This window comes from Fundulus heteroclitus, chromosome 4 (genome assembly GCF_011125445.2).
Source record: "Fundulus heteroclitus isolate FHET01 chromosome 4, MU-UCD_Fhet_4.1, whole genome shotgun sequence".
NCBI classification, from domain to species: domain Eukaryota; kingdom Metazoa; phylum Chordata; class Actinopteri; order Cyprinodontiformes; family Fundulidae; genus Fundulus; species Fundulus heteroclitus.
In genome coordinates this window covers 28,607,398-28,679,486 of record NC_046364.1, presented here as the reverse complement: position 1 = coordinate 28,679,486, position 72,089 = coordinate 28,607,398, and the positions used below count along the sequence as shown (strand labels likewise).

Below are 72,089 nucleotides of genomic sequence, written 5' to 3'. Positions count from 1 at the left end.
GAGGAGTCCTGGTGTTTTTCTTATTGAGAGGCAAAAAATCTTAAGCTGTAGCAGATGTAAAACAAATATCAACAACAGGAAAAGTTCATAAATGGTGGTGAAACAGAAAAGACAGGGAAAGGACAGTTCAATCACTGAACAAAGCAGGACTGCTCCAGGCAGAGCTGTTCTATCACTTATCACCCACATACACACACTGGAGCATCTCAATATACTTCAATATGAGCAGCACTGTTAAGAGCCTGTGTAGCTAAAGTGGAAATATGAAAAATGGAGCTGGGCTGTATCAGGCAGCCCCAAGCAACGCAGCCTGTATCTGTGGGATAAATAAACGTCCAGTGCCAGCGAGAGTTGAGGTTTGTTTTCAAAGGACTTTCAAGCCAAGACTGTTGTTTTACATCTGAGGGGCTTGCCCAGACCCATGCTGCAATAACAACTCACTCCGGGGATAACTTTCAATGCTTTCACCTTCACTGCTGAACAGCAAATAATGACGGGGAGGTGAACGTAAAGCAACACAGAGCGCGGAAAACAAACAGGACTCAGTTTAATTACAATTATTTGTCATTTGTGATGTATTTCTGAGGTTGATTAAAAAACTTCTCCCTGCACTTAAATTAAAAGGATGTTTAGATTCATAATACCTATTAATTAAACCAACCTTCACCTTTTCGGTCTTGATTTACTCTATCAAAACCTTAAAAATGCCACCCTATGAAAGCATTTGTGCTTTTAAACAAAATGCGGAAATATGGAAGTTGCCACAATGCTACCGTGGGTAAAACAGTCTACAAGTGGAGGACAACATCTCCCAACATACCCAAGTTCTGGCCATCCAGTTGGGGATGTCCTGCAAGACATCCCCACAACCCCTAAAATGTCTTCATGGGACTTACAGAGGCCTCTAGCTACTGTTGATGTGAAAGTGCATGACTGTAAAACCAGAAAAATACAACACAAGTTTCATTTAAATTGAAAGCATGCAAGAATGAATGCTCTCCAAGAAAACCATGAAGGCCAGACGGATGTTCGCCACAAAGAACGTAGACAACGATCAGGGCCTCTGAAATAATATTTGGAGAGATGAGTCCAAAGCTGAAATATCTGGACGCCAAAACAGGAGATATGTTTGCTACAAACCAAATACAGCATCTGTGAAACACTGAGCTTGAAGTATCAAGGTTTGGGGACGCTATCCTGCAACTGAGCCTGGCCAGCTCAGTTGCAGGATAGCAATTTAAGAATCCACCTTAAATTCAACTCTGTAAGCGTGTAAATAGTTGAAACTGAAATAAAATTATACCCAGCAACATTACAGAGTTTGACAACATACATCTACTAGATTTACCAAGGACTGGCTGTGGATTAAGAAATGGAAAGAATTTTGATCTGGGATGCTGCAGGGTGACTTGAAACGTTACATCTTAAGAGACTGGAAAATGCCAAAAAGAAGTGTCTCACTGACATTAGTCCAAGTGGGTAAACTCTAGCCATTAGATGCTAAGGTGTCCTCACATTTTCCCCAGCTAGAAATGACATTTTTGTTCATATATTCTGTTTAACGAGTTAAACAATGGTAATTTCTGTTGTTATGGTGCAACACAATTAAGACAAATTCTTTTCAAAACAAATATGATAAGATAGGTCAGCATTTATGTATACTTATATGAGTTTGTACCCATTGTTGATTCATATAATTTTTATTACTCAGTAATTGCAAATTTCTAATTAAGCTGCACAGTTTTGCGCGCCACTGTATCAGACAAAAAACGTCCAATTACCATCACTGCTTTGGATTAGTCTCAGCCTCTGTGAATTGCAGCCTCCGTTTTGGTGTTACTAGCCTCACTGCAGCGACTAAGTAATTACAATGCATGTGACCCGCTCCCATCCTGTGCTGTCCCGCCTAATTGTGGTTGTCACCACGACTTCCATTCAGCCTCAGATAAGAAACCGCAGGATGCCGCAACGTGTCGACTGGAGAGCCTTTTCAAACTCCAAGCATCAGGAAGATAAATGTGTTTACTAATAACTCTTTCACAGCCTCCATTTAGGCTTTTCGGCGCACGCTGGCTGATGACTCAATCTCATCAACGCAGGACAGGCCCAAGGTTTGACGTTACTGAGGCCTGTTCAGCATATGATAAAAGACGGTGATGCGAGTGTTTTTGAAATTTGATTAATGGAGACAAAGTTGACACACAGTTATAGCATACTAAAAATGCCCAGTATGTAGTCCTCACACATCATACAACATATATGATGCTGATAAGTGGGCCAATCTATATGGATGTATGCATATCTGCCACAAGTGATTGATAATAACTTCCTTGTTCCATATATCTGCTCATCATGAGTGAGGCCTGACAGCAAAATGCACCATTAAACCTTATGATTACATAAAGAGCCTTACATAAATCCAGGAAGGCTAAAAATACAGAACCCTGCAGCCATCTCCCTATATACAGACCTACCAGTGAATTATTTAATACAGCTGAAGTCTGACAAAAAATACACAAATTTGCGCAACAACTCAGGTCCGCTGCCTGCCAGGATGCCAGGATGCCTGGATGCCTGCGGAGATTTGAGGTCACCACTGTAAAGTGGTTTGAGCAAACTTTGCAGCTGCAGTTTTTAGTAGGTAGTAAAAGGCAGGGGGAGGTAAAACAGAGCTTGAGATAAGCACAAAGTATGGCCGTAAAAGAAAAAGTGGCGGTAGGAACTATAAAAGATTCATGTTTTATTTTAATTTTCTTCTATCTAGTTCTGCTTGTCCATGGAACACTCACTGGTCGCTTTATTAGGTACACGTGTTCAAATGAGTGTTAATTAAGATAGTGAATCAGCCAATCAAATGGTATAAACTGAATACATTAATCCGCTTAGACCAAGTGAAGAAGGTCATCCAACCAAGTATCAGTATTTGGAAGAAAGGGGATTTATTACTGTCCTGTGGTCACTTAAATCAACCCTCAGCCTACCTGAGTATTGTTGCAGACCACCTGTCCTTTTATGGCCACAGTGCTTGCATCTTCTGATGGCCGTCTCCAGCAGGATAATGCACCAAGTCAAAAAGTTCTTATAATTTCAAACTGGTGTCCTGATTCTGATTCTGAGTTAACTATACTCTAACAGCAGGGGCCTCATGTGTAATCCCTACCTGCGCACAAAAAAGCTTGGGTTGCAATGTTTCACACCCACACCAGCTTCCTGTCCATCTCTAATGCATCCAACGACTGCAGAACCATCCGAGTATTTCTCCAGATGACAGGAGTCTGCCTTTTATTGGAAGTCTGAGGTGTAAACAGTGAAAAGGAGCAGTGAGAGTACGCTCCCCTGTGGTGCTCCTGTGTTGCTGACTACCTGGCTAGACACACAGTCTTCCAGTCTCACAAACTGTGGTCTGTTTGTCTAGTAGTCTCTGATCTAGGCGATTGTTGAGGCCTCCATCTGAGTCTTCTGGGGTTTCTGACAAAGCAAATCAGGCTGAATTGTGTTAAATCCACTGGAGAAATCAAAGAACATGATCCTCACAGTTCTGTCTGCCTTGCCTAAATGACAGTGGGTGTTGAAGCATGTGTATGATGGCATCTTCAACTCCAACTTCACGTCGATAAGCAAACTGCAGGGGGTCCTGATAGCTGCTTGTCTGTTTACACAGGTGGGCCAACAGGAGTCTCCCTAGGACCTTCATGATGTGGGTCTAAAGTCATTAAGGATGGATGATAGAGGATAGATTACGTCGGTACCAGAACAATGCAGGAGTTCTTCCACAACACTGGAACCTTCTCCTTGGTCAGACTAAGGTTGAAGAGGCGCTAAAGAATCTCAGAGAGCTGCTCTGTTCAGGCCTTCAGGACTCTGGGGTGGACACCATCTGGACCTGTAGCCTTATTTCAGTTCAGTCTCTCCAGTTGCCTCTTCGCTTGACTTCTAGAGATAGAAAAGTGGAAGGGGGAGGCACAGGGAAAAGCACCATCTTCTGCTGAGAACAAACATGTAGAAGCTGCCTGAGGCAGAAGATAAAACCTCTGAAGTGTAGCAGGGAAGCATTGGGTCTAAGGAGGGTGTGACGACTGTTTGGCTGTCGGCAGGAGAGAAGGATGCCGAGCTTGTTCCTGCACTAAACCTGCTGAGGAATGTGTTCAGCTCATTGGGTCTGTCCAGACTTCCATCTGTACGATCCTCCTTCTTCTTGAAGCCTGTGTTCGTCTTCATCCCTGACCACCCATCTCTTTTACTGTTCCGCTTGAGCTTGCTCTCCAGCTTTTTCCTGCAGACCTCCTTGCTTTTTCTTATCTTGATTTTACATTTCTTCTGTATACTCCTCAGTAATTCCTTCTCTCCCTTCCTGGAGACTCTTTTTTTTCTCATTCAGCAGTTCCTTCAGTTCACTGGTGATCCAGGGTTTGTTGTTGGGGAAGCATCTCACTGTTCTGGTGGGGATGGTGATATCCATACAGAAGTTTATACACTCACCGGCCACTTTATTAGGTACACATGTCCAACTGCTCGTTAACACTTAATTTCTAAGCAGCCAATCACATGGCGGCAACTCAGTGCATTTAGGCATGTAGACATGGTCAAGAGAATCTCCTGCAGTTCAAAACAAGCATCAGTATGGGGAAGAAAGGTGATTTGAGTGACTTTGAACGTGGCATGATTGTTGGTGCCAGAAGGGCTGGTCTGAGTATTTCAGAAACTGCTAATCTACTGGGATTTTCACGCACAACCATCTCTAGGGTTTACAGAGAATGGTCCGAAAAAGAAAAAACATCCAGTGAGCGGCAGTTCTGTGGGCGGAAATGCCTTGTTGATGCCAGAGGTCAGAGGAGAATGGCCAGACTGGTTCGAGCTGATAGAAGGGCAACAGTGACTCAAATAACCACCCGTTACAACCAAGGGGGGCAGAAGAGCATCTCTGAACGCACAGTATGTCGAACTTTGAGGCAGATGGGCTACAGCAGCAGAAGACCACATCGGGTGCCACTCCTTTCAGCTAAGAACAGGAAACTGAGGCTACAATTTGCACAAGCTCATCGAAATTGGACAATAGAAGATTGGAAAAACGTTGCCTGGTCTGATGAGTCTCGATTTCTGCTGCGACAGTCGGATGGTAGGGTCAGAATTTGGCGTCTACAACATGAAAGCATGGATCCATCCTGCCTTGTATCAACGGTTCAGGCTGGTGGTGGAGGTGTCATGGTGTGGGGAATATTTTCTTGGCACTCTTTGGGCCCCTTGGTACCAATTGAGCATCGTTGCAATGCCACAGCCTACCTGAGTATTGTTGCTGACCATGTCCATCCCTTTATGACCACAATGTACCCAACTTCTGATGGCTACTTTCAGCAGGATAATGCGTCATGTCATAAAGCTGGAATCATCTCAGACTGGTTTCTTGAACATGACAATGAGTTCGCTGTACTCAAATGGCCTCCACAGTCACCAGATCTCAATCCAATAGAGCATCTTTAGGGTGTGGTGGAATGGGAGATTTGCATCCTGGATGTGCAGCCGACAAATCTGCGGCAACTGTGTGATGTCATCATGTCAATATGGACCAAACTCCCTGAGGAATGCTTCCAGCACCTTGTTGAATCTATGCCACGAAGAATTGAGGCAGTTCTGAAGGCAAAAGGGGGTCCAACCCATTACTAGCATGGGGTACCTAATAAAGTGGCCGGTGAGTGTATAGTCAGTCACACACTCAGTCATGGCATTGATGTCCTCTCCATGTGACTGGCACAGTTCATCCCAGTCTGTTGCTTCAAAACAACTCTTAAGGGCTTCCTCAGCATCCTACCATTTTTCACAGTTCTCTTTACTGCAGGTTGCCGTTAAAAATAGGCGTATTTTATGAGCCTTTGACATTTGCGTAAAACAAGTATAGAGTTTTGTTTTCTCTAGTAGAGCAGGTGAGAAACTGTTGAAATGTTGGAAGCGTAGCAGAGGGTGAGACCTTATTAAAATCACCAGATATTGCCAGAAATGCATTTGGATGTTGTGTCTGTAGCTCATCCACAACTGAGCGGATGACATCACATGCAGTGTCAGCAACAGCTGATGGTGGAACGTACAATGTTGCCAAAATAACACTGATGAACTCTTTGGGTAAATAATATGGATTAAAACTCACTGCTGACACTTCAGTATCTTGGCTGCAGAGACAAAACTTCACATGTTCTGGGTGACACCATCGTTTGTTCACCAGCACCGCCAATCCTCCACCTTTTCTCTTTCCAATTAAATTAAATTCAGTTTTATTTGTATAGCGCCAATTCATGATACATGTCATCTCAAGGCACTTTACAAAATTCCACTTGTGTTTAAATCTCTGTCTGCTCATATGGTCAGAAAGCCTGGCAGAGAGACGCTGGAGTCAGAAATATGATCCTGCAGCCACATTTCAGTAAAATACATAATTCTGCTTTCCCAATATTCTGGCTGGGTCCTTGTTAAGGCTTGGAGTTCCTCCAACTTGTTTCCCAAAGATCTCACATCGCTCATAATAATCGATGGAAGAGGTCATTAGCAGGACTCTGGAGAACTTGTCTGCATACTGAGGAGGTTTTTCAGCTATTTGATTCAGGTGTGTTGGGATACATCCAGAAGTTCCAGGACACCAGACCTCAAAGCCCAGAGTTGAAGACTCCTGCCCTAAACGGTGGCTGAAAAGGCAGAAATTAAATTACAATTTACAGCAAGGAGCTATTTTTGAAAAAGTGATCTGATCTATCAACTTTCTGTAAAGGAATTTGCTTTTATGAATAGGAAGAAGTACCATTCAATAAATGTGCAACTAATATGTGATGCACAAATGTGCCTAACAAATAGTGGCACACTGGTCTGGTGCAACATGACGTTATATTTGTGCCTCTAACCTGAGCGTGCAGATTCTTTTATATTGAGGAACAGCAGGCTACTGTTAGAAGCAGACTCCAAGCAGGCAGTTCACGCTGTCTGTCTTCTAGTTAAGATTTATTATTTTATGTGACATCTTGAATCGGTTCAGGGATTTTAATGTTCCTCACATAGTGTGTGTGGGGCAGTCCTTCTAATAGAAATATGGGAAACATATTCACATGTGCACAGCGACTCTGTTCTACATACACCTTGATGTCGGACTATTTTTATGTCAGACGCAGATCTGCCTTCTGCTCTGGTGATGTTTACAGCATTTGTCACCTTCTGCCACTCTATTTGTTTGATTTTATTGTGAAACCAGGGGAATGAATGCCAAATTAAGCTGTCCGTCTTGTCCTCCCCTTCATTATTTGTCCTGAATTTCCCACAAGTTAGGAAGTATAAAACGAAGGTGTGTAGTAACAAATGTATCTACGGTTTTATACGTCTGAATTCATTTGTCTGCCACAAGTTGCATAATTTATCGCTACCACCAACTTTTAGCATCAAAGCTGCACAAAGCTTTTATATATGCGACCCTAGATCTCAGTCCAACAGAACATCTTTTGAAGGTGGTGGAATGGGAGGTCTATGTAATGGATGTGCAAACAAATCTGCTACATCTGTTTGGCACTACTGCATTTATAAAGCCAAACATCTCAGAGGACTGTTAATGACACTTTGTTGAACCTGTAGGGCTATGTTAAGACAGTTTTAAGGGGAAACGGGTGTTCAACCTGGAACTAGTGTATTGTGTATCTAATAAAATGGCTAGTAAGTATAACTTTACCTGTTTTAGGCTAAGATTCTGTTGGTATAACGATTTTCCTTGACCATGTCATATTATTTCATCACTGAATTAAAATTAGATCTTTCATTTATTTATTTTTTTAATGCACAACAGGAAGGAGACATGTGTTCTCCAAGTAACTGTTCGACCTTGTCACACCAGGAAATAATTTATCAGCTGTTGGCCTTTTTCAGCACGAGTGTCCATTTATGCAAACATAAATCTCTGCCCCAGAGGCCACTGAGCTTCCAAATGTGCTTATAAACAAACAGAGCCATGCCGGAAGGCAATTATTACACATTTATTTCGATGCATGATGACTCAAGCGATCTAACATAGATCATATTTATATACAAGTTTAGTTTTAAATGTGTTTATCAAATAACATTGTGCAAAACCTGTCCTTGAAAAATCATCCACAACTTTCCTTTAACAATTAGTTACAACACAAAAACAGCAATGGCCACAGTTGGTGTAAAAACATTGACACAAAATTGTAGCAGTAAAATTTCTCTCTATTTAACAGAAGGAAAATAAAATTGGTATTTAACCACACAAAACCTTACTTATAAGCCACACCAAGCAAAGTTGAGTTTTGACACAAAATTATCAACAGATAAAATATATTTTAGTCATGCAACCAAAATCAAATTCACTTGGCTAAAATAAGCTTCAGCTTACAGATAAGGTAATGGCCTCAAAGTAGGTGTAAGCTAAGGTGGTTGGGCATCTGAGAAGTATGGTGGCTAGTGCAAATGGCCAAGTGCACTGCAGACACATGGATAAGACTCCAAAACACACACATAAAAAATCTAATGCAAGAAAAAAATACTCCAAAAGAACCGCCAAGTCAGGTGGAACCAGTCTCTCAATAGACAAGCATACTAATATTACTATTAATATTATATTACTTACTATTATTAATATCAAACCCAGGTGTTTTTAAAAAGACATGAACGGAAACGTACATTATCTTTCTTCTCTCCAACCTCTGGGCATCTCGTTAATGTTTTTACAGAGGGTCTAGTCCCATGTGACTTGGTGGTTGACTCGCCCTAGTGGTTTATAACTTCCTGTTTTAAGTACTTGTGACATTTTCCATTTTGATTTTGTCTTCTGTTTTCTGTGATTGCAGCACCTTTGTTTTGCAGCGTCTTTGTGTTGGACTTGGTTGTTGTGTTTTAGTTGTCATTCATGTGTGTGCAGCACGCTTGGCCGTTTGTGGCGCATTCAGCCGTTTGCTGTGCGTTTGCACCTGTCGGCCACTGTAATTAAGAAAGGCTAATTTTACACATCTCAAGATACCTGAAAGTATTAATAAAATATGTCAAAAGCAAAGCAGATGGGTGGATGCTATAAATAATGCGAGAAAGCAGAACAAGGTGATATAACACCCTAATATAAAGCCAAGGTATGATGATTCATTATTAAAAAATAACTATTTTTTTCAGATATTAAATAAGGGTCCCTTAGATTTATTTTTGACAGAAAGTTAGTGCTAAGGGCCAGCATAAAGAAGCAGGGGAGTCCTCTTTTACCTCAACAGAATCATAAGATTTATATTTTAGGGTTTTACAATGTATTCTACACCAGAGCAACTCTCCATTTAAAAATTTTGGGCTACGCTTTATTTTTTTCTTAACTGTATCTCATGCTCCTCCACATAAATGAATGTCCAAACATAAATATAAATACCTTTTATCCTATGCTACAAAATTGCGTTTTTTGTTTTTTTGTTTTTTTTTGCTTTTCCTCTGAGGCTTTTGTTTGAGTATCTAAGCCAGGAAGTCAAATACAACAAATCCTAACCAGGAAGCCCAGACAGAAAAATAGGAAGAAATCTGTCACCACACCATTCAGGCAGCTTCTTGACTCTGTGTTGTGCATGGGTTTCGTGAATAGCAAGTTGACCCTGGATCTGTTTCTCATACCCAGAGGAGAGCTGACGGACGGGATGAGCGGTACACCACTTGGCCAAACTTGAAAGCTCTTTTGCTTGGAGGATGTTTGGTGTGTTTGTCAGAGCAGTCTGCTTGGCTCTGTTTGCATGTACTGAGTGGATGTGTCCATCCCTGTGTGGGTTGAATACTTCAGCGCATATTTGGATTGTGGAAGAAGTTTCCTAAAAACAAAGACTGAATATAAAGCGCTTCTTTTGATCTGGTTTGTGGCGGTTCAAATGAGGCATCTAGGAGAAAGTCTGGACAGAAACTGTTTCTCTCTCCTGATGAATCGAGTGAAAACAGATAAACTGCTCAGGCCTGAGTAGGGAATACAGCCAAATGAAATTACCTAGTAAGTTTAACTTTAAAACATTGTATATTGCAGTATAAAACTAACCTAAAGCACAATGGACTTTAGGACTGGAAATGGAAAAGAGTTGGGAACATTTCAGGAACTATAATGGTTACCAGAATGGGCAATCCTCTGAAAATTTCCATCTGGATCTCATCAAAGGGAGGCAGAAAGTGGCTTGCTTTTGCTGCGGTGACTGGACTTACCACACAAAACACACACACACACACACACACTATGAGTCATCCGAGTCAGGAAAGGGAAGTGGTGTGCAGCTACAACATGTATACCAGAACCTAAAATAATGTAGGATATAAAATCTTTTAAAAGTCCAGCTAAGAATTGCAAGAACATTCCTATGCAGGGCACGGTCCCATTCATAAAAGGGTAAAAAAAAATTGTCGTATTTAAAATTATCTATGGAATATTAGAGAGCAATCTTTAAATGGTTGACCAGAGTGAAAAGGGATGAAATTTACAATAGAGAAGAGGGATGCTTTATTGCTCCACAGTGGGGAAATTCAGATGTACCAGAAGCAAAGAGCATATTTACATTATAAGAAAAATTAGTCAGAATCAGTGCACTTCATTCTCAACTTTGACAAAAACCTGACCCCCACCCCCCATCCCGAAATTATTTTCACCACCTGAATCTATAGCAGCTAAGGCCCTGTTTACATGACAATGGTCCGTTGAAAAAGTGCCCCCCCACACACACACACATTTCTGTTGACACGTTGACATTGTTTTAATTACAATCGCTGTTTACATGGCAACAGTAGAGATCTGAAAACGGCGTTATTCCCTCGTCACGCTAGTTGGTGCTATGTTCTTTGAAATTCAACATCCAAAATGTTCTGCCTAAAAGCCGATACAACTAATAAACGGAGATGGCAGAAAATAAAGTTTTCATTTGGACAGACAAGGAGGTTCAACTGTTGCTTTAGGTGACTTATAGCTGTGGTTGTAGTCAGAAGAGTCAGCAGCACAAACTTTTTGACACCATTGTTGATATTTTCTACATCTGTGGTTTTGAAAATCATAGACAGCTGTAGTGTTGTGCACATCTGCATTAATTTCTGTCATACTGTGCTTCAGCCAGGGATTCTATGTAAAATAAAATCAGTTTTTTCCCATATACACAAGTGAGACTGCGATGTTTTCCAACCATTACACCCTGGAATTTCGTTGTAAGAGAAAACATTTGCCGTTGTCGTGTAAATGACCAATATAATCGCAACCGAACTTTTCATTTGGTTTTCATCAGAAAAGTTGTGTATATAGGGCCTAAATTGGTCTGTAGTACTTAATCATGCACCAGCTGCAAGACACCAACTTGATGCATGTAAACAAACAATTGCACGGTGTATTTATATTGAGCAAGTTACTTTAGATGCCTTTTTAAGTGTCTTTCTGTGAAACTGAAAGACATCATAAACACATAGCATGTAATTGAAATTCTACACGTGAAACTCACATGGGGAGCGGATACAATTATAGATCCATGCATTGCTCTGCGATCTTTAACAGAAACGTTGGTATCCACTCTGAAGCTTCAGAAACGTGGCCGCAGAGAGGACCGGCTGGTGTAAGTGATCATTTATCAGCGTAGAAATTAGAGAACAGAGTGCGAGACAGGTGGAAAACATCATCTCTGTTTGCTCTTTACCCCAGGCACTTGACTTCAAACAGTGCACTCTGCTCTGATTTTTTTATAGAACACCCTTACAGAAAGATAAGAAGGCAGATAGTGAGAAAAAAAAAAAAACACTGAAGTATAAAGCTTGCAACAAGGACGGGGCCCGTTCTGTATGAGAGAAATAGACTTGAGGAAAGGGAGGGGGACAGATGCTGCCCTGCTCAGCACGGTACCTCCCTGACGGAATAATAATGATTGTATGGATCATCAAAGTGTTCCTTCCCCCCTACTTGCTGCTTGCTATAATTAGACCTGGTCTCTCTCTGACAAGCCGCCACCTACTTTGGGAACCCTCTGCCTTGAGCAGCTGCAGACACATGTTCAGATTTAGAACCCCCCCCCTCCCTCTGCACTCAGAGTGTGGGACTGGCTTGTTGATGGGAACCTGGTGAACTTCAAATCAGCTCTGTTTAGCAGTCATTAGGCAAACTAACAACCCAGCTAACAGCCACATGGCCCTGACCACACTGACCCGGTCCAGCAGCACTATCATAACTCACGCATGCGTTCACATGTACATAAAAAACACACACACACACACATAATTCCAGCCCTGAACGAGGGCGTTAAAAGGCCCTACAGTTCAAAAAACAAACTGTGTGAGCTGCAGCAGAGCAAATTCCCATGTATCTAATGTGAGTTTGCATTTGTGTGTGTATGTGACTGTGCATGTGTGTACATATGCATGCATTTGTGTGCGAGAAGGAGAGGAGGAGTTGAGGCTTTTCTATGGAGCAAAAGCAAACAGTCCATAAAGAGGCCCTGCCACTCTCCCATTTCAATGTAAATGAGACTAACTCTCTTAGGAGGTTAAAGAACTCTCTAGGGGCCTGGCGACTACTACCGCTGGGGTCACACACACACACACACACACACACACATGCATACACACACACACATGCACACACAGACAAACACAAAAAAATCTGAGGCAAGAGGCCCAGATAAAGAGCTCAGAGAGCCTGTCAGAGTGTCAGCTCCCATTAGGCCAAAGGCTCTGTGTGTGTGTGTGTGTGTGTGTGTGTGTGTGTGTGTGTGTGTGTGTGTGTGTGTGTGTGTGTGTGTGTGTGTGTGTGTGTGTGTGTGTGTGTGTGTGTGTGTGTGTGTGCAGGCAGGCGTACCCACTTTTTACGTTCATTCAGCACACTCTCTTTTTTTCTCTCTCACACACACATCCTCCCTCAGCTGCCCCGCCTGGCTGACATGCTGTTTCAGACAAGACACACAAAAGACGACGGAACCCGCCTGAAAAGACAAACATCTCCTACATTTCCTACATCGCACACAGCGGGGGAAAAAAGAGGGAAAACAGAATGGGCTCTAAATGAATTTAGTTTAGCAGAGGTTGCGCTGGAAAAACTGGGAGCGCTCAAGGATTCTCTCCACGATTAACTGTTGTAGTCCAAAAGAAAGAAACATGCACCCCAACATTTGATGCCTCCAGTTTGAGACACCATAGTGCTGCATTTGTGTGATGTCACATATTTTAAATGCTCAGTTGGTCTCCAGGTCAGGTCCTCATCAGTTTACACCCCATTTAATAATAAATGTTGCCAATTCATCCTTTGCAACATTTTGTAGCTCTGTGGGTAAATCATTGCATATCAATTTAGTTTTTCATTGAAGTATTTTTATGAATCAAGAAATAGTGCTAAAATTACATAAGTCTCACACACAATTTAATTTATTAGTGCATTCATTTCTTAAAACTTTGTATTATTTCCATTTATTTTGGTTCTGATCCCTGATGAGTCGTATGATGTAAGAGGACAAACTGATCCCTGATGAAGGAACATTTATTGTAAAACTATCATCCTTAAGATCATGAAAACAGATACTGACAGCTCCAAAGAATGTCATAAAAACTACATCAGCACAGTAACTGAGACCTTTTTTACATGACAACAATCCATTGAAAATGGGATTGGTTTTCAATTTGTTAACATCTTAAATTTGTTAAATCTTTACATGACAACATTGTCATTACAATCTCCGTTTACACGTCAACAGTAGACAACTGAAAACGGTGTAATTCCTTCGCCACCCCACTAGCTAGTGCTACGTTTTATGAAACTCAACATGCACATGCGTACAAAGACTTTTTATCTAACAGCCACCACAACTAATAAACGTTCGAGATGACAGAGAATAAAGTTTTCCGAATTATAGCCGTGCCTAGCTGCAGTTATATTCAGAGTCAGCAGCACAATCAGTTCCCCGCTATCCGCCATTGTTGAGACTTTCTTCTTCTGTGGGTTCTTAAATTGTAGGCAGCCATTATGTTGTGCACGTGTGCATTTTTTTTTTCTGATGTATGTCATCCTGTGCATGAGCCAGGGATTTCCTGGCCGTTTCTCAGTACGTTTGTGTATACTTGACAAGTATATTCTTGGGAAGTACAGCAGAAAGTACATTCTGCCTAGTATGGGAGTAGAAGGATGGCAAATGAAAAGGTCTTTACTCCGTCACGTCACACCAACATTTGGCAGGAATTGTTGATGTTTGTTGGCTCCAACATAAATCGATGGCTTAGCTCAGTTTATGTGAATAGTTTCACATTTATAATGGATAATAACATATGAAAAAGTCTGAGTTTTATAAATATCAAATATAGGTTACTTAATTAGGAAGAGATGTCAGTTCTTAAGAGACGTCTTAAAACTTTTTAAGACAGTGAGATTAAGTTTTATTTATCATAAAAAGCTTCACAAAGTAAATAATGATGGTTTATCATCCCTTGTTACATGTCCTGTCTGGCAGTGTAGCATTAAGAATTGCTAAACGGGAAAGTAGAAGAGAAAAAATCTGTGGAAAAGATTAGACAGCATGCTAAAAAGGAGAAAAGGTGACTAAAATAGAGCAGAGGAAAAGGAGAGAACAAGATAATATCTTAGGAGTCTGCTTTCACACCTGCAAAGAGAGATATAAAACAAACAGCAAAACAAACCGATAAAGTATTACAAGTATAAACAAGTAATGTCTTAATGACATCATTGAAGACCTGCCCCCCCCCCCCCCCCCCCCCCAGAAGTAACTTCTGTTACTTCTGCAGACTTCTGTTACCAGTAAAGCATGATTGTCCACAAAACAAAATTATAAAGTTTGCTGATAATTATTTTCTGTCTCAACTGAGTAATAATAGTAGATTATCACCAGCATTGGAGTTTATTCAGTTGATTAATTTTGTCCATTATTCGTTAAGTTTGCTCTGGATCCAGATGTAGAATCTGTTTTAAAAAGTATTATTTTTTTTATTTTTTTCAATCAGCATCCGGCCGGAGTTACTTTACAACTGCAAGACCCACATATATAATAACGATTACCCACGGATTAACAAACTTATTTTTCATTTATTGTTATCAGCAATAAAAATTCATCAGATATCTACAGAAAAAACAGACAGAAACTATTTTTTTTTGTATTTATTAGAATAACAAAAAAACATATGGGCACAACAGTGACAAAAACACATCTACAAGTTATACACTTGATTATTATGAATAACAAGCTAGTTAAGTTCTAAAGCAAAAGAGAATCAACTTATTATAAAGGCAAAAAAGAGTGCATTGCGTTATTATTGACAATACCTCATATTGTTGAAACTGTTACCTTTTCTTTATTCTTTTTCAGCTGGATTGCAAGAAATATGCTAGGTTTATCACTATTATTAAAGTTCTCCAACCACAATCTTTGTACTTCAAATTGTATTCTTGCCTCTAGTATTCGTTTAAGTTCTAATTTTAGTTTTCTTATTTCATTTAACAGATTTCCTTCTTGAAATGTGGAATCAGTTTTTTCTAAGCTCTTGCGCACATTACAGCGAATCATTGAAAATGGTATTTTCCTTTTTCTGTTGACACATCTACATCACATTGTAGATTAATTGTGATCTCCTTGCACATTATGCAAATAGAAAACTGTGTAATTTCCCTGCCACACACTAGGTGGTATGTTCCTCGAAACGCAACACTATGCAAAAGCATACAAACAGTTCCTACTGACAAAGGCACCACCGCCAAGTCCTACTGCCCAAGTGCCAGGTCTACCCCAGGCAGGAAGATTCTGTTTTTCTTGTGTACAAAACAATGGAAGCTGGAATGTTTTCGAATAGTGCTTTAAATCATGCACACCATTGTTTTGTGTATGAATAGTAAAAAAGTAGCAAAACATTTCTATTTTCTCCCAAAAAAAACACTGCATGGGCACAGGGCCGAAGCTTGTCATTTTCTTTTCTACCTCCACCTCAGTTGCTGTTTCTATTGTTTCCTTATATGAGGAATAAGAAATTATGTTGTGCCACAATACAACTGTTGAGTCCTCCTTGAGGACAACAAAATAGATATTGGGCTGATAATTTATTTTCAATAAAATCCGTCCACCCTCTCTCAGAACAAAATCTTTATCTTTAAATAATGATCTGTTAAACATTCAAAGTTCTACAGGTGGTGTTAAAGTTTTTTCACCATCATAGGCTACGTTCACACTGCAGGTCTTGATGCTCAATTCCGATTTTTTTGTGAAATCTGATTTTTTTTTGTGTCCGTTCTCATTTCCAAATATATGCGACTTGTATGTGATCTCCTGTGTGAACTGAATGCGTTCAACCTAAGTGTCCCGTATGTGCACTCGAGGACGCGGTGACGTCACACGTAGCAAGCGTCCTCAGTGTTTGCGGAAGTAAACATGGATTATAATGCTGGCGCGCATTTTGCGGTCATTAATTTATTTTCTAACCGGAGCTTTCTCTCCACTGACTGCTGTCCTCATTGTTGTCCGCTATGGGTGTCGTCTTTCTTCCCGCTTCTGCATAGCAGGACGCAGAATAGTGACGTTTGTCGAGTATCGGTGACGTGTAGGTCGGATAAATGCGACCTGGCCGTACAGACACAGGTCGCATTTGAAAGATCAGATACGTATCGGATTCAGGACCACATATCCAAGTGGCCTGGGTCGAATTTATTTATTTGAATAAATCCGATCTGCGTTGTTCAGACTGTCATAAAAAGATCAGATCCAGGTTGCATATGGGCATAAAAATCGGAATTGGGTCACTTTAGACTGCAATATGAACGTAGCCATAGTTGTATGGTCGCTCGTAGAAAAAGAATGAATTTATGCTTCCTCATAACATAGTTGTTGATTAGAAAGAACTTTATACAAGAGTTAGAGTGGTGGACAGGCAAGAAAAAAAGCCATCATTCGATGGCTGACATGAGCGCATGGCATCTCACAGACAAAAAATCTTTCATATACTGCTTTAATGTATTAACTGACTGTCAGGCACAAAGTGTAGATGATCTGCTGAGCCTGTCTCCCTCTGTGTTCAGAGTGAGGTCAACAACATCTCCCACCAAGCGCTGTGCCAGTCTGAGTTAAAAGACTAGAAAATAGGCTGTGATAAAAGTTAGAAACATCCACATTTGCACCATACACGTTAGCAATACTCTATTCTTTGTTGTTTATAGTTATAGTTATAATTACACATCTCAGCATTTCTACTTATTGGTCCTGGTCATGCTATAGCGATTGCTAACCTGGTAAGCCAAACTGATAAAGTGTAGCACTCTCTATTCTGCACATTATCAGTCTGGGCCTGCTCCCATCCGTTCGGGAAGAGCAGCGACATTCAGGAGAACTTTCCGAGCTGATTGGGTAAAGCGACACCTAGTGCCCGCCTATCAAAGCTTGGTTTTAGCCAGTCGCTGTGTGAAATGAAAGTGTAACCAACAGGTGCAATGAGAAACCCCAACAAGTTACGCTAGTCAAGGCGCTTCTTGATGTACTGCTTTCAAAGAAGAAATGGTGGATTCCGACAAAACAGATATAACAGCAGCCATGCGATGCTCCTCCTGCGCTGCCATGTTTATTTTGGTTCGGCTGTGGGCTCAGCAGCTCTTGTTTTTATCGCAGCTCGTATGTCCTGCCTTTAACCATAATACTGCAACCTGATTGGCCCGAACCGTTTTGGTTCAGCCCCAAACGATTTAGATGGGGTGGGGGGGGGGTGGGGGAGACAAGATAGATTCTCATGTGTTTGTTTGTGAACACATATACCACAAGGATTTAGCTTGCAGGCAAGGTTAATGGGAAAACCACAGAAGCCGGTGGCCAAAGTGAACCCGGTCCAGTAGCCTACCACCAGCTAAACAGATATTTTAGACTCTGCCAACCAGAGGCTTACCAGCCTCAATGCTAGACTGACCGTGGTAGGAGTTCTGCATAAGTAATTTTTTGCCCTAAGTGAATCACTTAAGACTCTCTGAAAAGACTGGTCACTGTAGATCTGCCAACAGTTTCCTAGTAGAGGTTGTCGTTTATGAGGAAAAGAACACAATTGTTAATATTTAATTGCTAGTTTTTAATGGTTTCTTTTCACCCGAGCTGGAGAGTGTTATATTTGTTAGTGCACTACCATGTTGGATACTTATTTCCTTGAACTCAGCATTCCCCTCTTTCGTGGCCGATTACGGAAATGCTGGTTGCGGAAATGCTGATTACGTTTGCTGTCGCTTTTATTTTAAAGCCAGAGCTGTCCATGTTACTCTGTAGTTTAAGGAATATCTTGTGTCTCAGTTGTTAGTCATTCAGGGTGTCTCAGTAACAATTGATTTGAAACACCTAAGCTAACGCTGTTACAAGTCTTCTCAACCACATAACAAGGTAGAAAATAGAACATTATTTTACATGGTTTGTTGTTGCCCCACAGCAGATGGCTCCACGTTGTGCCGAAATAAATAGTAAATGTGTGGAACGGCAAAGGGTCAAAATAAGCAGCAGGCATTCAGTAAACATAGGTGGGGAAACAAAAAGTGACTTCCTGTGGCCAGTAAGATGCGGGGTAGTGAAGAAACAATTTCAGAATTTTTCCACTCACATAGCCTTAAAAACATAAGCTGTTGCAACGTAAGGAGGGGATGCACAACAACAGTCTGTGGAGGGGGAAAGACAAAGAATGAACACGCAAGCAAGGAGGAAAAATAATTCCTTCTTACCCCATTTTCAGCCCTAACTCTCTTAATTGACGATGCACACACCCATATTACTCCAGTCACACATGTCGTGACTCAGCTGACTCAGCCAGGTGTGTCAGGGATGCAGCCCCAAGCATGGGCATGCTGAGGCAGCAATGTTGTCTTTCATAATCAAAAGACTGTATGCTGCACAGAATAGCTTGAATTAATGATTCTTTTTTTTTGTTCTTTTGGTCCTGGTGTTAAGATCTTGTCCTTCTTCCCCTTTCATGTCCGGATCACAAGCTAACAGCTGGACCTAAAAGCAGTGATCTCAAAACACTGAGTGCTTGATGTAGGGGAACTCCAGCTCACCACAGAGCACTCATTCTCTGCTCACATAAGGCCAGTCATACCATTGACGCACAGATCAGTCGTCCTCTGCTCCCTAATCGCAACTTCTGCTCAAAAGATTAAAACCACAGGCCCGACCCCCGTGGGCTACAGGCTGATTCACAAGCACGCAATCAGAACTTTGTTCATACACATTAGCTCACTTTTCACCCACATATGCTTTTCTCAAGAGTAAAGATCTGCCCCTACATGTAAGCACCTGGAGACAGACAAACAGAGGCACAGATACAAACAACATTATGTGCATTAAAGAATCACTATTGGTGACATGTTCACAAAGACGCTGCAGGGATTTTTCAAACCAGAATCAGAATATTTTATTTGTCACTGCGTGTTACAAATCCGCGGGCAAAATTTTCTTTGGCTTCTCCGGTACACATTACAGTACACATTGCACATAACAAAGGCAAAAACACTGAATCCAATGAGCAAGGGTTATTTTTTTTAATCATTCAGGAAAGTTACAGATAAGTCCATGCAGGTTTTGGATGAATACACTCAATCTGATTCTCGTAACAAACAAGGAAGAGCCCGCACACACAAGCTTTAAGCTTCAGAAAGTGTTATTGGTCAGTGCACTCAACATTATGGGAAAATCATGGAAAAAAAAACATCATGTCTGGTTGTTTCTGTGTTATGTGTAATCTGTGTACATTTGCAAAATGGCTATAAAGATTCTTGATTCTGCTTGATTCTTGACATAAAAACTGTCCAATGAGGCCTTTAATTTTGAAGCTGCAAAATATAATTTTGAAAACAAGAATTTGAATTTGCTTGAGAAATTGTGGGTAAAATACGTACACTCAAAGATAACTTTATTAGGTGCATCTCTTTATGTTGTTGTTTACACACACAGTGAATCAGCCAATCATATGGCACAAGTCTATCATAAGTCAGTGCATTTAGCCATCCACTTATGGTGAAGACAACTTGCTGAAGTTCAAAACAAGTAGTATAATGTGAAAGATAGTGACATGCAGATGGTAGAGCCAAATTTTAGACCGGAGCACCTCTTGAATGCAGTAGTCAACCTAAGTGCTTTTGCATGCCATGTCTATCTCTTCATGAGTAAAATCTATTTATTTTCTGATGACTAATTCCAAATATTACGTAGACTGGTGACAGTGTGAAATGATTAAAACCTTTATTTCTTGTCTATTTATCCATTGTCTATAGGCTTCCATGCAGAGTTGTGGAGGGGCTGGTGCTTATCTCCAGTGGTTATTGGGTGAGAGAAGGGGTGTAACCTGGACAGGTCATCAGTCCATCAGAGGGCAACACAGAGACACACAGGACAAACAAGCATGCACACGCACACTCACACCTGAGGGCAATTTGGAGAGACCAATTAACCTAACAGTCATGTTTTTGGACTGAGAGAGGAAGTACCCAGAAAGAACCCACACATGCACTGGGAGATCATGCAACCTCCATGTGGAAAGACCCTAGGCTAGGATTTGAACCCTGGACTGTCTTGCTGCAAGGCAACTGTGCTCCTTACATGTAATGAAAACAAAAACTGTTGTGTCCTTTAGAATAATACAGGATTAGTAACTGATGGAGTCCGAATCTAATCAGTTAATTAACTTCAAACACCTGCAAAGATTTCATGAGCCCCTAAACGGTCTCTCACCCTGGACCTGTAGGCTACACAACCAGACAGGAGACTGTAAGAGTCACTGACAAACTCAACAAGGAGGGTAAGCCACAAAAAGGTCCTTGCTAAAGATTGTTCACCGAGTACTACATCCAAGCACATTCAAAGAAAGTTGATTGAAACAGAAAGGTGTGGTAGGAAAAAGGTGCATCAACAATAGGAATAATTGTACCTTTCAGAGGACTGTCTGGCAAAATCCATTCAGACCAAGGCCGGAGTGAATGCATCAAGAGCCACCACTTACAGAAGAATCTCACACATGGGAGGTTGATAGCCAAGATGAGCCAACTCTTGCACATCTATTGCTAAATCTTTAAGACTTTTCCAAGACAGCTGGATGCAAAGTTAAGCTTGGCATTGTTGCCATCAACTATAGAATTGACAAAAGTAGATATTAGGAAGGTATCAATCAGGATTATTAGTAATTTTTCATCTTTGATTAATCAGTTGCATTAATCATTAATTTTGACATCACTTCCTACTGTGTATAGACAACCATATGCAACTAATTGTTACTAAGTCTGCCCTGAATTCATAAATTTTGTTGTCCAGTTTTGTTTTCTTACATCCGTTGCCCTCACAGGATCCTGCAGTTAAGCTTGGATGCACATTTTACATTCCAGTAATGGTTATTGATAACATGCCTCTGATGTTTTACTTTTAGCACCATTACGACACACTTACAGACAACCTGTCATCATATCTTCTGCTCCGTGCAACTCATAATAATGCACAGCAGTGCACATATATGGTTCATTAATGTATTTGCATTGTACTAAAATGTTTGATTTTCAATAGGCATACGTATGTGGGTGAAACAGGTGCCTTATCCCAATTTTTCTGACATTGACATCTTGATATAACATGATAGTCATATTGGCCTTAATGGTGGTTTGGTGGAGGGGGGGACCTGTTTCACACATAGCTATTCTACTTGAGTAATAGCTGTGAATACTTTTGACACCTCTGATCCTAACGGAGGGGAGAGGAGGGGGCTGGAAATCGAGGTCAACATTCTGAGGAAGATGGATGCCAGGAGGGAGATGGATGCCATGCCTCGGTGCCAGGTTGTGCAGCACACCATACGCCTTGACCATCTTGCACACCTTCCTCAGATCATATAAGAGCCCTCCCCCACCCCCGCTCCATTGCCCCATTTCCAAATCTCTGTTGGTTTGGAAAGGGGGTTAGGGGCCAGTGCATAAGGGGGTTGCCACTGTGCCCCGTAGATTATAGAATAAAATGTTCTCTGGAGTCTAAATTGGCATATTAGACAGTCTACTTTGTGGGTCAGGAAATCTTGGTGATCCCTAAAAACAAGTACCCTCCTATTCCTCCATTTGCAGGGTCTTGCAGCAGTGGTAATGCATCCATCATGCAGCATTATACATTAGTGTCCCCACAGTATTTAAATGTTTACAGCAATCAGTGGGATTGCATCACACCTTGACATGATTTATGTGTAAATCTGCGGTACATGTACATGTGATAATCGGGGAGACGAATGTGATGGTGAGAAATCTTTTAAATATTGTGCGAACTTTGATTTAAGTTGGCTTATAGGTCTTTTTTATTTATTTGAAAGGTCTTTATGTACAGTTATGGCTCACCAGCACAAGCGTGATTAACACAGGCTTTGAATGCCTGTAATAAAGTCGATCTGATTAAAGTTTTATATAGAGTGAAATTGAACGTCTGAGAGGAATCATGATGCAGCGTGGCTTCAATTCCCCAGCTCACCATCTGTGTCGCCAGTGTCCTCTGTCTCCAAAACAAGTGTACGTATGGGACTGAGTCTGAGTGAGGGACCGCACATTCTCCTGTCAAGAAGAATTGGTGTCACTTTGGCGTGTAGGTTTCCCAAGACAATGTAGTTCTCTGTAATTTTCTCTGGTCCCCTGCTTGTTCTGACCAGTGAAAACATGTTTAGCCACAAGTTGTCATTCAACCGCTGGTTGTCTAGGAGGTGTCCTGAAAACAATGTGGGCTACACTGCTGAATGGCAATCTTTTTGGGGGGAAATCTGGTCTGATCCGGAGAGATGACATCCATCCCGGTTTGGGATTAATTTGAGAAGTTGCCACCTTTTACAAGAGAGTGGTATTTTATTTTAAAGTACCTCTTTACCAGCTTGACTTCTGAGTTGGGTCCATCCATATTTCTACGAACATACAGTAAATTCCAAATGGGAAAAAATAAAGGACTGCCTGCTGTAAAAATAAATGATGAATCTGGCAGGAGTTTACATCCATTTATACATTTTCCCTCTCATCTCCAAAACCCCATCCACGCTCGTTCCGTTTCGCCAACTAACTCCATCTCCCCACCCCCAGCCTCACTGTCACACAATACCTGTTGTTGCAGATGCTCCAAACAAAAGGACAAGCTATTACAAGGAAGGCTTCCACTGAGCTCTGTTTATAACAAGGGCAAAGCTGGGGCAGAGAAAACATGCTACATCAGCAGCATTTGCCTTTTAGAGAAATGAGAAAGTACATGGCAGCGGCCAGCAGCATCCCCATCCCTTGCCTGTGACGTGCAGATAATTGTTTTGAGAGCCCCTGTCGAGAGCTGCTGTCTCATTTCCATAGCTCCATAGCATGATATGGTATAGCTGATACGATGATCCGCTGAAAATGGCAGAGAGTATAACACCCCACTGACAGCTACATGCTGCTTAGCTCTCCTCGATCAAGCACCGGATGTGTGAATTAGAGGGATTTCAGAGATGAAAGAAAGAGAAAAGACTTAAAAAATAAAGCAGACAGAGAAAATCCCTGAATATAAAAATGGGATATATGAGGATAAAGCTCATTGGTATGACTTATCATCTGCTGAGATCAGTGACTACAGCCGTAACCTTTGGTAAATGACTGTGCTTGGTCCACCACGCAGTCTGATAGATGATAAAATTAATGTTCCCTAACAGAAGTGCAAAGCCACCCGCAAGTTCAGGTTCTGTGAAAGTATAATCTCACACTCATAAAGTACATTATAAGGATTCAAATAATCTATGTCTATGCCTACATTATGCAAGAAGCAAGAAGAAAATCTCCTTTAGAGAGAAAAATCCCATAGGTACATCTGATGCAACAACTAGTGAAAAAGCCGCCAGGATAAGTTATTAATGCCTTTTAATAACTTTTAACTACTTCACATAAACAGAAAGCATTTTCTTGGCCTTGTTTGTCACAGACCAACAAAAAGTTGTGAATAATTGTGAAGAGGTATGAAAATAATACATAATTTATTTTACAAATATAAAGCCGGAAAAAGGAGAATTTATATTTCTTCCCATTTTATTCCCTTCCCCTCAAATAAGATCAAGTGCAACCAAACGTCTGCAAAAGTAACCTAATTAGAAAACAGAGTCCATCTGAGTGTAATTTAATCTCAGTATAAATCCAGCTCATTCTATGAAAGCCTCAGAGGGTTGTTAGAGAACATTAGTGAAAAGCAACGTCACGAAGACCGAGGAACACAGCAGACAATTCAGGGAGAAAGTTGGGGAGAGATTTAAAGCAAGGTCAGGTCATAAAACAATACTCCGAGCTTTAAACTTACCATTGTGCTCTGTAGGGAGTTGGCTAAAGAATCTATTTCTCAATGCATCAAGCTGTGGACATGGCTGATTCTAAATCGATTAACAACCGTCAAAACTCCATTATCTTATTTTGTTAATTTATGATCTAATTCTGAAGAACGCGAAATGCAAAAATATGAGGCACGTAAGTGCAGCATCCGGGGAGCTGGTGGTGGACACACAACACAGCCAGCAATAAATAAATAAATGGTGCAGCTTCCTCACTTAAAGGGACTCAAGCTTCACTGTGTGCAAGCAGTGTAAAACTGAGCTGAAACATTTTGAAACACAACAAACATGAGCAACCATATAACACGTTTCCACCCTGAGCAGGAAGAAAAACAGCTGATTTTATCATCCACAGGACCATTGAGTGAAAGATACCAAAGATTTCCCCTAATTTGTTAAAGGGGAAGTTAATTACAAAGTTCATTTCAGCTTCAACTGTGAAGGATTTGCAAACACCAACTGTAGTTAAGAACCAGGTCTTTCCTGTTATGGAGCATTTTATTTGGATAAAATCTCCCACCTCTAAGATATTTTACTGACACCGTGATGCCCACACTCTACAACAACAACATCAAAACAATGTGACAGAATCCTTAAAATCACGTACAATCATCTCTAGGAAGGATTAAATTTTAGTTACTGATGAAGTGAGGGGGGTCAGCTGTCCGTGTTCTGAATGTGCAGAAGCTTGTTTTCAGATTATTTTTCCGTGTTCATCTGTTTTCTCTGTTTGATATATTTAGAGTAGAGCTAAAATATATTTGTCTGTTTGTATGTAGTGGTGGGTGGGGGACAAGTGTGTGTGTGTGTGGGAGGGGGCATGTTTCGTCAGGAATCTAAGCGCCTCGTAGCTTCCTTGTGAGCTGAAATTGAATTGAGTGATTTGTAAAGATTCCCATTCCTAGTGCACTCTTCAAGGCATGGCAGATTTATTTGTACAGCACATTTCAGTACATGTACAATGCAAAGTACTTTACATTATTAAAACATATGAAAATAAAAACAAAATAAAAGCAAGTTGGAATAAAATGTAGAAAGAATTTAAACAAAATAAAACTTGGGAAAATGGAAACTAAAAGCAAATATTAATTATTTTAAAAAACAGTTGGACTACAAACTTAAACTAATGATGTTTCAGTAATCAGTTTAGCAGTCAAAGGCAATCCTAAACAAAAAGCAAAAATGATTGAACAACTTCAAATCTACCAAGACATGGACATGGTCCCCAAACTGACAGCCCCACCTGCCGATAAAGGTATTAATGAGAGAAACACATAAGTGTAGCAACTGTGGAGGAGCTGCAGAGATCCCCAGCTCAGAAAGGAGAATCTATTGAACAATATTAGCTGTGCACTCCCCAAATCGCTCCTCAATCCAATTACGGCCTGACAAAAAGCTATTGTTAAAAAGACAGCCAAGAGGACTCCCCGCTGTTTTCCATAAGCCATGTGTGGGACACAGCAGACACATCGAAGAAGGTGAATTTATCAGATAAACCTAAAACAAATAATTTTTTACCTTCATCCAAATCAGTGTGTGCTGGAAAAAATAACAACCTGAACACACCATCCCCAGCATGAAACATGGTGGATGCAGCTACATGCTGTGGGGAAACTTATCTTCAGCAGGGACACAGAGGTTGGTCAGTGTTGATGGGAAGATGAATGGAGCTAAATATAGTGCAATCCTGGAAGGAAAGCTGTTAAAGGCTGCAAAAAAAAAAAACTTAAGACTGGAGCAGAAGTTCCCCTTCCAGGAGGACAACGGGTCTAAACATAGAACCAGAGCTCCCATCAAATGGTTTACAGACGATTGCTGCGATAAAATGGCCTACACCGAAATGTGATTGAGATTCAGTGTAAAAGAACAATGAGTAAAAAAAAAAAAGTCAGATATGCAAAAGGTTTTTATTTAACAAGCAGGACGCCACTTGTGCACAGTCCCTGGTAGGATAGACCCCCCCTTCCTCCCCCCAGCTAAGCTGCTTCAGCACTCCCTCCACCAGGAAAAGTGCAGAGGAAGGGTTTTCCCCCTAATGGAAGCCATTAATTATCATGTACCCTTATACTTTCTAGCCATCACTATCTGAGGATGAATCCTTCCAAGACAGGGTTTGTATTTATTTATTTTTTTCTTGTCTGTCTCTCTGTCAGTCCAGGGTGCGCTTTAATAGCCTGTACACACTTCAGAGCTATCCTATGGAACCGGCTGATGTTATCAACAGATGAATGGCCGTGCAGGCCAAAGGTCAAGTCCAGCTCTGTTGTTGTGACTCCAGAACCGTGTTTGCTCACACAGCTTCCTCTCCCCTAGTCCCAACCATCTGGATGCATATGCACTATACATGCACTTTTTTCTGTGAGGCAAACAGACGGGGGGAAAAAAATAGACCAAGTAAAGGTGGGTCGTGTTAGAGTGTTGTGTTTCAAACAGCTGCTGAAATCAAACAGCGGTAAAACTAGTACGGTTTGCTTCATTTAATGCAGTCAACCAGTGGGAGGCGTAAAACTTTATATTTTATTCAATATCAGCTAGCATTCTGCAGGAGCCCAGAAATCTATAGAAATATTCATTTGGCACAACATGACAAATCAATCCCATAAAAGCAGAGCACTTAATAGAGTTCCATTAAAGCGACTCTAAAAGCTACACAGAAATGTCCACTCCACTACGGTGAGGGCACCTAGAGGCCACGCTGTTTTCACCAGGATACAATATAGAGTGAATCAAGTCATGCTCCATTTTCAGCCAGCCTTAACAGCTGCTTTTTTTAAATGACACCTGATACCATCACGCCCCCAACACCTCCCCCCCCCTACGCCGCCGTCATTGAGCCAGGGTCTGTGTGGGAGAGCAATAGGATGTGGGGAGAGTGGAAGTGGGGAGGGGGCTTGCTGAGTGCTACCAAGGAGTGTTTTTTTTTTTTTTTTTTTTTTTTCCCTTTGGGGGGGATCAGACGCCAGGACTGCGACTTCTCTGTCCCGGCACCACACGCAACTGTCTCCAAGTGTTTGGAGACAGACTCTTCCTGGTGTGTGACGGTCAGACTGCACATCTCAGACCGACTTGGCGCTGCAGTTGTGTTGAGGTTTTACAGGAGAGGGGTCTGTTTAGGGTTACAGAAACTGGTCAACATAAATAAGGGTGTCTGTTTTAAACATTCATCACAGCTGAACGAGTTCAAACAACCAGTTTCCAGCCTGGTTAAGGCTGCTCGCGTTAATTGTTCCACCATCCAGTTATGCATGAGGCCTGGGTAGTGAACTGCTCAAGGTCCCTCTGTGGGTTATAACTGCATGCACCCCATAAATGTCAATGCTCTTAGTAAAAATACTTGCTAAATAATTGCTAAAATCACCATATTTGAAATGTTCAATGATGCAGTGAAAGGTTTGAGGTAGTAAATGCACGCTGACAGCTAGATGATGATTAGGATGGGTAAGAACTGCAGTTGTTCATTCATAACCAAATCTTATTTCCTCTGGTATTTCTATGTGACTATATCCATTCATCTTTACTATTCACCAGTTTTAGGACAGTATTTTGGTTCCGGTACAAGAGCAATGACCACTAAGCTGTAAAGTGTTTTGAGAGTCCACTTTATTTTGACCATAAAATATTTTGGTCCAAATAAATATTGAGATAGATAGAGATTGAGAAATCAGTTGTTGCTTTTTTTTGTTGTGCTGTGTGCTGGAATTTCGACCAGCTGCATTAAACAAAGCAGGTTTTCAGTGGGGTCACAGCTGCAGCTAGCCTATACCTACCAGTAGATATAGGCTAGCTCCATGCATAGGGGCATAAAAATGTATCCAATAAAAAAAGGTAAATAAAACCTGTTTCCAGCACAGATTTCATAATAACTATCTCTGAATTTTATTAGATTTTTATTGGCCAGCAACCAGTTTTTCTTTTAGATAATTAACCTATAAAACATCCAGAACTGACATGTAGCTGATGTAGAATAACACACACACATACACACACACACACACACACACACACTCTCTGACTTGTTCTTTATTCTCCTTGGTTGCCAACTTTGTATTGCATAAGTGCTGCTGATTCAACTTTAACTCATACCTTTCTCACAATACGTCAAAATAGACAAAGGTGTATCAGCTTAAAAACTGATGTGAAGCAGTCAGAGAGGCAATTAAATATTTCACTGCTGTTAAACACAACAGCACTAAACACTCAGCATCTGTCTGAGACTGCAAGGATACCTTAAATGTTGCCTTCGTTTTACTCTTCTTACGGTGTAAACATTTAGATTTTACATAGGTTCAGACAGTGAACTACATAGGAAACAGATTTTCAAAGATTTTTAACAGTAGGCCTTTGAGGTGAATTCTTAGAGACCTTAAGGTATTTTGACAGTAATTCAGTTCAGCTGTTATGACATGCCCTTAACAGACAAGAGGCAGCGTCTCACTGCCTTTGGGCTTTAAGGGGCATGTTAGCATTAAACCTGTGCAATAAAACTTCCTTGAGTTGGCAAAACATTTTTAGGCTTCATTGATGTGACTTCAAAATAATGTGTCCAGACATGAAAACTCATATAACGGACTGCATGAATATGTAGCAGTTTCTGTTTCCACATTATGTCACAAACTGAATAAAAACGACATTCAGCTCAGAGTCATATAAGGCTAAGACAAAGATTTTCTATTCTTTTTCCTTTGTGGATAAATAACCACTCTCTGCTTTTAACAGCTACACCAAAACCCCAAATATAATATTAAAATATGTTTATCGAAGAAAATAAAAAGAAGCTGTATTTACTTCATACCATAATTGTTTTTATGGTTGTTCAAAAGTGACAGGTTATATTACTTTTGTTTCTAACTGTTGGTACTGGGTGGCTTTGTTAATGTTTAAAACTGTAGAAATTTGTACAAATTTAGATGTTAGATGTAATTTTCAGTGCTAGCTATACGCTTGAGTAAAAGAACTTTGAGCCTTAGGACTGATGGCTAAATAATCAATTTGTCTAACATTTGTGTGCGTCATTCCACGTCTCTGTGTTCTTCAACTGTGAGAAAAAGTTACTTTCTCACCGTTCTAGTGTCTCACCACACTGATATCTTCTAACTGATCATCTGTTTAGATATTTTCATCTTCCATCCGTGAAACTTCCCTTCTACTTTCCCTTCTCCTCTCTTCAATAAAAGACAAAAAAAAAACCAAAAGTATATCATTTTGTTCCACAGCTGTCGCTTAAAAAACAATTACCTTCAAATATTTTATGGCTGGCGATTGCTGCTCGAAGTCCATCTACTGTTGTTTTCACCGCTCTCAAAATCAGGAATTTTAAGGTATGATTTTCTCTTTTTGGTCGATGTTTGAGTTTGCCCTTTTTTTTCTGTTCAAGCGTAGGTGTGCTGATTGTAGCTGCATGTAATGTTTGTTCATAAACAGAGATGCTTCAGAAAAGGTCTGGATGGATGGATGGATGGATGGATGGATGGATGGATGGATGGATGGATGGATGGATGGATGGATGGATGGATGGATGGATGGATGGATGGATGGATGGATGGATGGATGGATGGATGGATGCTGTTTGTTGTAATTTGTTTTATTATCACTTGTTTATATGGGGAATATAGGATGGGCCACTACATGAAGCTGTGCTCACAGTCTATATTTCCAACTGAGTTCATTAACAATCTTTGAAACTCTGTTCATGCACACTGTGAGATCTTTCATAACCAGCAGGTGGTGTTGACAAATCCTGCTCGAAAACCATGTATGTAACCCCTCATCATGACTTATAAAAAACTGTCAGATATTAAATGCCAGCCAGCGCTGCGGACAGTATTTTGATCGTTTCATTTTGTTTAGCTTACCATGAACGTTAAACTGTGAGATAATGAGTGTTTGAGACAAATACAGGGGTATAAGCAAACCTTTACTGAAACAGACACTTTTAGTGCAACTCTCCTCAATAAAAGACTCTGCAAATAACGTGGGACTGTGGCAAACCAAACCACTTCTTCACTCCTCTCCTATTGAACAAATTAAAAATTGGCTCCAGCATCAGACCTGATTTCACACTAGAACTGCTGTGGTTGGTAAACAATATTCAACCTTGTTTATTCACTCAAAACAAGGTTCTGAAAACATCTTCATCTTTCATTTCATTTCAAGTGGCATTTTTAAAGTTCACCTCAAATGAACCTGACAGTTTTATAAAACAAAAAAAAAACACAAAAAAACATGAGCTAATGCTAATCACAGTGCTTCACTGGATTTGCTGTCAAACAAACACATGGCTGTATTCCTTTAATAAAAGTGGTTAAAATGCATGACCGACTCAACAGGATACGTGAAAGAATGTAGTCTCACATTTACACACACGCGCACTCACAAGTTGTTGGCACATCCAGCACAAATTTCACTGGAAGAACTCAATCTTGCATGATTTAATATCCTAGCTCGTCAATGTGTTTTGTGATTCCCAGAGGAGGCATGACACAGAAAGAAAGAAGCTGGAGCAAGTTGAAGCTGGTCAAACCCCTGCGCGTTGAGCCAGGGAAGCATTAACCCTGAAACAGCTGGTTGCAGGACTGGATGTGTGGGCCTAAGTAGAGAAGATTTCCCTGTTGGTGCGTGTTAATTAGGTTGAAGTTAGCAGGGCCTGCTACAGCTTGTGTGATGCCTGACCTGGAGAGATTACCTTCTCCAGCTGCCCCTGTTAAAGCTGCCTCTCCTAATGCCACCTTTATTACAGGGACAGGAGCTGCTGGCAGCGTCTCCTCCTTGTCGCGGTGAGGCCGAAAGGTTTGTCACAGCCAGCTAAATGGAACCGGACCAAGATAAATTCCTAGAAGACTTTGGATATTAAAAAAAAAAAAAAAAAAGTCGTGATATACTTTTGTTCCTTTGCTCTGGTCATCCAGTATTTCATAAATTCACCTGGTTCTGTCTGTGCATGCTGGATCAAGACAGGAGGGGATCGTGTAACTGATTACACAGTAAATGGAGCTGATCTAGTGGGTAAAGTCCATAGCGAGGAATGGCGTGGCTTAGTTTGATGCGGGTACGCTTATAAACATTTGCTTTGCCGCTAAACGCACATGCATTTATATAAGCAGTTCGTGTGAGCGTGATAGGAGCTGCGGACGGTCCGATGAATTCCTGCACAGCGGTTCCCCCGTCGTAAAGACCCACCATTTGCTATTGTCATGCAGGCGAGGCCATTCTTGTCGTTTGCGGCAACAGGCAACGACACAAAGGCACTTACAAAGACACTCACACACCCCTGCTGAGTATGTGTGGACACCTGGTCTGGATCTTAAAAGCCCACGGCATTCCTGAGATCTGGGAACTTAATTCCCCAAGATTAGCCTTTAAAATCCACCTAAGGGTTAATCGGCATGTAGCATCACATCCCCGCAGCACAGTCCCTGTGTACACCCACACAAGTAGAGATACCTGCAAGGATATTTTAAAAAACATATTAATCAGTTTTATTATCGCTAAAGTAAATAGTCACTTCTCTGTGCGTCTTCTGGTTTATTTAGCCCATTAAAGTACAATCGCGAATATATATGTGTATGTGCTTGTGAGGGGGAAAGAAAAGTCACAGTGGAAGATTTGGGAGGCAGAAAAGATGTAATTTGCTGTATTTATGGCTTTTTGCTGACATGAGACGTTTGCTAAGTTCGGCTCGTGGAGAAGGTCCAGGATAAAGCGCTTTTCCCTTAAATCCCAGACAAGAGGACTTTGCTGGTGTGTGGCAGCGAGAACAGGAGGCTGGGACAGGGCAGGGGTCTGGTGAGGGAAGCTGCTGTGCTGCAAGCAGGTAGAAGAAAGCTGGGCCAGCAGCTACAGTAGGTGCTCTCTTTTCCAGGTTTTTGGGGGACTGGGTACGGTTGCAGGAAATTCCCTGATGTCACAGATAACCAGCAGAAGGCGATTGGGGCAAATGAGGCAGACAGATCTTTCTGCGGGTGTGGGTGGGTGCAGTTGCCTTTGGGCCCCCCTGACTGGCACCTTGCAGCTGCCCTCTGTGCATGTGTCTGTCTGTATCAAAAGCTGTGGTCAGCGCTCGGACCCCCAGCTGTTCACTGTACAGTCAGCTTGACTCATGACACCTGTCTGCATGTGTAGGTCGGTGTGAATGTCTGTATATGTGTGCTTCCAGGTCAGACTTACTCATGGGAAATTTCATTTATTCCTCAGAATAGGCATGTTTTCCTCCTTCCAAGTTGCTTAACTTTTATTATCAAGAACATAAGAAAAGGTTCCTGGAACGTATGAGTGGTTCACGGCTATGTTTAGAGGATTCATCAATGGGGCTGCAGTGATGGATTTTTTTTTTACCGAGATGTTAAGAGATCAATGCTGTAATAAAGGGCAAAGAGTGTGGGAGGAAGCATTTATTATGGTTATCAGACGTAATAAAAGTTTTGCCCCTGAACATTGAACTTCCTCCCACGCAGAATGAATGTCAGCGTTAGGCATGTTCCCTCTAAATTGGTAGAAATGTAATCTTAATGGTGTCAAGGTGGCAGAAAATTATCAGGACCTCATCAATCTTTTCCTATATGTGAAACAGGGCAGAAATGTCACCATCAACTCAAGTTCACCACTGCCTCCCACATCTCTCCCCCCCCGCGTGCGAGAGCTTCGATGGCCGAGCGGATTAAAACATTTAGGTGGGAAATGACGTGAGATCAATAAATAATGAGTCAAAAAATGTCATGTGTGCCACTCAATCATCAGCATTTCACTGATACGGCCCCCAGCTCATCTGCAGCTGCAAATTGCCCACAGCAGCGGCTATGAATACGATTTACATTCTCATTTCCCCAGGAAAATTTCAGATAAACACAATTACATCATATCAGGATTTATTTCTTCCCTTTCCGGGTATTTCCTGGAGTTAATGTGGCAGTCGACGTGGTTCCAATATCAAGGCAAGCTGGAATATTGTAATTTCCTCAGATTCACAGCGGAAAACAATTTATGACAAAGCAGATTTGCTATTGTCTCTCCTTCAATCTAATCTCAGAGCTGAAGGAGCGACGTGGGAAAGGAGAGCGCAGGTCATTTGGTAAATTACAGATATACATTTCAATCCCACCTTCTGTCGACGCCACAGGAAGCACACAGCATGAACCTGAATACTTACCCCTGACTTCTGGCAACAATATTTTTTTCACAAAGCAGTTTTCCATAACAGCAGCTCATATAGCTTATTTGATAGACTTTTCAACCTATAACACAACCTCAAGAAACGAGACATTTCAATTCTGAAAATGTAATGAACCCACGCCCAAAGGTCTGGTTAAATCTTTCCATTTCTGTTCACTTTTTACATTAACATTAATACATTCAATTTTAAACTACAATAAGAGCTGTTCAACATATTTCATTTGTATAAAAGAAAATTTCTGGACAAAATTGTCCATAAGGAATTAAAGCTTTGAGAAGGCATTAACCTTTACAGATTGCAAGGAGGGCAACGATATATATATATATATATATATATATATATATATATATATATATATATATATATATATATATATATATATATATATAAAATATGATATTCCTCTCATATTTTTATTAAAGGACCAGTGTATTGAATGTAGTGACATCTTGCTGCACAAATTGCAAACTACAACAGAAGAAAAAAACATCGAAAAGTGCAAAACAAAAGTACCATTATGAATGTTTATATTTCAAACCACATTTAAGGTGAAAACGTATTATATCTTGGTGAAACATAAAATAAGGCCTCTGACAGTTATATGACCTTTGCATTATTCAGTTTCATCACATAGAGGCAATGCTATATATAGGTCTAGGCTGCTGAAACCTTTAATATGTAAAAACAGACAAATCTTCACATGTAATGTTCTTGTTCCCATGTATCATTAGAATGTAAAAAAAAACTCATAACCCTTCCTGTCCTAACCAAAGAGACAAGATGATCTGAACCAGAGGTCAGGCTATACAGCCGTTAAAATTTTATTTTAAATGTACATAGTATATATAAAACTATGTGATTGTATTGTTAGACTTTAAACATTTTTAGGAGAAAAAACTAATAATGCATTTGAGCATCCAGCCAATATGTAGACATGGGGACCATACAGATAGGATGGTTGCTGAGCTTCCAATGGGCTTCTCATATGGGGTCCTCCTGGTTTTGTCTAAATAGCACAAATTCAGCTTGCCACTCCATGTAAATCTTAGTTGGGTCCCAAATGGCTCTAATGAAATAGCTTCAAACTGTAAAATACATCCAAAACTCATATAGGTCCGACTTTTTTTTTATTTTTTTTTATTTTTTTTTTTTTTTTTTACCAAGAACAGTTTCTTATCAAATCTATAGATATATGTAATTTTGTTCAGCCTATTTCTTATTTATATTGGAAATGGTGACGGGACTCTATGGTTGACAGCCATGAAACTGAATTTTGTGGATCAAATGGAGATTTTTGATGAAACAAAGCAGGTTTGGAAAAGGTCCAATTGGATAGCTTGTATTCTAAGGCGAACAACAAATTTACAGTGGTCTTTGCTCCAAATGATTTTCCAGCATTTGAAACACATTGTCGATTTGAAAAGGTAACTTTTTTTAAATAAAATAAAAAAAAAAAAACACCAATTAAACTGACTAAATTGATGATTGAAGGGATGTTCTGGTGAACTTTTTATTTAATTTTTTTTTAAAGATTGTATATTTTTTTGTTAAAAAACAGAATTAATAACCAAAACAATAATGCACATCCTGATCTGCTGATGGCAGATAGTGCTCCAAGCGATGTTTTGATACTTATGATACGTGTTTACATTCTTAATAACCCAAATCATCACTCTTCAAAAAAAGGTTCCTACTCACACAGTGATTTTCAATTCAGTTCAATTCAATTTTATTTATACAGCACTTATTCACCACACATGTCATCTCAAGGCACTTTACAAAGTCAAATTCAAATGTTTGGTGAGTGTATGGTAATGCCAAATGACTGATTTGCCAAAGCTCACCCTTACAGGACTCCAATAACCTCAGCAGTCTGTGTATGCTCAAATCTGCTGAAGTACTCAATAATTTGTTGCCACTCTTCAAAAAAAATAAATACAGCTTTTACTCTTTCCTAATTAGCCTTCATTTGATTTTCAGCCTACGGAGACAGCTACCGTGGTGTATCCTTTGCAGAGAAAGTGTTCCAATGTTTGCACATTTCTCTGTGGTATAGCGTAGCATTTGGTGCTTGCTCTAATCCAAAACACCAGAGAGACTGGACAGATTTTGTCACGGGTGGCCCCGATGGATCAGGGTGAGTTGGGGATTTAGTGGAAAAAGTCTGCATGTAGACTGGAGGATGCGAAGCATCTCTACAGGACTGCACAGTCAGGTGACAAATGGTGCCCCAGGCCATGCGAGTGCCAGAAATGGCCTCTTAATCAATCAGAGGTCAGCGTGTAGGCTCAGTCCAGACTGCCTCCACAGTCAGAGGCAGCCATCTGACAGAACACTTAACGCCAAGCCAAGAAGTAGGAGCTTTTACTCTAGCTAGTGCAACACCATTGATGGTGCCGTTTTTGTGCCTTTGTTTTTTTTAAGAGTAAATGATACAGCTTTTCAAATCAGTCCCTTTAATATATATGTTTTAATATTGTATTTTTATGTTGTTTGGTTAGCTGATGAAAGGTGGTCGAGGCTGAACATCGTTGTCCACTGTGCCTCAGCCCCTACCTAAGGCTTGCAGCCCCGAACCTTGACTCACAGCCATCTGGATGAGCATTGAAGGCAGTAAATAACAGACTAGAGGGTAGCACACCTCTCTTGTACACCCATCTTAAGGCCAAGCCCACACATTCTGCTCTGCACCCTTGGGCCAACCCACTCACACCCCCTGGGGTTGACCTACACACTGCGGGGTCCCAGAGGGAGCTTATCAGAACAGAGGGAGTAGCACAGGCCTTCTGTCTTCTGTCCACCCCTCCAACCTCCACGCACATAACTCTACTTTCCCACCATCCATCTCCCCATCTCCTAATATCAACACATTCATCTGTCCACTCTGACTATGTGTGTAAGCCTCCCAGGCTTAAAGACCTTTGTGATTTACCCATCTGTTTCACTTTTATTGCTGCCATGTTTGTTATTGTGTCTCCATTTAATCATCAGGTCTCCTTCTACTTTGGAAATTATTGTTTTGACTTTTTTTTTTAAAGCCGTGATGAGATTCCAAGTCAAAGTAGCATGAGTTTTATTGTTACCTAATACCTAACTATAGTGGCTTAAAAAAGTAGCCACATTTTATTGGACTAAAATCACAGACATTGGTGTATTTAATTGGGATTTTATGAAATAGAACGACACAAAGCTTTGCAGAACTGAAAGGTTAAAGGACACATAGTCAATACTTCGACAAATCTTTTGGAGGATGTCTCGACCAGTTTAGTTTTCACATCTACACGCTGACATTTTGTCGTATCTCAAGTTCAGTCAGATTGGATGGAGAGTTGTGTCTGATCAGTTTTTAAGGATTGCCACAGATTCTCAGATGGATTCAGGGTTGAACTTTGACAGGTCCATTCTAACATGTGAATACCATTTATGTTTGAAGTCATGTTCCAAGAAGTTCAGCATCCATCACAGTCTCAAGTCTTTTGCAGCCACAAAAAAGGTTTTCTTCCTGTATTTATGTTGCGTTCCATTTGTCAGAAGTCAGAATTTCTTATTTCAACTGGAACGCCTCCTAAAGTCAGATTTAGAAGTCTTGAACTCACAGCAACAGGACCATACTCGACGTCTGCATTCAAGATGGCAGCAACTTGGAGTAAAACTTAATACTTTGATTGTTTTTAGCAGTTCTTCATTATTTTTTTTCTAATATTTAGTCAGTTGTACACATGCTACTTCTCAGGGTACATAGGATGGGATGTTTCAGCACTGTTTATATGCACATAATACCACACAGAACAGTGTTCTTCTCATTGTTGTTGTTTTAACAGTAATGTCTCAATGGGCAATGAAGAATCGGCACCTATTGTTATTGAACATTTCATGTTCAGTTGGACAGTTCAATGTGGCTTAAAAAAAGACAAAGATTTTTCTAAAAATGTTTACTTTAAAATGCATTCTGAGACTCAGGTTGGCTGTATTTGTAAATTTAACAATGGCTTTGGTGCAAGCGTCCATGTCAGACAAGCAGGAAACTGGCATGCAATAACTCAGTAGTGACGTAATCTCCGTCTTCCCAGTTTCGAGTTCAGAGGTAAATAGAACACACAGATAGCTTCATCCATCTTTCATCAACTCTCTCCAGCTTTCCTGTTCTCTGTAGAAGCACATCCCCACAGCATCATGTTGCCACCACCATGGTCCACCATAATGTGTGGGTTAGTTTTCTACTAAAAGTTCAGCTTTGTTTGTGTTGTTTTTGTCTTTTGTTTTTTGTTTTACGAGAGGCCTGTCTTCCACATGTTGGTTGTTACCATAGCATGACTCAAACTGCCAATGAGACTTCATGTGAACAGTGGATTTCGTCTTCCCACTCTTCCACAAAGGCCAGACATATGGAAAACACAACCAAAGTGGCACAGTGAACTGTGCATCTCTGCAGCTCCTCCAGAGTTAAGATAAGACAAGACAAGACAAGATAAGATAAGATAAGATAAAATAAGATAAGATAAGATAAGATAAGATAAGATGAGATAAGATAGACTTTAATGATCTCACAGTGGAGAAATTCACTTGTCACATCGGCTCAATAATCAAAAGAAGATGCCAAAAGGAAGAAAAGGTGCACGAGGTATACAGTACGTCCACATATATACAGTGGATCGAGAAAAAAAAATGCCATCACAAATGAATGCTCTCCTGGGGATGAATACAGATGCATACCAACAATATCACTTCTATTCATTTTTCATTTATTTCAAAATATGCACCAAATCCTGTGGGTCACATAAAATTCAGGATTGCCATGTGGTAAAAATGTAACAAGAGGTATGAAACCTTTTACAAGGTACTAACAGCAAAATGTTTGTGCGTGTGTGTGTTTGTGTGAAATATTTTGTTGCTGAAAATGAAACCCAAAGACCTTTAGAGTAAAACAGAAATGGATACTTAGCAACTGAAATTCTGTCACATTTTTTTATTAGGCTACTAATTAAATCATCAATTTCCTGCAATATAAAGAGCAATCGATAAGCAAATCATTGCACGCCCACAGATCCATATATTTATTCATCTACTTTGACAGATAAGGCCTCCCTCTGCTCGACACATTGATTTATCTATGTGATATATCCTCTCTTACGTAGAATCTCATGCTGATTCAGTCCCCATGGGAAACCGGGACGGCACACAGAAATAACCGGGACTGACAGCGACACCAGAATGATTAGATGGTGCAGGGAAAGACAAGAGCACGTTGATTGAAAGTCACATAAACAACAAAGGAAAGCACATCAGCCAAGATAACCTCATTGAGATCAGACAATATTTGAGAACAACAGCATGTGGCACCTTAGAAGAAGAAAGAGTCTGCAAAAGAACGGACAGAATAGTGTGAAGCCTCAAAAAAGAGGAAGAGGGTGGAGAAAGCTAGGAGCAAAAACATGCCAAACCAGGATCAGCACGTATTGAGATGCAGATCCGAGTATTGGAGCGAATAATGGGGGTTGTCAGGAGCGTGTGTGCCGGTGGGCAAGGAAGTTCATGCGGGGTGGATTCTCACACATCTGCTAACCTGCTTCTCTAACACGGTGCAAATGGGCTTCCTTTGTCGGGACTCGTAGACCTGACCGGAACGACCCGCCACTTTTGGCGACCACTTCAGATTCACATGCAAACAACAAGATACTCACACTGATACGCCGATGTTTACGTACACACGGGGGAAAAAAGGCCTCTAAAGCAGGGTACAGAAAAGGTTAATAAAAGAGGTACTTCAGGTTTTTTTTTTTTTATTAGGTTCTTGTTAAAGGGTTATAACCAGTTAATAACTTACTGCAGTAAATAACTCAGTATCTTGATTTAGTATAAATCCAGATTAGTTGTCTTTGGTGGGAGAACCTCAGATTATCCACCTAACAGGAAAGCAAGGCAGTATACAAATCAAAAACACAGCGTCCATTTCAAACAGGCTAAATCAGAGGCAACTGGACTTTCGCTCTATTGAGCGAAAGTGACCAAGCGAAAGTCCGGTTGCCTCTGATTTAAGCATGTGTATATATATATATATATATATATATATATATATATATATATATATATATATATATATATATATATATATATATATATATATATATATATATATATATATATATATATATATATATATATATAATTTCTCTTTTATAGCAGACAGCTACTTTCACTGGAAACGTTGTCTTGCTGTGACAGAGTCATGGTAAAGTCAGCTGAAATGTAACATGACCATTCAGACAGGTCGCTTTGAAAAACATCAGCTATGTATCTGATTTAGGACCATGTACGACAGAGTATTAGATATCACATTCTATATTCATTTCACATATTAAAAGAAAGATTTTATCTGATTTCTAAAATTCAGGAATTTGCATTGAAAAAAGTCAGACATTTACTGAGATTAAAAAGTCGGATATTTGAGACAAAAACTGGCAAAAGTCCTCTAGGATTGAAGCGGTAAATTTAGGAGATGCGCATCTGGATATTTAGGTGTAAGTGGTACCTCTGGGCTTGTTTCCTGTATCAGAATGACTGCTGCTGGCTGCAGACTCGCCATGAATGCCTTGAGCTGGAGAAGGTGCTGATACAGGAAAAGAGCCTGATGTACCACTTACACTTTCTTTGATCTACAATGGCCCATAGTCTGTCGTACATATGAGAGTGGCCCGAGCCCGAATTACAAAAACAATGTAAAGTTCTTGTATAAGTCACATGTATAAGTCACAAAGGGTTCATATATGGGACAGCTACAGCAGGCAGGGGGGAGTTGTTGATCAAACCTAGTCCATTGGAAATGTAACTACTTCTACTTCAAGGTTACTTCCTCTAGCTAAGTAAGGCAAGGAGTGCCAACTAGTGATTGGAAATATCAAATGCAAGCAAGTCAAAATATGGGACAAAGAGTGTCCATTACAGTACACTTAAATTTCGCTCAAAATACCAGACATCCCGGCTAATACGAGACAGCTGGCAACCCTGGTAGAAGTCCCCCTAGGTCTTGGCCTGTTGGCTTCAGTTTCAAGTGCAGCTAATCTCAATTTATTCTCAATGAAGACACCAAAACAGCTATTTAGTCCAGGTAAGATATTAACTACTTGTACCCTTTTAACAAAACCTCATTTGAGAAATCATGAACTGTCCCAATTTTTGCAGTCAGCTTTACACAACCGGATGAGTTATTCATGTGTATGTAAACGTCAGGATCAGTATGAACACCTTCCGATTTGCATCAGAATCCACACTGGTCAGGAGAGGTGAGGTATTGCCTGCTTATAACGTCATAACAGAACTTCCTTTCAAAAATCCAGAACTAAATCTTTAATTCTCAACTAGAAATTTCTTATTTTTAACACCTTTTACCATTTTAGATAACATTTGTGTGTAGCATTATCGTTACACTTAAAAAAGAATACAGAAAAAAGTAAAACGGAAAGCATTTATACGTTGGTGATTTCTGTAAAAACTTCACCATATATGTTCATTTCATTTCAATTAATTCATTAATTAAAATCAATATGTTCATTAAAGAAAACATATAAAGTTATCGAGGAAAAGAAGGACAGCTGGGCCAAATCTCCCCCTTTTAATACAAACATACCTTAAACTGTTTAACTGACTTGACAAAAGTCAGTTGAAATTATTTAAGGGTTAGGGTTCCCGGTTAAAAATAATTTTAACAGAGAACCCTTCTTTCTGGCTCTGAGTTGGGGGATGGGGTTTAACATTGGGGAAAGAGGGGGGGGGCAATATGGGGTCACACACAGCACTGACAAGGGGGGTCTGGGGTCAATTTTTCTTTCTTCCCTGGCTTTAGGAAAGAAAGAGAAGGAAGCCAGAGCAAGGCAGAGACAGAGAGAGGGAGAGAGAGAAGCCCAAGCCAACCGAGGAGAGATGGATGACTGGGGGGAGGGACTGGAGCAAGAGCGCTGCTTATTGGTAGGCTGCGGTCCTCGCATTGGATGGATTGACTTCGCTCGGGTCGAATTACACCATTTGCCGTGCATTAGTTTGTTTTTCTCCCAGCCAGGAGAAGTTGATTCACTACGACGCGCAAGAGAATTCCCTGTTTTCTGGATTACCACAGCAGCGCGTTAAAGGATACAAAATAGCCCTTTCAGATGAGGTGAGTCGCTTGCAGATGATACGTGGATGTACTTTTGTTGCGCCACACTGTACGGTGAAAGTCGAAGAGGGGAGGGGGGAACTAGAGAGAAGTCTTTGCAAGGAAAACAAATATATTCCTCCTGGCCAGGGCGCTGATCTGTAAAAACTGATGGTTGCAGGAGAGAGACAGTGGGAGTCTGGATTGTTTTTTATTAATATTATTATTTTCGAGTCCGAGACTGCTCCTTGTTTCTAGTAGATGTGACAAAATAAATCTTTCCAGCTCCGAAGCGCCTTTCCACTGCGCGTAAAACAGTGAATGGAGCACGTTTTGAACTGCTTACCCAGATTTTTGCTTCTAACTCTTAATATAAATAATACAATTAGGTGAAACTACTTAGCGTAAACCTGGAAGTTAAATGCTTAATATAAACAGACAAGGCGATTGGTCTGTGATAAATGTTGGTAGATGTGAGCTACTCCTGCGTGCTGCTCTCTTTCCATAATCAATTAGAAAGCTGGATAGTAAGGAGAGCATCGTTCCTGTTTATGCCCTTCCTCGCCGGTTTCCAAAGTTAATCGTAGTGGAAAGGGGCTGGTGTGTTGGTGTATGAGAGAGAGAGAGGGAGGGGATGGTGGTGTAGTGGGGGCTGTGTGGTCGTGGCAGAGCTTTGAAGATCACTCATCAGAGCGCAAGGGGGCCCGGGAACGGAGACCGAGCCCGAGTCAGAATGCTCCTGCGTGCGGGAAGCGGAGCTGAAAAATCACAGAGCGCATCTGGATGAAAGAGAAAAGTGGAGCTTAAAACAACAGGAATATAACAGGCTGGGCTTTTCCTCACATATGGATTATCAAAGGACTATATCGTTCAGTCGGAGTGTCTTATTCGTGCGTGAATTTGGATGCTCAAGGTAGGTGTCAGTGATTTTTGATTTATTTATTTTTTTAGTGTCCAACTCACTGTGTTTAAACAAATCAGCTGTTTATTCTAATCAAAGCGCCCCTTAAATTTCTTACACAGGACGTTTTACTGCCTACTTTGTACCCTAATAGCTAATCAATACCCAGCATACATGAAATAAAAAGTATTTCTTGTTGATGACTGGCTGTACAACTAACGCCATTGGGCTACAGCCCTTTAAACGTGTGCGTAAAATTCACATCCCAACGTTTCTTTTTTGCAAACGTTCATATTTGCTATTATTAGAATCAATCAAACTGGCGTTAAATTGTCAAGTACAACGACGAATGGTAAAAATGAAGTTTTTCCCTTTTATCTTAATGTCCTAAATCAACTTCTGGTGGCGGTACACATGATTGGAAGGGCTGGTAAAGAGTGGGCTGTTAAACAATAAGAGGAGATGGGCGGACAGTTACCAGGAAGGTGGTTCCTTCTCTGATGCCTCTGCTATTTTTAAAGCATCCCAGATTTTTTTTTTAAAGCCATCTTCTCGTCGAATAGTAAACAGCTGAAGCGCTCATAGCCTTCTTTGCAGGCGGAGGGGGCACGGAAGCCCAGCTCTGGGCATGAATAAAGCGCAATGGAGGCAGTTAAAAAACGCAGCCCCATCACCGCTGTCACTCCACCGCTGTCCCCCGCGTCTTTGTTGTTCTTTTGTACGAGTCCTACATGTGGACCAAAGGGGTATGAAAGGATTTACCACGGACAAAACTCGAATGCCTTTATGCTCCGGTCTTCACAATGCATGCATTAGAGCAAGGGTTGGAGCATGGAGTTTGTAGCCAAGATAGGGATGAAAGATCCACATTTAAAGTGTGAAAATTAAGAGTGAGAGACGAAAAATGTGGATTGTGATTTCAGAAAGGAGTGTTCCTGAATAGTTCCAAAATCTGATGTCTTATGGAAAGTGGGCACATTTGATTAACAAAAAGCAACAGGGGGTGCTTATGGTCTTTAATTTTAAATTTATTTATTTATTTATTGAACAAGTGAGTGTTTACAGCTACTTCTGAATTAACTAGTTTTAAATATATATATATATTTGAGCATAATGTTTGTTGATCCATGATCTAAATGCTGGCTCTATAATTGCCAACCCGCGTTCTCTTTTAGAAATAAATCTAAATCCCTGAAAGTCTGAAGGATCTGAACCCCTGCCACTGAGATCACAGAGCTTAGCTCATACTGTAATTACAAACTACATGTAGGGGAGGAACACCACACTTTGGCCAGCTCAAACATCAGAACAAGCCTTAAAATTTTCCCCCCTTTTTTTCCTGACAGCACAGCTGGCTGCATGTCCGCCTTCGCCTGGCTGGACACAGGGTCAGAGCTCGGTGACCAGAACGACCACCGTTAACCTCCTCTAAAGCCTGTCGTAACCCCGGAACAGCCGCCATTAAACCATACAGTGATCACTTTTAACCCTGTATGGTTTCCCTAAAATGCTGATCACTGGTTGTTTGGTCTAAGCAGACAAAGGGACGAAACTTTGGCCGTGTGTAAAACACATGGCTGCAGTTTGTTTGTTTAGTAATCAGAAGTCTCCTAAACACCCAATAAACATGAATCCACTGGCCAGGGGGTGGGGCTCTATTGTGTTCTGTTGCCCAGAGCCTCCCATTGTTTGTTGGTCACACCTGCAACTTAAGGCTTTTGTTTAGAACTGCTGCTGAGGACAGCCTTTCTCCTGTTTCCCCCCCTCTGCTCGTCAAGCTACGGAGGAAAAGTTGGGAAGCATGCACGCAGGGAGGCAAAAAACGTTCCTTTATGCCAAATCCCTGAAGCAACAAGTCCGACCAAGCCCGTCAGAAGTGATTCTGGCGTAAATAGCTGGCAGTTAAGGGTGCTCCTTATTACTGATGTGTGAAGGGGGTAGATATAATTTCTATACCTGTTTGGTAGCTGCTCTAATCATCTGGCTGACTCACCCCTCCAACCAGGCTGCATCTGGATTAATTTCGCAGAGCCAAAGGAGTTAGCAGCAAAAGCCGCGTTGGAGGATGTACACAGCTTTAGGCCCAAAGTCACACACGCTTGCATGTGTTTTTTTTTTTTTTAAAACATGCACCGAGTGCGGGGAAAGAAATGCCTGAAACTCAACTCCTGGGTTATCTGATTTCCCGCGTTGTTAAGTTCACAGCTCGTCTCGTGCGAGATAACAAGTCGGGGAGCCCTGAGCAGCAGCGGGAGCGGCCATTGTTCTGCTGAGCTTACATCCACCCAACACATTCACACACTGCTGTTGCTTGCCGTCCCTTTTTATTATTATTCCCAATTCCTCCCAGAAGGACCTCCCTGCAAAAAAAAAACAAAAAAAACAACAACAACATCCATCCAGTGCCACAATGGAGGCGAGGTTACATGTGCCAGTGAAAACACAGCTAAGAGGAGGATAAGTGTTAATCTGTCTCTTTAAGCTGGGAACATTAAAGCTGGAGCGGTAACCACCATAACTGGGCGAGAGACCCAAGACACCCACTGTCAGCAGAAACAGAAATCCAGCAGATCCCCCCCCCCCCCCCCCTCCCCTCGCTGCCCCCCTCCCCGTGTTTAACACCATGGACCGGAGCCAGCGGCATCGGCAGTGAAAGTGCGTGGTTGTAGGACACTGAAAAGCCTGTAATAACAGAGGCAGAGCGAGGCAGCGCTGAATGGCACTGAGTTGCGTGACAAGCCGAGCGTCTCAGGACTTGTTGAGGCCTGGTGTGTGCATGCACACACGTGCACACCTACGCGCACGCGCTGGAGGGCAGCAACCAGAGAGCGCGAAGGCAACTGAACACAAACTGGCCTCATAAGAGAAGGGGAAGTCATTTTTAAATCGTTGTCCTTACTCTAAAGTTTCTATGGAAAAGCTCCTGCAGAGCTCAGTGGCCAGAGCCAGGCAAGGAAGATTATATTTGAATGTCAGCCTGGAGTGTTTTTCTCTCGGATTGTTTAGTGAATAACTGGTGTGAGTGGGAGTGTTTTTGAAGAGGCGACAGAGAGAAGGATTGTAAATTTTTGACAGGTACGGGCTGATCTACCTGCAAACACCACCAAGTTTGGGATAAATGTGCAGCCTGCAGCTTTCATGAAAGCACCATAAAGTAGAACTGCAGAGCTCGGTTTATTTACTTTTCATAGCTCCCGTTTTTTTTTCCACTGTTGAGCATTTGGTATCTATTCCTGTCCCAAGCTTCTCTTCAGAACTCAGCAGTTTATTGCATGGGATTTTAAAATAGCACAACTCTCAGCGCATGAGCATCCAAACCAGGTAGTAAGAAAAATAAAAATAAATGCGATGCTTTTAAGGAACGCCAGCAGATCTTTTTGCAGAGACACCATATCACTTCTGCTTTAGATTAAGATCCAAATCCAGTTTTAGAAAGCACATTTGCTTTTATGACTAGATCTACACAGAGCTCGTAATAGGTGATCTGTATAGATCTGTGGATCGTTCCTGAAAACAACCCTTTGGTCCTCTGAATCTTCTCATTTCTGTCGAGACATCAAACCCTTAATTTAACTATTATGTGGACTGATGAAGCTTAAGCATCATCTCATATAGGCATTGCATTACTCAGAGTTAATGACACTGCTCTTTCAAAGGCCTTAATATCCCACAGAGCGCTGAATAGCCATGATTACACCCCGCTCATGACTAAAACACATGGGCTTTACTCTGATTCCAGCTAACAACCCTTCCCTTTGATCATCGAGCAGTTACTGTTTAGATCAACACAAGGATTAGGGTGAAAAATCAGCATGTTTTATATCAACACATTAGCATAAAGGCTGTCTTCATGTGCTCTGCATGCTCACACAAGGCTCTTACTTTGATAGAACAATATCGTACAGCCTAATTGATTTCTTGATAACCATGTGTCGTAGGTTATTTATCATCTTAAAGAAATATTCCAGCGGTGCAGGCACCAAATACTGTATGCAATTCATATTACAAGATGAACCAATAAGATTTTGGTATACATTGTCCTAAAATTGCTACAGTGATTTGGGTAAGGGCTATAGATTTGTCTTTTCTGGCTGCTGATCAGCCATGTTTCCTGCGTGGATCAATCAAAGCGCTAATGGCTTGGCGGGCCGGGCTCGCAGACGGCAGTGGAGCAGGTGTGCTTTGGGGCTAATTGAAAAATGAGTCGATACATTTTGTGTGTGTGTGTGTGTGTGTGTGTTTCCATGCGTTCGTGCACCAACCCAGCCTTTTGCATTATAGCATTTAAAAGTGTGATTATGTATGTACAGCCTCGTATATGTGTCTGGGCATCTCAGTGTGCTCCCAGCTAATCCATCCCCCTGCCTGTGTGACGTCTCCCAGTAAATTGTTTATATCCGTTCAGGCTTTACCCCCATGAATAATTTGTTCGCCTTATAAATATTTGAATGTACACCAGTCATTAACATGCACAGACGCGGTCTATCCCTAAAATACTTTTTCACACACCAAACACCCCTGCCACGCCCACAATAAATTATTGCCAATGCAGCCATTGGTGTATTATTTCTGCAATCAGGCACTGTGCCAACCAGTATCTAATAAAACTGTGTCAAAAAAAAAATGTAATGCAGTAATGAGCGAAAGAATCACTGTGCTGCAATAAAAAAAAAAGAACAGTCCAGCTCCACAAAAATAGCTGGAGTGATACCTGCCAGCAGAGCGCTGATCAAACTCTGCTAAGGTCAGAGCAGAGGCTGCAGTATCAGTGGTGATGAAGCTGCAATGTGCTGAGCAGTGCTGGGCCTGGCCAAGTAAAACCAATCAGAGCACAGATGTACGGCGACAGCAGGCCCAACACGATCCGCGCAGGGTGGACTTCCGCTGTATCCAACACACACCGAGAAGCCCCACCAGTCAGTTGGCTGACCTTCCTTTAGGCAGCAGATGCAGTGAGAGGTTAGGGGCGGGGGGGGAGAGTGGCCAAGCCTCGTCGCTGACGCTCCAGTCATCAATAAATCACAGGCAATGTTAGGCGTGCATCAATACGTCACTGGCACACTTTTTGTCGCTTTTGCCTGCTTTTACAACGCAGTGTTTGACACGTGTCTCATAGGATTAGAGTTGACAGCCCCCGTGGATCTGTAGCATGAAATCCATCATACGCGGAGGAACAACAAGCTTGCAATTTTTGTGCATGTCTCCAGGTAACATCTCCAGCAGTGTGAAACAGGAAGTGTCGTCTGTGAGCAGCCATGGGCCAGGGAGCTGCGGTTCTGCTCAGCAAGGTTCTGCTATTGCTGGCAGCCTCACGCACTCTACTCGCAGTCAGCTTCCCGGAGGACATCGTGCCCCTCGACGTCGTCGACGCGCACTGTGAGTAGACGCACGCTGTTACTCATATCGCAGGCATTTGCAGCCCATCTCTCGCTTAACGAAATCCCCTTTGTACATATTTAATTTACTACATAAAATTAAAGACCAAACCCACTGACTCTCATCCTTTTTTCGTTTTGTCAGCAGTTCACGCACCATGGTGCCATATTCATAAAATTGCTCAGCTGTAGGGTCAGTTGGAGCGTTAGGAGTATTTCCTTTCCATTTCCGTTACGCACTGGAACAACAGAGCAAAACGCTGACATCAGTAATCTTAACCTAACGTAGAAAGTTAACAAAATACAGATTTGATTGTTGACAACCATGCAGTATAATACCTACTTGTTACCTCTTTGTTGCAACTCCACGTGTTAACTACGTTTTAACCAGAGCACTCACGTAAACTAAGACAACAGATAAGCGAGCTTCGTCTGTTTCTGATTGTTTGTGCATGTGTGTGATTTCCCCGCAGTTACTCGGAGGTACCCAGTGTTCAGAGGCAGGCCCTCTGTCAACGACTCGCAGCATCGCCTCGACTTTCAGCTGATGACCAAGATACAGGACACGTTATTTATCGCTGGCAGGTATATTTAACGCACACGCGTTTGCTACCCCTATCTGCCCGTCTTTCCCTTTCACACATCCCCCACATCAATATACTCAGTCACTGCTTGGCAAGTAAACACAAGCATACGGGTGAAAAAGCTCTTAGTGTTATTGGATCTGTGGCTTCCAGCCCTGCATCTGATGTATATGGCTGGTATTGATTCAGGGACGGCGTCCATCACAGTGGCCTGACGGGCTTTCAGGGATTTCTTGGCATCCTTACATGTCTTTTTTTGTATTTATGGGCAGTGGAATTAATGTGGCTCCTACCAATATGATTGTAGCAGGAAATTACTTCGACATCAACAATAAAAAAAAGTCTCTCCTCTGAAGTCCCTGCAGCCGCCACCATATGGATCTTTGTTGTCAGGTGGATCCTGTTTCTACCAGTTTACATTTGCAGTAGAAATTAAGCAGAAATTTGGTGTCCGAGGGCTGATCAGATGTCAAAATTGTTCCATTTGAAAATAACTTGTTGGAAATAACAAAAGTGCTACATGTTGCCTGTCTTACTTTATCCAGAGCCTTTTCAATATTCTGTATACACCCATTGACTCAATGGAATGCATTTTCTCTGTCTATGCAAAACATTGTGGAATAGATCTGTTTCCTGTGCTGGAATGATTTTTATTAACCTTTTTAAAACGTAATTCATCTTTCATCTACCCCCTGTTGCCTCAGGTTGTACTGGTAGTCAAAAATTTAAACAAATCCATCTTAAATGTGGCACCAGCAGGACTGATATCTTTGTCTGTTCTTATCTGATCTAACTTATCCATTCTGAGAGCACGATCAGGGCATTCGATGAACTCTCCCTGTAAATAGTTCCCTTTTATGTTGATGATGTGTTATTTCAAACCCTATTTTTTCTTTTAAACTTTGTGTTGTTGTCATTGAATCACGGGGATATATCCAGCTCAGCAGGTATAGATTAAAAATATGTTGTAGGCATGCGCTAGCAGCAAATGATTCCAAGAAATTCTGCTATATTGGCAAAGGTATAGGCAATTATAAACAGAACACAAAGGTAATGTGAAACGAAGCTGGACAAAGTAGTTATTAAAAGTAAAAAAGGTTCCTAATAATCAGGATATAAGCAATTAGGGATTATGCAATTGTGCAGAATTAGTTTACCATCTCTCATTTAATGCACAGCTACGTCTGGTTGTATGATTGGAAATAAAATTCAACTTAATTTAGCCATAGGCAGGATGCTCTAAGAACACCATTCGAACCGGCAACCCACCACTTACAGGACAAACACCTAGCTTCTACACCACTGTCATCCCGACAGTATGAGCAAAACATCTGCCAATATATACATGGAGGCATGCCCGTACAGTAAAGGCTGTATAAAATGTAGAGTCTCTCCAGCGCAGCAAACAGTCCGTGTCTTCTTCTAAATCACAAAGTGACATTTTCTGTCTATATTGTTTAAAAGCAACAGCGTGAAGGTTGCATATGTAGTTTGCTAACATTGTAATTCAGTTTTGTCACACTTAAACAAAAAAAACTTGACTGGCCAACCGCCATGCCCTGCCTCCTAAGATTATATCTCCAACAATATTGAGTAAACCCTTATTTTATGTGTATTTGGGGTTTTTTTTTTTGGGGGGGGGGGTTCTGCTTTGGGATAGAGTTTTGTGTCTGTCACGTTGTTGTTTAACAGATTGGAAAACGTCAGGAATGAAAAGTGAAAAAAAAGTTTAACACCTGCCGTTTTAAAATAAAATAAAAAAATATATATATATAATTCTACTCACTGCTTGCTGTCAGAAAATATGGCTGCATGTCTTCATTAATTAATGTCTACCAGTAGGAGATGTGGGGTCATACTTTGTCATGCCATACCTGTATAACATACAAGTGATAAGAGAGGAAATGGTGATATTCTGGTGAATGGGGCGAATTGAACCAGATCCTAACAAAGTTCAAGAACACAATGAGAGCGTGTCATTGAGAATATAACTCCCAGAAGTAGTTAATTGTGCAACTATTGTTGAATAGTAATGACAATGCAAAAAATATCCATACAATGACGGCAATGAGTATACAAATGTAACATCTCCGCTCTGATACATTAAACATCACATCTACTGCTTTCAGAGATTCTAGATTCAAAGAACCATTCGGTCGAAACCTCTCAAAGGGTATTGCTTACTGTTCTCACTGAAGTGTGCATGTCTTGTTGTGGTGTGTTTGCAGAGATCAGGTGTACCTCGTCAGTCTCCGAGAATCCTACAGGAATGAGATCATTTCTTACCGGGTAAGAGCCTCGCCACAAGCTGCGTTTACAATCCACAAACTCTGAAAGGGCTCGGCAGAAAATGCCGAGCCATTCATCACAAACTGCACAGGTTGTAAAATGAGGGAGTGGGGGAAACGGGGAGTGGGGGCTGTATTTGAGTGCTGGTCTGTGTATTTTGTTTGACATGCACGTGTCTAATGCACCGTGTGGGTTTTTACAGAAGTTAACGTGGAGATCGGGCCAAGGTGACAGAGAGATGTGTGCTGTGAAGGGAAAACATAGAGTAAGTAAAGAAAAATAAGAGATCCCCCCCCCGAGCAAAGTAATTGGCAGACGTTTATCATCCATTGTGTGTTTATTTCCAGGATGAGTGCCACAACTTTATTAAAGTGCTCGTTCCCAGAAACGATGACCTGGTGTTCATCTGTGGCACCAACGGCTTCAACCCCATGTGCAGATACTACAGGGTCAGTGCACCAGGACGGTTTCTGTTTTTCATGTCAATAACATTCGGTGGCACTCGTTTGGCTGATTTATGCAGCCGCTTGGATGTGCGTATGTTTCCGCTGCGTCTCATCTGATGTGTGGGTGATTTTTGTGCATCCTTTAGCTGGATAACCTCGAGTTTGACGGGGAAGAGATCAATGGTTTGGCCCGGTGCCCGTTCGACTCCAAGCAAACCAACGTGGCCCTGTTCGCTGGTATGGGTCTAACACACACCCGCCCGCGCACGTATTTAGTCTTGCAGAAGAACGAATAATGTGTTTCTACTTATGTTCTCATTATCACCTCTGTGTCTTTGCCACAGTAAAACTGCCTGCGGTGATAACAGCTCAGCCAATTAAGCTTTATAAAAGGAAAAAAAAAAACTGCGAGGAGCAGTGATATGTGTTATTTCTCTCTTTTTTTGTGAGCATTTTTGTATTTGTTTTGTCTTTTTAGAAGGGAAGCTGTATTCTGCAACCGTGGCTGACTTCCAGGCCAGCGATTCTGTCATCTATCGTAGTATGGGTGATGGATCAGCTCTGAGAACAATCAAATATGATTCCAAATGGCTAAAAGGTGAGTAAATGGCCCCTTCTGTCCTTTTTTTCCATTAAAAGCCAGAGTGCAGCTGCATGTCAATAAACTAGAATAACATCAAAAAGTCATTAGTGTCTGAAAGTGAAACTGACATCATATAGATTCTTTACACACAATGAGCTATTTTACAAGTATTTAACTCTATTAATATTGATGATTATTACTTAGAGCTAATGAAAAGCTAAAGCATCGCTTCTCAGAGAACGTAAATATTACATGAAGCAAAAAAAGAAGGAGCTTTATTACAAAACATCAGCCTACAAAAAGCTTTGTCCGTAAAGTGTATAGAATAAGTAGTCTGGGGCCCCTTTTGCATGAATTACTGCAAGAAAGCAGCATGGCATTGACATTATTAGCCCGTGGCTCTGCTGGGGGATTAGGGAAGCCCATTTTGCTAGTATCTTAATTTTTGATGCTTAATAATTTACTGAGACGCACCTGTAATAAAATACTGGGCATGGAAAAAAAAAAAGTATGTTTCTTGAATGCCAAGGTTTTTACCTTAATCACACACCACTTTATTTTTTTTATAGCATCTTCTATAAACCCAGATTAACAGATTCAACTTTCTCCTTGTTGATTGCATTTTGTCGGGTTCTGTAAAGTTCCAAATGCTATGATTAACCAAAGAGATACAAACACTGAACCTTAAAGTAACAACGAAAATCATCTCTAAAATCCTTGATCAAAAACATATGGCCGAGTTCCAAGAGGAAACACTTGCAACGGAAAGATGTCATTTAATGGGGGAAAAAACACCACCAGTCATCCTGAATCCTTCTCTGGAAATACATGTATCTACCTGCCAGGAAACCAAATGCCCACGGTGCCTTAGCGTGTACGTACGTGACTGTTAGAGCTGCTTTTTGGAGTGATAGAGAGCTCTCCTGGCTTGCCAAGCTTCACGGGAATATGGCCTGTTCTCTCCCAGGTAATCTAGGTCACCCCTGTCATTTATGGCCTTGTACAAATCTCTGAAATATTCAACATGCACAGCGGTGGTGACGGTGCAGAAATAAACTTTAACTCTCTTCCTTCATCCCGCTCTCTCTCTCTCTCTCTCTCCCTCAGAGCCTCATTTCCTGCACGCAGCCGAGTATGGGAATTACGTGTACTTTTTCTACCGGGAGATTGCCGTGGAACACAGCAATTTGGGCAAGGTAAGACGGTGCGACCGCTGGCGAAAAAACACGCCGTACGTGTTCCTGAAAAAAAAACGGTCTGCAGGATTTCTGTCTCTCAGTGGAGAATGATGCTGCTATAAAGAAGCCTTAGTGGTGATGGAGCGACAGCTGTAACTCACCTCCATGCTAGGGGAAAATTCAACACCCAGCGTTTACTGGGAAGGCCTTCCTAATGTAAAACCATTACACAGTGAAGGGATTTACCTCCTCTGGGCTTTGTGTCTCTCTCACACTCCGGCACACACAGTCATGTAGCGGGAATTAGGACGGTACATGTTTGAGGCTGGCTTTAAGATCAACCAAGTCTCATCCTGGGCAGGGCTCGCCAGGCCACAGGAAGCCAGCATCTTCCATCAGCCACCAGCTACTAAATATTTTAACTCTACTAATGCTGGGGTGACACCTGGCCTCTGATGGAGGTTTGCACTTGTGAATTATTAAAAATGTCTACGCCAACTGCTTCATGTACCTCATTTATGCACTCTGCCCCCGTAATATGTGCAATCAAACACACTTTCGCACGATGCTGCTTTAAGTACGTTTTTTTATGTTTGTTTCAGTCGGGGTGAAACAATCTCCTCGCACTGAGTTAAATATGAGTTGTGTGTGCGTTAAGTGATTTGTGCTGAGTCGCTACAGGATGGAGCTATTTATTATTCAGCAACCTGAAGTGTTTTTAGTGACACTCACGGAGATGCCTTCCTCTTCCGCTCGCCTCAACCCTCTCTCCAACCTCCTTCTCCCGCAGGTTGTTTATTCCCGAGTGGCCCGGATCTGTAAAAATGACGTGGGCGGGTCACAGAGGGTGCTGGAGAAGCACTGGACGTCTTTCGTGAAGGCAAGGCTGAACTGTTCCGTGCCGGGGGAGTCCTTCTTCTACTTTGATGTGCTTCAGTCAATCACCGACATCATCAGCATCAACGGCGTCCCCTCCGTGGTGGGCGTGTTCACGACACAGATGAACAGGTGAGCCAAAGAAATCCGACCACAGGACTGATATTTCTTCAAATATCCCGTTCTCACCTGAGCTTTATCCCCTCGGCAGTATTCCAGGGTCAGCAGTGTGTGCCTTCTCCATGACTGATATAGAGAAAGTGTTCATGGGCCGGTTCAAGGAGCAGAAGACCCCTGACTCGGTGTGGACGCCGTTTCCAGAGGAGAAGCTGCCAAAACCACGGTTAGAATTTTAACTCAAGACAATATAGTTTCATCTTTCATCACAAAATATTTCCACAGGAATGAGCAATGAAATGGTTAAGTCATACTGTGCCTTGCAAACGTATTCACCCCTCTGGGCTTCTTGTCTTTTTAAAAAATAGTCTAACTTAGTTACATGAAATGAGAAAAATACACACACACATATATATATATATATATATATATATATATATATATATATATATATATATATATATATATATATATATATATATATATATATATATATATATATATATATATATATATATATTAGGGCTGGGCAACGATTAAAATATTTAATCGCGATTAATCGCCCTGATTAATCGCGATTAATCACGATTAATCGCGATTAATCGCATTGTATTTACAAACTCCAAGAATGAATTCAAAAGTAGTGTAAAGAGCACTTTTATTTTAATGTTCTGCTGCCATATGAACAAAAGTGTTGTAACATTTGTAGCACTTATTTTATACTGGATATTTTCAACCCATCTATTGAATTTAGTGCACTAGTTGATCTTTTCTTCATAAGAGAACAGCAAGCACTGCAGCCAAAATATGGCCTTTTTTGACCTGCTGTATATTAGCCAGTCCCTAAGCTTGATGTATCATGAAACTGTTGACCTTTAGGGTTTTGTGGTTTTTATTTTATTAAAACAATTAAATAATAATAATAATAATGTTATGTTCAGTGTTTTTTCGCTAATCCACCTCTTATATATTTCAATCCTTATGTAATTTTGTCTGTGTTGTGTGCACCTGCCTGTTGCTTTAATCCTATAAATTTCCCCGTCGTGGGATAAAAAAAGGATTAGCTAATGTTATCTTATCTTAAATAACACTTTTTAATATATGCACTGGGTTCTTTCAAGGTCTTAATTACATGTTATGTGTGGGCTCCAGTAACATCCATCCATCCATCCATCCATCCATCCATCCATCCATCCATCCATCCATCCATCCATCCATCCATCCATCCATCCATCCATCCACTGATCTACCTGGATGTTCCCTGGAGGACTGAAACGCCTCAGTCAGAGACGTCTGTGGGTCTGTTGGGGCAATGAGAGAAGTTTCGTCTCCTCTCTCCGTTTCTGGGGCTCGACGTTTTCATGTTTTTTCACGTGCTTAGATAAATTTGTTGTGTTTCCACTGAAATGAACCGGCTTTTTACAAAACATACAGCTTGATTTCATTTACGGTATTAAAATAAAGCCAAACGGTGCTACTTCCCCTGTTCATGTTTTTTCGCTGCTGCGGTCTCTCTCAGCTGTTTGTTTGTCAAGTTTGTGTGAGAGCTGAGTGGGCGGGCCAGGCTGAGCCTGCGTGCTGATTGGCTGGCGCCGCTGAGCCATGTACGAGAGGGGAGGGGGAGCGGGAGAGTGCTGCCGCGACAGCACGCTGCAGTCAGCGCGCCTGCTGACTGACACTGACTGAAAGCATGTGAGCAACATGCGTTAATGCGCGATAAAATAAATATCGCCGTTAATAGTCTAATGAATTAACGCGGAATTAACGCGTTAACTTGCCCAGCCCTAATATATATATATATATATATATATATATATATATATATATATATATATATATATATATATATATATATATATATATATATATATATATATATATATTTATATATATATATATATATATATATATATATATATATATATATATATATATATATTTAATAAAGTATTTGCTGAAAATACGGCATGTGCATATTTATCCATCCCAAGTCAGGATGGGTTTATAAAAAAAAATATCTACATCTTTAGCGGCAGCAGAGAGACTAAAGGTAACCCTGAAGGAGCTGCAGAGCTCAGAGAATGGAGGAGCTGTCCATTGGACCACAATAAGCTGTGCACTCCATAGAGCTTTATTCAAGAGAGGCCAGAAAAAAAAGACACCACTTAGTGTTAAAAATACAAAGGTGTGTTTTGGGTTTGCCAAAAATGTGTGTGGGTGATTCCCCAAATTCATGGAGGCAGGTACTCTGGTCAGATGAGACTAAAATTAAACTTTTTGGCCACCAAGGAAAATATCTGTGTGGCACAAACCCAACACATCCCTTCACACCAGTGACACATGGTGGTGGCAGCATCATGCTGTGGGGATATTTTCAGCAGCAGGGACTGAGATTCTGCTTTGAGTTGAGGGAAGGATGGATGATGGTAAATAGAGGGCTATTCTGGAGCAGAACCCGTGTCAGCCTGACTGCTAAAGCAACACTGGAGTGTTTTAACAGGAAACATTTAAATGTGTTGGAATTCGAAGATCACTGTTCACAATCCAAAAACATCCAGCATGAAGGAGCTGGAGCAAGGGTACCTTGAGGAATGAGCCAAAATCCCAGAGGCAAGATGTGGCGAGCTCATAGAGACTGATCTGAACAAACTCCCAGCTGGTATTGCTGCACAAGGTGGAGCTACAAAGTCCGAGCTTTTGAGGGGTTGAACGGTTATGCACAATGAAGTTTTCTGGTATTTTGTCCTATTTGTTGTAACAACATCTCCAAATTTGTAGGCATGTTCTATAAATGAAATGGTGCAAACTCTCAGATAATCAATTTTAATTCCAGGTCGTGAGGCAACACAACACGAACAATGCTAGCGGGGGTGAATACTTTTGCAAGGCACTGTAATTCGAGTTACTGAACATGGCATTTCTTTGAGCAGCAGCTGCTAATCACCCCAATTTTCTCTTTCTTAATCCTTCTTTGTCATGGTTAAACCCAGTGAAATCAAATCTTTCTCACAAGCAAGCCACCAGGTTATTAGCTTTGACCCAGCACACACATTTGCCATCTGCTGGCGATTAAATTATTAATTTGGCATAATTAAATGCATTGAGTATTTAGCCAGTTTACAGTCGGCACTTATATCGCAGGCTATGCCCCGCGTCCAAAACACAAAGTCCACGTTGCACCTCATTACCCCGGTAAATAATTGATGAGGGATAATCATGCATATGTATATTTTATGTTTCCAGCTGAGGCCTTTTTCATATCCCAAAAGGCACCTTCCACTCCCCCCCCTACTCCAAAGGGTCCCTGCACTTTTCATTCATTGTATGTTATAATTGCTCCCTGGTGTTTGATCGTATAAGCCCGATCTTTGACCTGTTGCCCACTGTGCATGTGCACTCTCCATATTTTAGACCTGGGAGTTGTGCGGGTCACGGTCCAGCTGCATCCTATAAGAACTCCGTGGAGTTTCCAGACGACACCCTGCAGTTCATCAAGTCCCACCCCCTCATGGACACAGCTGTGCCTTCGATTGGGGACGAGCCTTGGTTCACCAAGACACGTGTCCGGTAAATGCACATGGAAAAACATCTGTGGCCGGAAAAACACATGAGCTAAACTCTGACAAACAAATTTATGGGTACATGTGTCGGGACATTATACAGGTCTGTCAAATAGTGTTGAGCAAGTACTGACATGCTTAGATCTCACTTTTATGGAGACAGGCGTCCTTTAACCTGTTTAAGACCTACAATCTTTTGTTTTTTTCAAACATTTTCCTGTGTTTTATATATTCTTTGTGTTCTTATGGTTGTCAGATGGACCTAATATTAATTTAGGTATCAAAAGGCTCCTAAACCTGAAAGGCAAACAAGTGTTGTGTCTTAAACATCGCAGACTTCCACCCATTAAGATAAACTAAGTGCAGTTCTGATGATTAGGGCATGAGTCTTCAGTTTGTTACATTTAAAGAAAAGAAGAAGGATTATTGTCAAAATCAAAGTGAGGGGAGACGGATTATTGGTGACGCTTGCAGCAGTCTGAACTGTGTGGACTTGCCTTTCAGATTCATGCTAGATTTTTTTTCCTTTATCCTAAAGACATAACTTTCAGATACCGTACATATATTGTAAAGCTTTTTTTTGTTGTTGCATGAACTTTTGTTTCACCTAATTTCCCTCATTTTTAAGCACAACGCACAGTCATGGAATGAAAGAGAAATTTATAGAAATGTATTGGAAGCAAATGCACAGCATTGTATATTGATTTCTAATGTGTCATCTACTGACATTCAGGAGTTTTAATTAAACCTAACAGTGAATGTTATTTAGAGCTGGCTTTATGTCAATCTTCGCACAGTTAATAGACAAAGAGATGTACATTATGTCCTGGAAGAGGTTAGAAGTAATAATCTCACGGATGTTTCTGCGGTGTCTATGAAGGTACCGACTGACAGCGCTGGCTGTAGACGGTCAAGCAGGACCCCATAAGAACTACACGGTGGTCTTCATCGGCGCCGAATCTGGGGTCGTCCTCAAGGTTTTAGCAAAGACCTCCCTTGTATCCCTGAACGACAGCCTGTTACTGGAGGAGATCGACGTCTTCAATAAGGCCAAGTAGGTCTATTCTAAACTTCTGCCATCTCTTTTGTTCCTTTTTCGCTTCTGTTTTTTCTTCCCCTTGGTACTTTCAGCTGGTGAGTCTGTAACTCTTAAAATGAAAACCCGGTGCAGACACGGCAGCGTCTACCTGCTCTCAGCACGACTACAGTGCAAGTGATTGTTTATACGTAGAAGTGCCATGTGTCAAAGGTCAAATTCCTGTTAGGCCTTTAAAGAACGTTCCACCTAACCTGTGTTTCAATCTGCTGTGACTTAGACAGAGGATTGAGTTAGCTGAAAGCTTTCCGCCGTCTCCTTGCAGGTGCCCGTCTAACCGTGAGGATGACAAGCGTGTCCTCTCGCTGCATGTGGACAACAACACACACAGCCTTTATGTCGCATTTTCAAGCTGTGTCATCCGTATTCCCCTGAGTCGCTGTGAAAGGCACTCCTCCTGCCAAAAGTAAGTGACACCGCTCTCATCAAGGGGGTTGTGTTGTCGCTCACAGCGTTTGACCTTATTGTGGTGTTTTTCGCGCTAACATCATAAAAGGGAATCATAGCAGTTTAACCTTCGGCCTTACGGTTAATGTTCAGTCAGTCACAAATGATAACAGTGTTCTTTCCATAATCATTAAACCTGATGTGACTGTGTTCGTGCACCAGGTCATGCATTGCATCAAGGGACCCTTACTGTGGCTGGAAGCCCCACGGAGCCTGTGAGAGGATACTGCCCGGTGTTTTGTGAGTTTGAGCTCAGGCTGCAAAGCATTTTTGAAAACACCAAAGATGAGAAAACGAGACTGCGTGAATTGTTTGCAGCTTTTTAATTAACAACCATTTTTTTTCCCTCCTCTGTGTTTTCAGGAAAGGATACGAGCAAGACGTTGAATACGGGAACACCACCCACCTCGGAGATTGTCAAGGTATGACTCTCATCTCCATGCCGTGCCATTGATCTTTCAACGCGGACAAACACAAGCAGCTGTGCTCACACTTAAACACACTGTACACAAATAAAACACAAACTCATCTCCGCATAGACCATGAGCCTGCACACTCACGACCAGTAACCACTCCAGTAACGTTACCCCTTACATGAGTCTATTTGCAGTATTAACACACACATCTACATACAGTACATGCCCACCTGTAACTATGGTGGCCCGTGAGGCCCAAACATGGACATGTACAATTTAAAGGCCATGTTCAACTGATGCAAATGATCAAAGTCTTATTATATTTTATGAGCAGAAAATGATAATCACTTAAATTAAATTTCTCCTCATATGTATCAGCTAAACATGGCCCGGGCTGAACCTCAGTATTGATCAGAACCAGAGGCCTTCCAATCAGAATTATTATTAAAAAAAGAAAACACTGCCAGAAACATCTGTTGTCAAAGCAGGTTTTAAGCATTCAGTTTTATTTTTACTTCTGAATTCCCTTATAATGATTTCTTGTCCTTTTAATTCTTTTAGTGTTTTTGGGCACTACCTCAGCGCCAGACAAACCATTTGGCGATCCTACCTCTGGTTAGTTTGATCTTTTACTCAACTGGTTTCTTTCCTTGAGTTCAGCATTTCCAGCCCTTTTTCTTTCCCCCATTGCTACTTTTCATCTCTTGTACCAAACAACTACTGAATGCTAATGCTTCATTTTCCACCATCACAAACAACGTAGTCCACATAGCTGCTCTAACAGCACAGAACCACTCATCGCATCACATCCTTTCCTGATTCATCCGTCTTCCCTTACGCATGCCAACAGTTCATCTCTTAGCTTCTCTATATGGTTGTGTACCAACTACTGAGAACACTTTAGTCTAATATTTTTCTTCTCTTTTTAAATAATATTTAAAAATACACTTGTGGTCTGTAAGTGTCAAAAAAATAAATAAGGGCTTCCTTTCACAAATTCTCTGCTCATGCCTACTAACGGGGGTAACAGTATGCTTTACACTCACCTGCACAATTTGTTAACGATTTGTTTGTCACCACAGACATGGCGTTTTCATCTGCACCAGTCACTGTCCAGCCCAGTGGGCCCATACAGCCCCCAGTACTCATACCCAGTCAGAGCCCCAGCTCAGGGCCTGATCCAGAGCTACAGGATGACCCAGCCACATCCCATTCTATAAACTCTCTCTCAGGGGGGCAAGAGGGTAAGGCTCAGAGGGAGGCAACCAAACTTGCTGAGTTAAACCCGATAGAATAGCTACCAGCAACAAAGGTTTCATCACAACAGAAGCATGCGTTGTCTTCCATAACTATTGGCACCCTTGGTAGAGATAGGTGCAAAGTTTTCAAAATGTCTACTTAGCAGCAATGCAACTTTACACTGAAAAGGATACAAATTTGAAAATTTTAGAAAAACCAAAGCTTTATAGGAATATATTTATTCAGTGTTATGATATATATCTATCTATATAGATAGATAGATAGATAGATAGATAGATAGATAGATAGATAGATAGATAGATAGATAGATAGATAGATATCTATATATCACCCTTTTTTAAGTTGATTATAGAGTTTAGAAATGTTGAATTGGTAATCAATCTCTTTTGTTTGCCTGGGTTATGTGTATCACTTGACATAGAGCCCCATTTCGCTTATCTACGCTTCAAAATGGGAAATGCAAGAGAACACGCCTTTCAAGTAAGGCAAAGTTATGTTGATCTTCATAAGTCAGCAAGTAGCTACAAATGTTTTTTCCATAGCTACAGTCAGAGCAGTAATTATAGTTTGATAAAGCTGCAACTGTGACAAGGCTGATAAACATCCCACAGTGAGCAGGATGTTAAGGGAGGTAAAAAAAAATAATTAAATAATCAAAGACATACTGTTTGTGAACTGCAAGAAAGATAGCCATCTTGGGCCCACAAGTCTCCATAACAACTATTTGTTTTCATATTTTTGTCTTTACCAGGGGTGCCAATAATCAGAGAGGGCACGCTATGCACATCATTTCTACATTATTTCTGTTGCTTTATATTTTTGTTCAACTACTTTTAGTCCCTGTAAATCTCTGTGTCTTTTTTACTTATTTGATCTGTTTACTGGTAAATTATTCACTTCCTGTCATCTAATCATTCAACCTTCCTATATTGTTTTAAACCTTTTTTTTTATTTTCGTCCTGTCTTCTCTAGATACGTTAACTAGCTTTAGTGACAGTTTGCCCTGGCTGGTAGATCATTGACTGGGCCTCCATTGCAGTGGTGGGCACTGCTAACCAAAACATCGGCTTCACAAACTCATATTCTGAAAACTAAAATATTAGTTTCTCTACTGTTAAACCAATGATAAACTCAGTCTGTGTCACAAGTCTTCAGATAAAAGATGCTGCCCTCACACACGGTGCATGACAAACATGTGCAGCACTGTATGTTTGAGGGGATAGCTGTTTTAGTCCAGGATAAATGGCTTTTAAACTTTAACTTTTACATGACAGTAGAAGCATTTGAGAAGAATATTCTATTCTAGTGTAGAATAAAAGCCAGTGTTGCCAGTTCTTGCGAGAGAAACAAGCAACCAGCTCTGTTACATACCTTGTACACACTATCAATGTACAAGCTCAGCGTTGCTTATAACTGCTGGAAGCTTGGAACACAGTGCAGGACTGAGTGTTTCCTGGAGATTCATTTTCACCTCAGTCATCAGACTCTTTAGTAAACGTGCAATACATCATGACTTTTTGGGTACTTATTGTTGTATCAATAGCAATATTGTTATTTTAAAGGTGCACTACTTTTAATTGAAACGCTTGATTAAAACTCAGTTTTAACATTGTTGCCTAAAAGCACATTTTCCTATCCATAAAATGCTAGTTAAATTTCCTTTGAGGATTGCCATGGGCTAGGCAATAAGTGTTGGAAAAATAAGAGTACCTCTGAACTATGTGGCGACCCAAAAGCCTAGCTCAGAGCCCAGTTTCCTTCTGCCTCACGGAGTGCTGGTAATGAACCCAGAAAGCTCGGTTACACCATTGATCAAAAGATTAGGGTCACACAGCAGCGCACTGTTTACAAAAAAATAATTAAAACATCAATACTGCCGTCTCTGTTGTTAAGCAATGGGAGCTGACAATATTAAGACCACATTATAACACGAAGAAGAATAAAGGTAAGAAAAAAACAGCACAGCTCTTAACAGTGGCTTTTTGTGAAGCTGTGACTGATACTGTTGTGGAGAAGTCTGGAAATGTACTGAGAGGCAGGACAGTGACATAAACGCCAGATGAATATCATGATCATTGTTATCGTACTTACAGGTAATTGAAACCCAATAAAGTCCTAATTGGTCTGCAGACACAATAATGTGATTGATGAAAAGTTAGCTCAGCTTGTGGATCATCACGACTGTGCCCACCACTGCCACACCACTTCTGTGGCTGTACAGTGGATGACTAACTCCCTTTAATGTATGTGGTTACTAACAAATCTCATGTGGAGCAAAGGCTTCCCGAATGCTTTGAATGCAAGCATTGCTTCCCTATCCTCTGACCAATTTTCTACTGCGAATAATGTTGGTGTGGTTCAATCTCAGAAAAGAGACCACTCCTTACCTGTTGATGCTACATGCATGAAACACGGTTTTGTGGAATGCTGGTCGATGCTTTTGACCTAACAGCGCTTCCTGTAGATGGTGAAATGGATGTGGTTACAGAAGAGTGACTGACAATTTTCAGCCTATTTGTCCATCTGTGTTCAACTAGTTTAGAGAATTTGTATTTAGTTGACTTGTGTGTTGTGGGTGTGTATGGGAGAGGTGTAAAGGTAAAAAAACAAAAAAAACAGCATAATTGTTTCATACACAAACATGCACATTTCTGCTGTGGGTATATAGTGTTTTTAACAGTAACATTTAATATCCCCTGTGGCAAGTGTTTTCGTCAGGGTGTTAACCATTATATCACTGTATTGTAGGTGTGTGGGATAATCATACAGGTGACAGCAACCAGATGGTCCACATGAACATCCTCATCACCTGCGTCTTTGCGGCTTTTCTCATGGGGGCTCTCCTGGCCGGGCTAATTGTTTTCTGTTACCGAGACTCTGTCCTCCGTAAACCAAGACATGTCCACAAGGACATGGAGTCTGCACCATCCTGCTCTGACTCTACTGGGAGTTTTGTAAAACTCAATGGCCTGTTTGATAGCCCTGTAAAGGTACAGCAAACAAACCTAATTTAACCTTTATCATGTCCTGGCAACAAGTACCTAAAAATTAAGCAACACTATGTCTGATCTTTTTGCCTTTACTTTTATTGTCTCAGGAGTACCAAACCAACATTGATTCTCCCAAGCTGTTCACCAATCTGCTGAGCAATGGTAAAGACTTAAATACGCCCAATGGTGACACCAAGACCATGATCCTGCGAGACGGCTGTCAGCCCCCTGAGTTGTCTGCTCTGCCCACACCAGAGTCTACCCCAGTTCTTCAGCAAAAAGGCCTGCAGCCCATCAAAAATCAGTGGGAAAAAGCACATGGAAAAGCCAGTGGGTCCCGTAAGGAGGCGAACACATCAGCCAAGAGTCCACATTTCCTTTCTTCTTCACCTGCACCTACTAACACCAACTCCAACCACCCTCACCTCGCCCTGGGTCACTCCAATATCCCCAGTGCGGTTGTGTTGCCCAACGCCACACATGACCAGCCTAACCTCGACAATGGCGATGAAACTTTGCCACATTCATCTGAAAAGAAACTCAAGAATCCAGATGGTAAGGGGAACAGGAAAGAACAGAAGAGGTCTGTGGATGCTAGGAATACTCTCAATGACCTTTTAAAACATCTCAATGACTCTGTGGCCAACCCTAAGGCCATTCTACAAGAAGAATCAGGGCCCCGCCCGAGGCCTCATCTCATGCTGGAGCCCATGGAGGAACTGACTGAAGTACCCCCAGCTGTGCCCAGCCGTGAGGCTTCCTTGTACTCTCCCTCCTCCTCTCTACCAAGGCACAGCCCCACTAAAAGAGTTGATGTGCCCATGCCCTCTACTCCCACTACACCCACGGGAAGCTTGAGTATGGGGGGCACCCTGGAGAGGCAAAGAGGGGGTTACCAACTCCACCGGAGTGCCTCTCATAGGCAGTCCTTATCAACCTCACCAAATGGGGTAACCATGGGGGTGTCTGTGTCTCGCGGGCACAGTATGAATAGAGGAGGATACATGCCCCCAACCCCACCCTCAAGACTTGACTCTCATGGTGCAATGGTAGCACCCGGGATGCACTCTCCCCACCCACCTTCTGTTTCCCGACAGAGTAGCTACAGTGGGCATGGCTCGCTTCCCCGAACAGGACTTAAAAGGACCCCATCATTAAAGCCAGACGTGCCCCCAAAACCCAATGGGTTTCCTCCACAGACTCCACAAATGCGAGTGGTCAACAAGTACAGTTATTAACAGGGAACACTATGGACATTTCTAAGTAGGCTCTTTGTCTGTAGAGCTTTGTGCTCAAGGGCTTGGGGTGTCTGGATGGGATAAGGCCTTGTGTGTGTTTGTATATCAACTTGAGGTGTTCGTCCTCTTTAAATGATATGCGCATTCACTCGCACTGAAAAAGGGAAAACACCACATGGCCAAAGAAACCGACTGGGGCTCCCTCCAACCCCGTCTGCTTCCCTGCACCCAGTAGCCACATGGATATGAATAGCAGGCAATGGTGAATAAGCTGCTCACCATTGTTCCTGGGTTTGGGTGCCACCGGTTCCCTAGTAAGGTACAAGGTTTGGGGCACCCTCAGCGGGCCGCTGTGGCATACGTGTGTGGGAAAACGTGGCGGAATACTTGAAGAATGGTTCTCAATTGTTACTGCCCTTGAGCACTGTCTTCCCACTAATGTGAACTGAACAGAGAAGAGGTAGGCGATGACTAGGGTTGTGATATCCCTGAAAAAAGGAAAGTTAATATTCATTGTGTGTTTTCTGCCTTGGACACATCTGACCACAAACAACTGAATCAAGTAGCAAGCAAAGAGAAAGAGGATACAACTGCTTGTATATGTCTTGGTTGCAGATTTTGGAAAAGGCGGGGCATATAATTGCTCTTGAGAGTTGCCACATGTCAGTAAAAGCACCTTAAGATGTGTTGAAGACCTAAGTCACTGTCTTTTATTCCAACATTATAACCCAAAATAAGGCTGAACTAATTTTTGTGTCAAGACATTAATTATCGTTTGGCTGAAGTTGGTTATGTTGGGTGTATGCTGAAGCAGGGACTCTGTAACTCACTGGGAAATTTGACATGACATTTGCTGCTATGGGTTTTAGACAAAGTGTCCATCATTAAAGCATTGTTTCCTCAGCCATGCTAGGGCAGCCGATATGGGTGTGGAGATGCACTTGTGTCTGAGTATATTTGTTATACTGTAAACAGATGGAAAAGTATGTATGATTTCGGCACCTCAACACATGGTTGAGACTAAAACATTGGCTGTTTTGCCCAGGACTGATATGTATCCTATTCTTAATTCCCCATATGTAGAAGTTCTATTGGTCTTCTCTCTTTAGTAGTAGTATTAAAAAGTACATACTTCATCCCACTTTGAAAAACATTTATACATTATTTTCTAGCCTTTCTTGTCTCTCATTAAATGCACCACTGTGAAAGTAGCAACAGTCTTTATTCATATAATGTTGACATTTCAACCTACTTCTGTTATGTTCGACGTATACCCCATAATAGAACAAGGCTACCAGGAGTTTGCCGATGCAATAAACCTGTTGACAGACAAAACTGATCCTAGAACAGTCCAACAATGTATTATTCTTGTTATTTGCTCGACAGCCTGTGTTCCTAGTGCAGCTTTACTGCAAATGGCCAGTGTACAATCAACTCAACATTCACTAATGTGTCCAAATAAGTCATGCTGGGAATGACAAGGCCCTGTATATTCTTAAATAATATAAATAAGTAGTCTAAATATTTTTAGGCAAGTGAACCTGAATCTGTGCATTGTGTGCCTTATTCACAAAACAAATTAGTACAGTATATATTGTTGGCAATTGGTCATCTGTATGCACCACATGTTCTGCAAACCTTTTTTTATTTTTTTATTTTTTTGATACAAACGATTTAGCAGGATGTCTGTCTGAAAAAAGTCACCAACTAACTGATTCTACTTGGGAGTTTAAGTCCCTCATAAGGACAGTGAAACATACTCATTGGATTTGAATAATTTATTTCCTTTTACTGCCAGTGTTGCAAAGATTTGTGATGTTCCACGATAACGTGGTGCCATGCAGTGAATGTACTTTCATAACTATGGGATGTAGGGTGGTCAGACGTTGCACTGTGGAGTGGAAGGCTCTACACCGCCCGTCCTGCTCTCAGCCAATGTATTAACACAATATTCAAGTGTTCAGATGAAAGCTGTCCCTTGGCATGACCGAAAATGGTGGAGAATCTGTAATTCCCAAGACCTGCAGGGAAGGGGATTGTTTATTTTGACCAGAAAGAACGATCAGGGGATAATTTCTTGTAGCAGTGGGTACATGATACTTCTGCAGTCATGTTTTTTTTTTTTTTTTTTTTTTTTTTTTTTATGAGTGTCGGTTGCCTGTTTAGCCCAAAGCCACATTTTGTTTACAAGTGATGATTGTATTTAGAGGCTTTCTGCCCATCATCTAACCAGTGTTTGGGCTCTGTTTTCTACTCGACACATGAACACTGACGTCACAGACATAAACTCATTAAACACTGCTCAACTGCCTTGTACATTGCAATATGACCTGGGTCTTTTTGTTGCAATCCAAACAGAAGCCTTTATACTTCAGATGAACCATTCTGTCTTGCGTATGTTTGATTTAAATACTGTGTGTCATGGCAATGCACAGCCAGCTGTATATTTTATCTCAAGAGTATTTGGGCGTGTAGATATGTTGTAAAGATTTACTGTGAATGTGTAAATAATAATTGTGTTTTTTTTGTTTTGTTTTTTGGTTTCATATTTTTGTTGATTTTTTTAACACGGCACGTATAGTTGAAATAAAACATTACTGCACAGAAATCTGGTGTCTGTGATGTTTTTCTGCTAACAACATTAAAAATTGTTCTTCATAAGGCCGAATACAATCAAATGGCATGCCAGGGGTATAAACAATTACTAATAACAGATCTGATCATTAGAATCTGACATGGGAACCATAATATATATTGGTTTGTTATTGCATGAAAATGAGGGACTAATGCTTTGTCTCAGCTGGTTTCTGAGGGCCCATCAGGCACATAAGTAAGGAGTGATTAAGCCTATTTTAAGACATTGGCTGTTTTGATGTTTGAGGTCAACACAGAGTCAGCTGTACAACACAGCATGTGGGAAACACTCCAAAGTGATATGTTCTTCAACTCACCAAACATCTGGACAAACTTCATCTTAGGTCAAAAGATCTAAGCCACAAATGAGCTGTGGAGGAATGTACAAACAAGGTCCAGTAAATGCATTTCAGATGTACTGATAATATCCAGTGCAAGATCTTACAGACCTGTCTCTAATTAGATCAAATCAACAACAATAAAAACGCTAGATGGCAAGATAACTGGTGATAACTTCCCATGCATCTAAACTGATTGAATGGAAAATAAACCAGATGTCCTCACAAACTTATTTTAATATATATGTACATGAACACATGCATTAAATATATGCAACATGTCCCGTGGTGCACTATTTCTAAAGGTTTCACAAGTGTCATTTCATGCAACCTTAACTCTCTTTCACAGATTGTATAAATATCTTCGCTTTACTATCAAAATCTGTACACACCTTTTGTGCACTGGAAATAATATAAAACTTAAAAAGCAAACTTTTATCAATTCAAGATAATCGTTATAAATATTAAAAATCAATTTCCTAAATTTTACACCATTGGACTTTTGTTTTGTTTTGTTCACATAAGTCCCAAGAGGTTTCTAAATCTGGGCAATAAACATGAATAATAATTGCAGGGATGAAGAACTGAAAATAATTATTATTCAACTCAAATATTTATGCCATTACTACTGATTTTATTTGTGTTGTCTCTTCTTTTTAATTTCCTTCACATTTGTTAATCCAATTGCATTTTTCAAGCTGTTTACATTCTTAAAATTTGCTTTTAAATTACCTTTACTGTTACAATGTGAAAGTCACTGCTCTATGTAGAATACAGGAAGTCGATATATTCAGTAAGTGAAACGACCTCACACATCTAGAGTCCTGCTCCTTTATAGAATCAAGACTCCTCATTGTTATTCGGTACAATTACATTTTGGTGAGACACTGGCACAGACACAAAAATCAAAGACACTACATGGGAAGCTAAACAATATGTAAAAAGTCCTTAGCATCTGATAATATTTAAATCTCAGAGTCAGAAAAGACAGCAGTCACTTTACAGAACAATGTGAATATTGTGCAATTGCATGAATGTATCAAACACTCCATGAGGAGGTAAAAAGTGTGAAACTAGTCAGTAACTCACATTCCAATGTTCACGTTAATTGATGTTCAAGTCAAAAAGACAGTCAGTCAGTTTACAGGATGATGCAAAAAATACTGTAATTGCATGAATGTATTAGACAGACTTTCCCAGGAAAGTTAAAAATAATGTCTTAACAAGGGTGACAATATTCTGATTTGCAAAACATAAAAAATACACACTTCAGTAACAGTAATGTTTACTTAAAGAAGAATTTTAGCTCAGTTACTTTTAAAAATATTCAAAATATGCCTGTTCTGTGTGGTTAGAAAGACTAGTTATATAACAAATTTCAGATAGGCTTTCATAAGTCAACAAGAACAATGATGATTTTAAAATCTCTATCATTAAATACCAACAGAATAGTCAGACCTTTCTGTATTGGAAAATTAGCCGTAACAATAGTAGCTAAATTTTCAAGTCAAACTGGACTAATAATATTCTGAGAAATTAAGTGTTCTATTCTTTTCTATGTAATAATGAAAATGAAACGTAGCAGTCTTACACAGACTAATTTAACAAATGTAAATGATAAATACAATACAGGACAATAAAGGTTATTTCTATTCAATTCTACTTATCACTTTTTACTGTTCAAAAAATAGGCATTAAAGTCTCAGTCTTCAGTGACTCAGTAGAATCTATGGTTCCTGTCTTTGTTCCACTGGCTCTGCATCAGAGAGAAAACCCACTCAACATCTGCACTGTGTGAGGGACGTGTAAAGACAAACTGTGAGATGTTCTGTAGTTCTGAGTAACATGTTATGCTTTTGTTCGTCTCAAAAAATGTTGTCCCCTGCTGGTACACCCTAACGCCTTTCCTGGTGTAACAAACTCAGTCAACTCGCACAGATTTTTTAAATATTTTTCTGTGTCCATATGACCTACAAGATCCATGGCACTTCTGTTATACACAGAAATATAAATTGCAGCATTGCACACGGTGCCTTCCGTCATCAATTTGTCGCAACTGAGACAGTATGGAAATTTATTTTGTGGTTCGTTGTTAAAGCTAACACTTGCACACTTTGACATCTTGTACACTGAGGCGCAGCGCAGTTCTGTCTGTGAATGGAGCAGAAATACCCACCAGGCAGCGCTCGGGGATGACATGACACAAAAGAAAGACAGCCTTATTCCATGCATCACACCGGTCATTTTTATACAAGCGTATTGGGAAAGAGAATGAAAGAGAGTGAAAACCGGACATCATCATTAATCTGTGAATGTCCCATGATTGCAACCGACAGAATGTGAAAAGTTGACAAAAGAGAACGTTTGGTAACTCTACCTTAGTAAATTGCCAACAAACGTAATTAAATCAGCATAGAAATCTGACTAGTAGAAGCCAATTAAGTGTAAACGACTCCATGCAAAGGTATATGGGCCTTTTTGTTTTAGATGATATTTTCCTCTCTGTCTCCACTCATAACTCATGCAAATTTTGAGCGAGCGTTTAAAATGATGCAACTCCCACGGACTGCCACTCTAGGTCCCTGAGCAAGACCCTTAACCCCAGATTGCTCCCCGGGCGCCTCACAGTGGCAGCTCACTGCTCCCCAAGGGGATGGGTTAAATGCAGAAAAAAAAAATTCATTGGAATGTATGTTGCAATGACAATAAAGATTATTATTATAAATCTACTGGTTTGCAGCGAATGAACCAGGCAACGCAAAGCATAATCTTGTTATACGTTGGCATTGGATGTAGAGGCTGCAAACTGGCAAGGAACATAAATTAGTAATGGAGCGAGATCTCAATGAATGTGTTAATACATACATATTTATATATATATATATATATATATATATATATATATATATATATATATATATATATATATATATATATATATATATATATATATATATATATATATATATATATATATATATATATATACACATATGTGTGTGTGTGTGTGTGTGTGTATTTTTTTGTACATGGATGAGACTAAGAAGTGCTCTAGTCTCTTTGTTGGTCCACAAATTGCGTGTTGTTGCTTCCAGCCCTGTTTTCAAGCATTATGGGAACGTCCGGCAAGATAAATGTTAGCTATATCAGAACGACTTCGACGAATATGTTTCCATGACCTATTTAGCGCATTTACTGTTTTTCAAAACCTGTCTCAAGTGAACGTAAAAAAAATTGCAAATATTTTGAGTTAACTGGAATTTTGCTATTTCCTTCAACCTTTTCTAATGCCATAATTCAAAATTTGTATTGAAAATGTTGATGGAAACATGACTAATGGTTAAAAAACAATTACACTCAAAGGTAACAGAAAATATGTGCTGTGGAGGAGTTTAAACAAACTAAAGCAGTTTGCTGAAACACCTCCATCCACCTCCAGAGGGTTCAGGGTTATCTGTAAACACTACACCCATAATTCTAAATGTTTTTTTTGTCTTAAAATTAGTATATTTCAGTTTCACAATGTAAAAAGTGACTAATATCTCTGCAGAAAAATCCAATCCAGAACACTCTCCTCTCCTCCTCCACTGAAAGATAAAATCTGCATAAACAAAATCCCCTTGAAGCTTTTAACAGTAAACCTTTATGTGGACTTTGTAGTGACTCTATATAGGTCATAATGTGTTATTGCTGACTGAATTATCGCGTATAGTTTGATTTTTATAACACTTACCGCTCTATCTCGTTCACATTCTACTGGCAGGGACTCCGGCCGAAGGAGACGGAACCCACTTCATGTAATCATTTACGTAAACAGTACTGTTTTCTACCTCGATGGTGGAAATGCAAGAAAGAAACAGCCAGGGTAAAACTAAAGATTCAAAGGAAAATAAGGACCATGTCGTACCTTAAATGCACCTGGGTCAATAGCTGGGGTAAATTTGACTCTATTCATCTTTTTTTACCCTTGGAAATCTTTTCCAGAAACGTTCCTGCAGATTGAGTTTGCTCTCAGAAGCCTGCAGATGCATCTGCTGAGAGAGGAGGCACTGAAGTGTTTTCAAAAAAATGTCTCTGCAGGTGACCTCAGAGTTCAGCCACTGAAGTAACCTACAAACTAACTTAGCCGTCACTCCTTTTAGGAGTCTGGCTTTTCTAATGTTT

General features: G+C 40.8%; 1 protein-coding gene across 5 annotated transcripts; it reads left to right on the top strand.

The window, feature by feature from the left end:
- The first annotated feature begins 41,443 nt into the window (after positions 1–41,443).
- sema6dl (sema domain, transmembrane domain (TM), and cytoplasmic domain, (semaphorin) 6D, like) lies at positions 41,444–66,774 on the top strand. Of its 5 annotated transcripts, none has more exons than XM_012877136.3 (20): positions 41,444–41,618; positions 47,706–47,874; positions 48,347–48,458; positions 50,686–50,746; positions 50,949–51,011; positions 51,094–51,195; positions 51,339–51,429; positions 51,671–51,790; positions 52,883–52,971; positions 53,744–53,961; positions 54,041–54,172; positions 57,358–57,513; positions 58,387–58,560; positions 58,868–59,008; positions 59,212–59,289; positions 59,413–59,471; positions 60,027–60,080; positions 60,548–60,709; positions 63,474–63,715; positions 63,823–66,774. In XM_012877136.3, exons 2-20 carry the CDS (start codon positions 47,754–47,756, stop codon positions 64,951–64,953), a joined length of 3,306 nt encoding a protein of 1,101 aa, XP_012732590.2. In that variant the 5' UTR covers positions 41,444–41,618; positions 47,706–47,753; the 3' UTR covers positions 64,954–66,774. The 5 variants fall into 5 exon arrangements, with proteins under 5 accessions (XP_012732590.2, XP_021179542.2, XP_012732592.2 ...); XM_012877137.3 differs by lacking the exon at positions 41,444–41,618 and adding an exon at positions 42,235–42,510; XM_021323867.2 differs by lacking the exon at positions 60,027–60,080 and having other exon boundaries at positions 41,445–41,618.
- The last annotated feature ends 5,315 nt before the right edge of the window (positions 66,775–72,089 follow it).

Coding starts and splice junctions, on each gene's coding strand:
- sema6dl (XM_012877136.3), top strand. CDS start 47,754: ATGGGCCAGGGAGCTGCGGTTCTGCTCAGCAAGGTTCTGCTATTGCTG. Junction 51,012..51,093: donor CTGTGAAGGGAAAACATAGA/GTAAGTAAAGAA, acceptor GTTTATTTCCAG/GATGAGTGCCACAACTTTAT. Junction 51,791..52,882: donor TGATTCCAAATGGCTAAAAG/GTGAGTAAATGG, acceptor TCTCTCCCTCAG/AGCCTCATTTCCTGCACGCA.